Source organism: Cricetulus griseus, chromosome 7, assembly GCF_003668045.3.
Source record: "Cricetulus griseus strain 17A/GY chromosome 7, alternate assembly CriGri-PICRH-1.0, whole genome shotgun sequence".
NCBI classification, from domain to species: Eukaryota; Metazoa; Chordata; class Mammalia; order Rodentia; family Cricetidae; genus Cricetulus; species Cricetulus griseus.
Window position 1 is genome coordinate 85,589,216 of NC_048600.1, and position 72,089 is coordinate 85,661,304.

The 72,089-nt window shown below is 47.3% G+C and overlaps 1 protein-coding gene across 1 annotated transcript; it reads left to right on the plus strand.

Annotated features, from left to right (window-relative positions):
• The first annotated feature begins 8,495 nt into the window (after positions 1-8,495).
• Wscd1 (WSC domain containing 1) lies at positions 8,496-39,499 on the plus strand. The gene is made up of 8 exons (XM_035447396.1): positions 8,496-8,913; positions 15,389-15,503; positions 17,196-17,380; positions 20,650-20,771; positions 32,434-32,593; positions 33,634-33,798; positions 36,307-36,507; positions 39,147-39,499. The coding sequence occupies exons 1-8, from the start codon at positions 8,496-8,498 to the stop codon at positions 39,497-39,499; spliced, it is 1,719 nt and encodes a 572-aa protein (XP_035303287.1).
• Positions 39,500-72,089: the final 32,590 nt, after the last annotated feature.

Below are 72,089 nucleotides of genomic sequence, written 5' to 3' on the forward strand. Positions count from 1 at the left end.
CTGTGCATCTTCCTAAGGTGTGGATGGAGACTCGTGGCTGGGTGCTGTGTGTGGCCTTTTTCTCTGCTAGTCAGAATCCTTGGCTGGGTCAGCTGCTTCAGGGTTGCCTCTCTAACTGCTTTCCTGGGTGTCTGTGCTCCGCGGATGGTACTTAGTCGTACCAGCTAGTCAATGGGAGGTCAGAGTGGAGAGAGGACCCATGTCTCATCTCCTTTCTGGCAAATGGGCAGTTTCCAGCCCTACAGACTTACCTGGGACACAGCCCTCACTCTCCATCGCAGGCTGCTTCCCAGACAGAATGGACAAACTCGGGACACCACTGTACTTTTGTCACCTCATCTCTCCTGTTACCCATACAGCGTGCTTCTGTGTGGGAGACAATCAGCCAGCCTGTGTGGGGACCCATAGTTGGGTTTAGGATCCCATCAGGCACAGGAAGTGAGGGCTCTAAGGAGTGGAAGAATTAGGAGCCTCAAGCTGGGTGGCCCTGCTCTGTCTACAGTGCCCCCACTTGATAGCTACCACACTTAATGGCTACAAGTGCGGGGGAGAGAGAGCTTCCTTGGTGTCAGAGTAGTTTCGTTTCTCCCAAGCATGACCTCCCACCACACACATAGTCTTAGCTGAAATCCCATAAAATGTCTGTCGGGAGAGACTGCCAAGCCCACAGGTTTAGAAGACATCTCCCTAGCAGAGATTGAAGGCAGCTTGGCTAGTTGCTGGACAGGGGTAGTGGGACAACTGTCCCCTTATCTCCTTAGCTCCCTGATATTATGCCCCCATCCAAAAATTGTTCCCAATAGAACTTTGGAAGAAACTGATCTTGGGGCGAGGTGATCCCTCTTTTCAGTGGGCATTGAAGTCCTAGCATAGGCAGTACTGCTCTGTGTCCTGACCAGAAGTGGAGAGCAACTTGGATTTAGACATAATATAGGACCCCTGTCCCTTTCTCCTTTCTGCCTCCAACCACAGAGAGCACATTCTGGGCCTACTGCTAACAGTGAGTCTCAGCCTGGCCAGTTCAACCTGGAAACTGCAGTACAAGTTAACTACCTCACTGGTAGTTCTTGTAGAGTCACTGAATAGAACCTAGGAACCCACAGCCTCCAGGCCCAGACTGAGACATAGGTGAGCAGGGCCTAGCAGGACAGATGCATTTCTCTTTGCAGACACTCCCAGGTTGTACTTCCATCTGGCTCCGTCCTGGCCAGTTTTCCTGAGACCAGCTCCCGGTGAAGTCAAGACCAAGGGCTTGAAGGCAGATCAGCATTCAACCTTTGGGTATCTGTATCTCTTTGGCATGAGTGGTAGTCATACTCACAGGGTGGGGTCCTGATATCTGATCCCAGGCTGATCTGGAGGTCAGCCTTCCTTATTTGGGGAGCATGACCTAATCTTTCTCTGGACCTCTTAATCTTGCTTTCTCCCCCTCTTCCCTAATTTCTCCACATCATGACTTTAATAACCACTGTGTAGAGCTGTCTCCAAAACACTATCCTCATGTGCTCCCTGAGGACCTGTGTCTGTGTGCCTCTTTGTAGGCATTAAGGCCCCTCCTCTCTGCTTGGATGCAGACTCCCTCCCAGAAGGTCAAGGCACCATGTGTAAGGACAGAGATGAGCAAGGTGTCCTGGGCCATCTCCCACAGCTAGAGTCCCTGTCCTTTGGCAGAAGTGGGGCCAGAGAAGAGGGATAACTGACTCACCTGCCCAGATTTATCCAAGTCCCTCAAAGGTGTCAGAACACCCATCTTGCCTGTTACATTCTGTGTGCGCTCGTGAGTGCACTCGAGGCCCAAGACCACCCTCAGGGACTCACCGCCAGTGGAAGAAGCGAGGAACAGATGAACAAATTAGGGTGAGGGTGCTAATTCAGGAGAGGTCGTGATTGACTGTGCCGTGTAGGATTGATCCCTGGGTCAACAAAATAGAAAGAGAAAACCCCAGCTGTGTGTGGTATTCCAGTGCAATGCATAGAAGGGTCCCTATCTGATATTGGGTAGAGGAAGGTCATGTGATGGGGCAATTGATGCCACACACTTGGAATCAGAAAGCTAGGATTCTGTTTATCTCTGTTTGAATTAATTGGCTCCCAGTGTTTCACATTCTGCCTCTCTATAATGGGGATAATGACTCATAAAATAATGTCATGAGCCTGTAGGAAGATCACTCATTCATTTGTTCATCTGCTTATCCATGCCACACACTTGGTAGTATGTGAAAGCACTTGTAATGCTAATGTGACATCTAAAACTTCACTGTTCATATGAACTTCAGCCACGAGTTTGCCAAAGGTTATATACCTCATTTGCATTGAGTGGAGTTTTGACCTTAGTAGGACTATTCTTACTATTTGTGACTGACAAAACATGTGTGTATTTTAACAGGCTACCATGTGTCATTGGATCTATGTACATAATATGAACTGATTAAGCTAATTAGCTATTATGATTTATACTTTTAAAGAACCATTGTATGTGGGTATGTGGGTGTGAAGCTGTGTGTGTGTGTGTGTGTGTGTGTGCGTGTGTGTGTGTGTGTGTGTGTGTAAGCACCTACAGAGGCCAGAAGTCGATGTCAAGTGGTTTTTTCTATTGTTCTCCACACTATTATTGTTGTTTGGGTTTTGTTTTGTTTGAGACAGGGTCTTGCTATCTAACTCCGGTTACCTGGGAGCTCATTTTGCAGACCAGGCTAGTCTCTGCCTCTGGAAGGCTGAGATGAAAGGCGTGTGCCACCACGTCTGGTCTCCACATTATTTTACAAGCCAAAGTGTATCACTGAACCTAGAGCTTTAGCTGTTCTGTCTGGTCAGCAAAATCTGTGGGATCTGCCTATCTGCACCTCACCAACACTGGGGTTACAGAAGTACAACCATGCTTGGCTTCTGCCTGCATGCTGGGGATCTGAACTCAGGATCCTATGCTTTCAGAGCAAGCGCTTTGCTTACTGAGCTATCTCCCCACACCCCTAAAAACATTTTTTATTTGAATTATTTCTCTTGGGTGCTGAAGTTCAAAGAGTTGTGCCTTTTCAAAGATGTACTCTTTACCCCATTCCTGCTAGGGCCCAGCAGATTTGTGGTTTGTGGATTCCTTACCCCTCTTTGCAGCCTCAGACCACAAGTTCAGGACCCTGGAATGAGGGAAGTATTCTTAGAAGTGGGCAGAGATACTGACTATATCCGGGAGTGGCCTTCGGGCTGGGAGGGGATATAGGGACATTGACAGGCAGCCACACTCCAAGTAGAGCCCAAACCCAGCCACAGGTCACTGTGCATCCAGCCCATCTGCCAGTGCTGCAGAGACACTCTGCTCCAGGGGTTGAGGAGGTTTTATGGAGAAAGTATTCTTGGGCTGAGCCTTGAGGGCAGGAAAGTATTTAAGGCCTGTGAATTGGGCAGAGCATCCCTTGCTGTCTGAAGAACAAGCACCATAAGGAGGCTTGAAACATCTCATGCTGTCCAGGAACACTGGTTGGGACACAGGGTTCTGTAAGAAATAGTTGGAGAGAAGGGCCTGGGAGTGAGACCAAGACAGGACAATGAGTGGCAGTGGAGGAGTTTGGACCAGTTCTTCCAAACCCTGGGGCTTCTGAAAGCTGTAGCATCACTGTATACATTGGGATGACTGCTTTCTTGGGATGCTGGGAGGACGCTGCCTCTGGGAGAGGGATGGGATTCAGATGACAGGCATTGATTAGGGCAGCAGAGGATGGAGAAGGGGAAACTAGAGGTGGGAGAACACTGGAGCCCAGTCTCATTTACAGCATCACTGAAGTCCCAAGACATAGAGCCACTAGCTTCCAGTTGGTCAGTGATCTGAGGCTCTGAGCAGCTGGGGTTTAGATTCTCATCTTGACTGGGGAACAACCAACTGGACCCTGCACTTTGTCTTTAGAATGCTGCCCTACTATGTGCACACAGTTTTGAGTCACTCTTGGTGGCCATGGTGACTAAAATCCATGTGGGTGGCCACGGGTCGTTTGCTCTTGCACTAATGCTTCTCATCTCTACCCAGGAGGTAGAAGGAAGGTAGAGTCACATGTGAACCCCAGGGGCCAGCATTGGCCAGCCTTGGTGATTCTCCCTTCCTCTTTCTGCTGCCACTCTTAGGGCTCCAACCCCAACCTGGCTCACAAGTAGGTGCCACCTGCCCTCTTCCAGAGTCCAGGTTTTCTGAGTTGCCCTTGCTCTAGGAGTCTACTTTTCTTCCCTGAGACTCCTCTCATTTCTGGGGAATCTCAGGGACTCCTTCCCTAAGCCCTAAAATAATTCCAAGGATGAATAGAGCACTGAGCAAAGTGTCAGGTGGGCATTTGCCCAATGTGGACAAGCCTCAAATGGGGGTCCTGGAGGATTCTCAGTAGTCCCTCACCCCCAAGTACTGGTAGGTTCCAGATCAGGAAAAGCAACAGTGAAACAAGCCTCAGAGGAGATGTTAGAGACTTCCAGAAAGGGGGAAGGGCTCAAAGGCAGCCTTCCAGCCTGCCCATGGCAGTGCCTGTTAGGTTTGGCTCTGGAAAGACCAGAACAGGAGGAGCTTCTGCCTGGCATAGTTTCAAACCTGTGATGGAAACACACTAAATTTTAAAGGATACACTTTGCCATGTGCAGAGCCAGAACTGACGTGAGGAAAGAGGCAGGAAGCTTATTGGTCACACGTTCCAGGAGCAGATGGTTTGGCTGTGAATACTGACTGTCTCCGATCATCTAGGCAGGTATGGGGACAGTTCTCAACTGACAGGAAGCAGACCCTCTGCTTCTCATGAGGACCTAGGGGTCCATGGGGTACATAGGCCGTCTAATCTATTTATTTACACTGCAGGAGCTTAATAAATGGTGTCACTGAAAATTAAGCAGTTGCCAACAGCAGTTAGATCAACTTCAAGCAAGAGAAAGTTGTTGGGTCTGTCCTGGGAGTAGGAGGCCAGGAGGGAAGGAGACAGTTTCCCAGGAACACCTGCTGTGGGCCTGTCCTCCAGCAGCTCCTATGTACATCTTTGGTATTCAGAACCAGTGTGTGCCACAGTCTAGGCAAGACCACACTCTACAACCTTACCCACTTGCCTATTCTCAGACAAGGAGCCTGATGTCCTGGCACTGGGTTTTGTATAATAAAGGTCTGCTGGTTTTGGGGTATAGCAGGTCAACCAATAGCCTCCCAGGTCCAGTACAGATGAAAAGTGGCCAGATTCCTGCCAGTTCTCAGCTGCCCCTGCTGTCTTGTACCTCTAAGCTTCTCTGTCTGTGAGCTCTATGCATGCTGCAATTCTCCCAGTCCCAGCTTGGCCACTCATGAGTTAGCAAGTTCTTGATGTTGCTACTCAACTAGCTGTATGTTAGCATCTGGTGATATGGTTGGAGATAGGCCAGGTAGATCTGTGACCTGGGCGGGTGGGGGCTCATCAGCCTGACAGATAAGTGGGGTGTGCACTAGCAAATGCAGTTTTGGTGGTAGAGTATGGTGGAGGATCAGGACAGGACAAGTCTCTGATGCTTTGATTGTGTAGCCCCATGCCCACATTCATCCAGGGTTCAGCTTTGCCATTTTAAGACTTGAGAATGAAAGCCTGTTTCTGGGACCCTGGGTTGTAGAACTCTGTCCTGCATGTGACTTTTGGGACCACCCACATTAGAGAGACCACTCCGGGAACTGATCTGGGGGCTCTGAGACGATTCACAAGATCTTGGAGAGCTTGAGTAGGTGAATCCTGGTGGGTTCATGCTGAAACCTCTCCCCCACACCCCACTCTACCTGTCTCATATATGCAGATCCTATGTGTAACATAAGATGGAAGTCCCAGCACACCTTGGGGACAGGGGTCGGGCATCACCCACCTGTCTGTTCCATCTCATCAGAAACTTTCTTCCCACAGCAGGTGTGCCACCGTTTGCCAGTTATTTTAGTTTTCATGATTTTACACCAGTAGGATTTTACACTAACTTTCTGCCTCCAGAACCCTTCTGTACACATACCTGGGAACCTTCTTATAGCACACAAAAGACCCAACATTTCGGTGTTTAGGTTCTTGATAATCCATGTGCGTCTCACACCTCAACTCTGTGGTGCTGAGACTCTGGTTGCCCACATGTCACTCAGCATCTCTCCAGTTCAGGTTTCCTCCCAGCTCTGGATGAATGGGGTTTGAAGCTTAGCTGCTACCAGGCCCCTCAGGAGTGGGCTTCTCCTGTTCACTTAGCCACCCTTTCATTCATAAAAAAAAAAAAGTCTTTACTGGCAAAGACCACTGAGGTGTCACTTTGTGCCAGGCTTCATGCGGGAGGGGGGGCAGTGACAAAAGTGAATAGGGGATGGCATCTACTAGGGTTGGCAGGGTTCTTTGGGGATGGTTGAAAAGTGGATAGACAATGCTAATTGCACCCAAGTGGTGCATGCTGGGATGGGCTCAGCACAAGCTGTTGGGAACCAGGGAGTCTATCTATCTCTGTGGGTGGATGTGATAAGGGAAACCTTGGAGGAAGTGACCTTTATGCTAAGCCTGTGGGTCATACAGAGATGCAGCAGGCATAGGGAGGAAATAGGGGCTGACACGCTATGATTACACGAGGCCCTTCTGCAATCATAGCGTATGTCTGTGCCTGCATGGTGGAGACACTGAGGCATAGGAATGGGCCTCGATGGGCTGGATCACAAGGAGACCTTGTGTGCCATGCTAAGGAGCTTGCAGTTTATCCCCAAGCTCTAGGGAGCTATTGAAAAGAGGTTTTTAAGCAGGGAAACACCAGCCATGATCAGATTCGCGTGTTAAGGAGGCTCACCCAGGCAGCCTATGCACTGTGGATTGGAGGAGCCCAGGCTGGGGGCAGACAGATCAGTCCGGATTTCATGGGATTTTCTCTGTGGTTTTACAAATCTGAGGCTGGCAGGGGTGGGTCTGGCGACACACCAGCTTAGACAGAAAAGAAAGGCTCGGAGACCATCTGCAAAGGCTTCCCCGCTCAGCTGGATTCCACCATCATTTGCTGATGAGGACCTGTGTTCCCATACCTCTGTCATCCTGGAGGCTCTCAGAACTTAATCCGGAAGGCTCAGGCTGGTCGGGGCCCCTTTGGATGGTCTCCTGGGCCCCCAGCCTCTTTGCAGCCTGGAATGCTGGGCCCCAGAGCCAAAACATTGTCTTTCTTCTCACACCCAGCAGGCCGTGTCTGTGCACAGAACAACCATTGAAGCGCTGCCCTAGCCATGTTAGTTACGGCCAGCGGCTTAGTCATGCTTCCAGGGTCCTTTCTTCTGGGACAAGCCTGTCCTTGTGCTCAGGGCCCTTCTCACACAGCAGCCCAGCTCGTGGCAGCTGCAGAGCCCCCCACCAACGCTAATAGCCACTTTAGAGATGCCGCCAATGGGAACCACAGCTTAACATGAACACTATGGCCTGGGCAGCGATGAGCACCATGCAAGTTTGCCCTGTGGATTTTCCCTCCTCCACACCAGCCCCTTGGTGCTACCCTGTCCTTTCGCGCCCTAGCAAGGAGTCCACCATACCCCACTTCCTCCCTTGGGCCTCTGTCTTAGTGAGAGTCAGTGACCAACCTCTGTAGAAGCTGCCCCCCAGGATATAGATCTTATCTTCACTGCATCACAGGGAGGCAGGTCCCTGTGTGTATTTACTAAGTGCCTTTAGTATGCACCTGCCTGTGTGGGACACACTTGTGCTATATTAAAGCTGTGTGTTTCAGGCTGGGCTGTGGAGCAGTTAAGAAAATGGATCTGGAGAGAGACTTTGGAACATTGGCTCTTGTGCTCCCCAGTTGTGTGGCTTCAGGAAATTACTTTTCCTTTGTTTTCCTCATCTGTGTAGTGGGGACATTACAGTATCTAGCTCATTAGATTGGGGAGAGTTAAATGAGATGACTGCATAACTCATTGAGCTGAGTGCCTGGGATTGCTGGGGAGTCAATGGAGGCCATGGTTGCTTGCGAAGCTCCTACTTATTGCTGCTGTCATTACTGGACCTTCATTGCTACTATCCAAAACAGTATCAACCTCATGTCACAAATGAGGAAGCTAAAGCCCAGAGAGGTTCAGCAACTTCCCCAGTGTCACGCAGCTGGCCAGCAGAAGAGCTGGGATCTGAACATACTGTCCAGTATTCCTGACACATAGCTCACCCCTTTGTTAAATCAGTCATAGGGCTGGGGAATACCCTGGGCCAGGAAGCGGGGCAATGGACCCTATTGCATCCTAATGTTATTTCTCTACTTTCCTAGGTTCCTAAGAGTGGCAAGGGCAAGGAGAGTTGAGGGATGGGGGAGATGGTGATCCTTTGGCAGAAGCTACCAACACGGGGCTTGTGGATTTTGAAGAAAAGTGACTGTGACATTTGAAATCTGCAGGGACAGAAACACAGAACTGTGCTGACAGGTGTCAAGAGCCAGAATGTTGGGATGACACCTCTGGAAGCCCTGGCATCCCTCCTGCCCAGGTGCTAGGAGCCGTCCCCAGGCTCCAGCCGGGAGCCCTGCTGCCCAGGGGCATGGCCAAACCTTTCTTCAGACTCCAGAAGTTTCTCCGCAGAACACAGTTCCTGCTACTTTTCCTCACAGCTGCCTACCTGATGACTGGCAGTCTGCTGCTCCTGCAGAGAGCCAGAGTGACCCTCCCGCAGGCCTTCCGGTCTCCTGGCAGCCTACAGGCCTTGCCAGTGGCCACTGTGGCACTGGGTGTGGGCCTTCTGGATGGCAGGAACCTTCATGACCCCCATAGTAGCCCTGACCTAATACTTGATGTGGACACACTGAGGAGTCCTCTGGCCCGACTGCCACCTGGAATCCGCTGGCCCCGGAGGAACCGAAGCTCACTGAGGCGGCGCTGGCTCCACCACCTCACCAGTGACCCTCAGGTGCCACCCACCCTGGGCCCTGAGGCCCCTGGACCAGCGAGTCGCAGCCAAGGTAGGCGCTATGTTGCTGCCAAGAAACCTGCTCAGGGTTCCATGTATTGTCTCTTTTCTTGACCCTGTGGCAGCTGAGGGGTTCCATACTGTCACCTAGAGCTCAGACTTTGATTTTGACTCAGTCACACCTAGCTGGATGACCTTGACTTGTTTCTGGGTCCTTGAAGGTGGAGATAGAGACATTAATGTAAGATTAAGGTCTCTTTATTCTAGAAGACACCAAGGTAAAACACAGGCCAGAGCTAGGTTATAGAACCCAGCCAGTGCGGCCAGAACAAAAGGGGCCAGGGTCCCCACGTGCAGCCCCTTAAGAAGCTCCCCTACGTCACCCCGGCTTTCCTTCACCACGCCCTTATGGGCGAGTCCCGGGTCCACCTGCTGCCTGTCAGGCGGGGCTAGGGTGTCTCCCTACACATTAACTCCAGGGTTATTGTGCAGATGTATTGGGGTGGCCTGGAACAGTGTGTCATGGGGTGTCAAGGGCACAGTCTCAGGTTCTGATACATCTAACAAAGCAGAATCTCCTCCATAGGTTACCACCAGAAATCCCCTTACCTACTCTATAGACCAGTGGTTCACAGCTTCCCTAATGCTGTGATCCTTTAGTACAGTTCCTCATGTTGTGTTGACCCCAACATAAAATTATATTCATTGCTACTTTGTAACTATAATTTTGCCACTATTATGAATTACAAATATCTGATAAGCAAAGATATCTTGTAAATATCTGATAAGCAAGAGATTTGACCCCTGGGAAGGGATCACTACCCACAGGTCGAGAATTGCTGTTCTATGTCATCCTGGTACATTCCTAAGCCAAGAGCTACTTGTCAAGGGCACCTCACAAATTACTTGGCCTTCTAACTGGAAGCTGTTACTACTTTAGTAAAAGTGGCTCCTGTCTGTACAGTGTCACTCTTCTGTGAAGCCACTGTGTCTGGCACTATTATTTCCCCAATTTACAATGAAGAATTGAAGCATGAGAAAGTTAAGTGTATGGCCAAGGTTATTCTCATAGTTTGGGGTCTCTAGAAGCTAGCCCCAAAGCCAAAACTCAGATGCAGAATAGTTCTGGACAGTGACCTCAGGAAACCCTTGTTGGAGAGTAGCAAGGAAAACAGGCAGCCATCACGCTGCTGGAAGTCCCAAGTCAAGATAGTCCACTCTGGCCTGTTGTTCCTTGCACTGAGTACTATAGATTTTCTGTACACAGCCCAGGGTACATTCTGGCTGCCCTGGGAACATAAAGTTGTACCTGAATGAAACTGAGCTCAATCAGCTCTGATCATCCGTTATCACCTTATTTGGTCCTATGCCCTAACTCACCAGGTGCTCCTGTCCCTGAAATAATGTTCATGGATTGCTAAACATAGAGTTTTGAGCATAGTCTATAGAGTACCTAGCATAAGCAATAAGCATATCAGTGCATAGAGTACTTAGCATAGAGTACTAAGCATGGCACATAAGCATAGTATACAGAGTTCTTAGCCTAGAGTACTAAGTGGAAGTCTGTAGGAGGGGAAAAGGTAAGTGGGGCATCAGGCTCAAGGGAGGGAAGACATAAGAGAAAGTGCCAGACCTAACATTTGAACATTTGTGATGGAGGATGGGTGGATGGATGGATGGATGGATGGATGGATGGATGGATGGATGGATGGATCAATAGATCTATTTTGTGTTGCTGAAATTCAGATACCAGATCTTGGGATACTCACACATCCCACTGTTGAGTCACACCCCCAGCCCTTGATTTATTCTGAGAATGATAAGGGTCCAGAGGCATGAAAGGAGCCCCAGCTTATCTTCCTTGGGGAGATGACTCAGTGGGCCCAACAGACTGAAGACTAGAAAGCTGTGGGTTCTTGTCTCCAGGGAAGGATGGTTTCAGACACCATCCAGCTGATGTTCGTCACAGTGGGTTTTTGAGCATGGCCTGCCTGTAAGAGAAGACAGAGGGACTGGTGGCACAGCTCATTTTATATATGTGTGCTTTCTGTAATCTCTCCAATGCACCAAGAAACAGGGTCTTTATGCAGGCATTACTGGGGCAATTAATTTAGACTTAAGGTGCAAATGACCAGGAGAGGGCCCCATGGGTTTCTTGAGAGGAAGTTTTGTGAAGTGCTTACTTGCTGAAGACAGAGCTGAGTTCCTCCCTTGCTGTTGCCACTTCATGGCTCTGTGACCTTCAACAAATTGACCTGGAGTCTTCACTTCTTTGCATGCTCATTTATTGAAGGCCTACTGCATTAGTCCTCATATGTGTTTTGCATTGGGCTCTTGAGTGCTCTGTCTAGGGTGGAGTCAGCTCTGTGTTCAAATAATCACTGCACAGACTTACTGAAGGATGATTAAGGCATGGCATGGGGCTTGGGACAGAGCAGACATTTTATAGCTTATCTGCATAGAAGGGAACTGAAGGGCCTGGCTGTCTGGTTCTGGCCATGGATGTGTCCAAGAGAACCATATAGTTATGCCCAAAGACACAGTAGTGATGGAAGGGCTTCCATAAAAGCAGGAGAGATCACAGTTAGATGTAAGCAAGACAGTGATCAACTGCTATCCAAAAATATAGTTTGGGGTATGAATAAAGATGGCATACCTCCTTATCTGTTGATAGTCCCTGTCCCTGACCTCTGGAATGCCCCTGTTACCAAATAGAGAAAGGGTTAACTATGGCCACACCAGGGTACAGCGGAGCATCCAAAGTCCAGTCCTAGGGCTTGTCAGTGAGTTCTCAGAATGTTCAGTGGGTACCACTACTCCATGAGTGATGAAATATTCTGAATCTTCTGTAAGACTTTAAAGATAAAGTTAGTTTCCCCAAAGACTTTTAAAAAGGAGTGTCTGAGGGAGGTGTGGTGACACACTGGGAGTCATCAGAGAATGCGGAGGAAGGCAGAACGCTGACCTGGGAGCCCCTGCCCATGCCTCTGATAGGATTCTCTGGCCAAGCAGGTCTTCTTGGTCTAGAGAGTGGCCCACAGTGTAGCCCTCGGCCAGCTGCTGGGGCAGCAGACAAAGCAAGCATCTCTTTGCAGCCCGGGCATCCCGCCATCCCCTGAAAGGGATCCTGCAAGCCACGGAAGCTGCAGGAGTCTCCATCAATCACTGAGCATTTCATTATACCTTGGACAACATCCATAATGGAATAAAATGTCAGTAAGTTTACTAGGGGAAAAATAGTAACTTCTCCATAGCCAGTTTGTTTTTTATTGATAGTAATTTCCAAAGACATTCCAATATCTCCAAAGCCATCGTTAATAGCCTCACGACTTGTCCATTCCGATGTGCAAATGAACAGATGCAGAGTCACAGGCAGTAATGCATCGCCTTCATTTCAGCCCAAAGTAATAAATCCGCCTCAGGATTGTCCCAGTGCATCCCTCGAAAGTTCTTGCTTTTCTGCACATTCTTGCCTCTGTCAGGGATTTAGAAAAGACATTTGTTATGTTAAGTGACAAAGAACTCCTCTGCTCCCCCACAACCTGGAGGGGCCATCTGTGTCTCAAGCCCTGGCTTCACCCCAAGATGGGACTGCTGGGCCCAGAGGCATTGGGGGCGGGGCTTCCTCTGCATGTTGGTCAGACAGAGTCCAGCTGCTCAGTACTCAGCCACATCTAGTTTCAGAATGCCAGCCTGGCTGTTGAAACCATTGCTTTCCTCTCTTCTACTAACAGGCTAATTTATTCAACTAATATTTACTGATCCATTGTCCCACTAGGTCCCAGGTTAGAGTATAGGATCAGAATAATAATAGATGTTATTTATTTGAACATCTGTTATGTATGGAGCATCATTTTTGTGTAGATGTCCATCTGTCATCTTGTTTAATTTAATCTTCAAAGAGCCCACTGATGTAAACAGTGCTCTCACCATTTTAACAATGAAGAATGGGAGTTCCAGGGAAGTAATTGAGAATTCTTCATTATTAAAAATGAGCTCTTAAAAATAAAATAGTCACTCCTGGGTATCTACATTCCAAGGTTTGTGTTAGACATTGGACATGTGTTGTCTTGTGGAATTCTCTCCGCCAGCTTCTGGAATTGGTACCGTGTCCCAGTTTGTAGATAGGGAGCCTACACCTTAGGGAGGGGTTTTTCACATCCCAGGTCACACAGCCCTGTCCTGATGGAGCAGGAATGCAAACCTCCACTATCCCATTCTTAGAAACAGGGATGCACCATTTTAGCATCCGCAGGTCTTCACCGGATGCTTTGTGCTTCGTTTTCAGCTACGGGGCTTGTGTTTGGAATGTTTAATCAAAAGCTGTGATGAACTTTTTTTCTTCTGTGCCAACCAACACATTGAAAATTTTTCAGACACTGCTTTTCTTTTACTAAGTAGGCAAACAGAGAATAATTCATGCCTGCTGCTCCAGGTGGGTGTTTTCTGCAGCCATATATGACGAATTCCGGGGTCCTGCAGCAATTGAGAGAGAGTAGTTTACAGGGATCCATACCAAGGAAATAGCCCCCACCAGGGAATAGGAGCCTGTGGTTGAGATGCTGGGTGTAGCCACATGTTTTGATGTCCAGCCCTCCATGGGGTGGCCTCAGGAGGCATGGGATTTAGAAGCGGCCACATGGAAGATGACTCTTGGCTTCCTCTTCCTGGCATCTTCTGATCTGAGATTTCCTGGAGCGCCAGATGGTGAAAGTGCAGCTTCCTGCTGTCATTGGCTGTCATCTGCTCTAGGAATCTAGGCCCCTGGAACTTAGATCCATGTATGGTCAGCTGAGCCACCCTTTTTGTATGTGGGCTCCTCTGCTTTATACCTGAGGCCTTGGGACTACCAGTATGGTTTGTTGGAGCTGTGACCCACTGTTTTGAGTTAGGTGATAACACTGGCATCGTGCCTAACCCTGGTGAGTCACTTGGGGTAAAGATGCTGTTTCTACACTCTAAGAGGGTTCAGATTTAGATTTTTAACATCAAGTTAATAACTGGGGGCGTGGTTGACAATCCCAGTCATTAATTTGCCTGTAGTTTTAAGACAACATCTTTGAGTCCTGAGGTCCTGTGGAGAGCTAAAGTGACAGGGAAAGGGTCCTGGCCTTAGGATAGATGAAAATCTCTGGCTATATGGGAAGAGGGAACTGGTCCCGAGCAAAGGTGGGCATGCATCCCCCTCACAGTTGGGGAGACTGAGGCATGGACAATTGAGATGATCCAGCAGAATCCAAAGTAGCCTTTACTGCTGCAACACTGGAGGACAGAAGAGCCCCTCCCTGCTTCAGGAATGAGTGGGTATGGAGCCCTTCCCCACACTGCTGAGCAGAAGCCATCATTCCCTGGGAGGGACCATGACCTCGCTCTTCACTAGCCAGCCATGAGAAGCCATGGGGCTGCTAGAAAACCTGACACATGTTTCTGGTGCACACTCCAGGTGACATTTCCGAGGTCCTGGGCAACAGAGCACACACACTCTCAGAGGATGTGCAGTGTCAGGGCAGGTGTCCTATCCAGCTCCCAACATAGCTGCTGTGGATGTGCCTTCCCAGTTTGGGGACCATGTGAGAGTGTGTTTGCAAACCCCCAAATGCCATTTCTTCAAAACACTATGATGCATGTGACATTTACATGCCTGGGGCTGCGCTTGCATTCTCCAAGTTTCTCTGCAAGTCTGGGAGGCATCTCCTTCCTGCCAGGGACAGCCAGGGCTATCAGCCACTCCCATCTGTGCGTGCATGCTGGGGTCTATCATGCCACTGCCCTATGAAGTCATGCTCAAGTGTCCCTGACTGGGGAAGTGCTGAGGGTATGGCAGAGGGCTCAATGGTCGCTTGGTTACATCAGTTCCTATGTGATCACCTGTCTCAAAACTGACAGCCTATTTACATATGCTAGCAACACACGGCAGATTGGTTGTTTTAAAGAGGCCCCTGCTTATGAAAACTCTTAGGTTAACTGATTCCAGACTTCCCCTTGGGTCCTATCCTCTCTCTCTGGATCATGTGAATATGATAGAACTGTGTCTTGGGACTATAGTAGAGGCAGGGACCATAGTAGAGCCTAGGAAGGGAAAGAGAAGGGTGGGCCATTAAACCAGTAATGTTTATGAGGACTCAACTACTCTGACTTAATCATTGAACACATATCAAATCATCACACTGTACTCATATACAAGCACAGGGAAGAAAAATGATGAGGAAAAGCTGCAATCAGGCTGGCTCCAGTTCCTGGTACTGCCCTTGGGTGCACAGTAGGACATTAACTGGGTACATAGTAGGCCATTAACTGAGCAAAGGAGTAGAAAGCTGCCAAGCTGCCCACTTGGCTCCTGTGCTGAGGGGAAGCTGAAGAGCAGCTTTCATCCCCTCTACTTTCTAGAGAAGCATGTGGACCAGGCAGGGCTGGTGATTCCTCCTTTTCCTCACTGGTTTCAGACAAGCCGACTTTCCCAGAGCCCATGGCTGGAGGACCTCCCTGACTCCTGGGCCTGTGATTTCAGTTGTGCTCCCTCCTTGCAGGTACTTACCTGGGATGCTTCAGTGAGGAGGGCCAGGAGAGAACTCTGAAGGGGGCAGTATTTTATGACCTGAGAAAGATGACCGTGTCCCACTGCCAGGATGCCTGTGCTGAGCGGTGAGTGTTGAGCTGGGCTATTGACTGCATTGGGATAAAGTTAGAAGACAGGCTCAAAACCAAGGGGCATCATAGTTGTTGGTTGGCTGTCCTGATACCATTATAGCTCCATTCATCAGACTCTGATCTCCAGGAGAAAGTTTGTCAGCATATGACCAAGGTGCTGGGAAGTATCTGGAGATTGGATTCTATTCCTGCTCCGCTAGGAACTCTCCCTGTGACCCTAGGAGTTCTGTGAGTAGGCTATCGAAGAGGATGAGGGCCTATCAAAAACTCAGTTACTCAAGTCCCTGGCCTCAGTTTCTGCATCTGTTTAAAAAATAAAATAAAGAGGACCAATTCAGCAGTTAAAAAAAATCATTCCTACTTGTGTTTACAACAAAATTTGTTTCTCTAGATGCTGTTAAATAATTCCCTTGAGACTATGAGACATTTGTCATGTGCCAGGGAGTAGCCCTTACCATCAGGACAATTACAGCTCTTCATGTGAGCATGTTCATGCCAGAATACAGGCAGAGCAGTGGGAACTCACCACACACTTTGCCTATTTCTATCACCTTAGATTCTTTACATTTTTATACCTAGAGAAAACAAAGATAAGACCCACCTTCCCCATGCATGGTAACTCAGAGAAAGGTGAGGCTGAACATGAGGATGCCAATGTCTCATTTTAGTCCCTTCATATTTAAGGGAACTGAGGTTCACAGGTAGCAAGTGGCAGCATCTACCATCTCATAAGCAGGCAAATGGGACTTCATCATTCTGTGGAGTTTTCCTTCTAGGCTTTTCACACCAGAAAGGGAGTTCATTGAACAATGATGCATTTTCTGTAGCTGTGGCCCTATGTAATTCTCTGTGGGGTCTGTTTTACCCGTGTTGCTCTATCTTGCTATAGAGGGACCTATGGGTAAGGAGGAGGAGAAGGTAGCTGTGCAGCAGGGCTCTGGAGTGTCACTTGTTGCATACACTCCGGGCCAGTGCTGTGCTAGAGCTGGACACACTTTAATCTCCACCTGTGACACTGTAATTAGCAGCTTGAGGTCATCTGTTGAGTGTTTACGCCACAGCAATTGGCAAACACTATGCACCAGAGCTCTGCACATCTGCTAAGAACTGCATCCCCACACGGCACTCATGTAATCCCTTGTAACTTGAGACCATACATGAAACTGAAGTTCAGTCTCAAAACTGACAACACAGATCCATGGGACTTAATAGTTTATTCCAAAGAAAACATTATTCCCTATACTTAGATAACATTTAATTCTGGCTGGAGCCTGATTCCCTAGTCCAGTGGTTCTCAACCTTCCTAATCTTGTGACCCTTTAATGCAGTTCCTCATGATGTGGTGACTCCCAACCATAACATTGTTTTGTTGCTACTTAATAACTGTAATTTTGCTGCTGTTATGAGTTGTAATGCAAATATCTGATATGCAGGATATATGACATTTGAGCGCTGTGAAAGGGGCATTTGACCCCAAAGGGGTTGGGACCCACATGTTGAGAACCACTGTCCTAGGCCATGCTGATGGCCATGCCCCTGCCTATTCATTCAGACCTCATTGCAGCTTCAAGTCCATCCCTAAGACCCAACTGCCATCACCTGACCCTGACCTTTCCGTATTTTGGACTCCAGCCTTAGCTCTGTATCTAGCCAGCTTGGACTCACTCACACTCTGTGTCCCTGCAGGTCTTATGTCTATGCCGGCTTGGAGGCTGGTGCAGAGTGCTACTGTGGGAACCGGCTACCAGTCACACGTGTCAGCCTGAAGGAATGTAACCAGGAGTGCAAGGGGGAGAAGGGCACCTTTTGCGGGGCTGTTCGTCGGCTCTCTGTGTACAGTGTGGGGCTGCAGCAGCCAGGCTCCAGGAAGCGTGAGTGTGGTAGCATCACCCCAAGCTTTACGTGTCACCCATGTTCCACTCACCCTACCCACAGCCCATAGGGCAGAATTTGAGCCCCCCTTCCCTGTCACCTGCACCTGACTGGTTCCTGGTATGCTGCAGACAGAGAACAAGAGCTGTCAAAAACTGTTTGGGTTTATGACTAGGCACACTTTCCCTTATCCCTTTCAGAAAAAGCTAAATAGGAAGCCTAGGCATGGTGTGTGGTCACAAATGGCTCACTTCTCTTTGCTGGACTCCAGTATATTCTCTCAACTTCTTTGAATAGAGCTAGGTGTCTAGCACTAGTGTGGTAGACTTGAGGGGATGAAACTGGTTTGAGGAGATAAAGTAAGACTTGAGAATGTATAACTACTATAGCTCCACATTTGTGTATATCTGGGGGTCAACTTTAAACCATCTACCCATCCTTGCAAGCTCTAACATAAAAGTTGGTTCTGGAGTTTTGTGGAGGATCTTGGAGGAGCAAGTAAGTCCAAAATCTCTCTCTGGAGAGCTATGCCAACAGACCAAGGCATCAAGTGTTCTTATAGATAAATTCTCACCAAAGATGAGCATATAATTCAAAATTACAAACTTGAGAAGAAATAACCCAGCCCTGAGGACAATGGTGGGTGACAGCCGCTGTGCATAGGGCCAGAGGTCAGAGAGAGTGACTCTTTCCTGACTTCTAGAGATGTTCAGGTCCTTCCTGCATCAGATAGATGTGTCTGGAAGCCAAGAGGTCTAGATAGCTTGTAATGAAGACACTGATACTATATACCAGCTCAAGGATTTGCTAGTGAGTACATTAACTCAACAGAAACCCACTGATACTTAGTGTGTGCCAGATGTGAGATTTACCTTGTCACTTGCATAGGTTTTCTGAGGACTGAACTGTACCACACTCACTTCCTGGGTCTTTTATTTCTTTGGCCTTAGATGATTAATTAGCCTGATCCCTGATCCCTGATCCCTGATCACTTACTCCCGAGCCCCAACAGGGTCAGCCCTGAAATAGACTCTAGACCACTCTACCAGCTTCCAGATATGTCAGGGACTTAGCGACAGCTGTTTTACCTCTGCTTCCAATTGGCTGAGGGACAGCTGGTCTGGTCATTCAGGCCAGCCTCTGATCTTGAGTGGGCCAGAGCTGCTGTCATGGTTCATGTTGGCAGTGGTGTCAATGCCAAGCTGTGTGGCTGACCCTTGCATTCTGCTCCCCTCTCAGGAGCTATGCTAACAGGCTGTCAGAGGTGACCAGGTGGCCATCCTTTGTAAATTGCAGCTTGCAGTTACTAGGACATACTCACAGGTATGCCCTTGCCTTCAAGTTGGGATCAGGGTCAGTCGTGATACTTCATCCAGTGTCTTCCCTTGACAATGCTCTTCTGCCCTGCATGGCCCCAGCTCTCTCATCTGGGGATAAAGAGTGAGGGCTGTAGAGTAGTCTACACTTAATGGCATTATCCACAAACAGTCACATCAGTGAAGTGCACAGACTATTTCTGTGACCACCCAAGACACATGGGTTGCTTCCCGGTTTTAGGTTATGCTAAGGAACGCCCCCCCACCCCAGTATACCACAGCTCATTCCATTCTTTCACTCACTCAGCACCCCTTAGCATCTTGTGCTTTTCAGTGTTGAGGCTGGTTGCAGGGATCAAAGGGAACCACACACAGCAGCCTCCTCTGGGAGCTCCATTCTAGAATCTCATGACTCCTATGTTCCCCCAGCCCTGCCATGGCCTGGACTCTCTGGGATACTGGTTACTCTCCTTCTCCTATGTTTTGCCTTCCTTAATGACCCTCCCTTCCCTCGTGCTCCTCAGCCCCAGCCCGTATCCTCAGCATCTGTCCCTTGCCTGTGATTGAGTTCTGTCTTTGTTCTTGAGCCAACTCTTTGTTCTTTGTGGCCTGGCTTTGCCACATAGGATGGCACGGAGTCTTGTGGGCAGTACATGCCACTGGCCTTGGCTGTTGCACCACAGTCCTGAGCAGGTGTATATGGGGCGGGAGGATACAGCTGTCAGGAGCTGGCACTGGGACACACAGTGCCTCCATAACAGTCCCCAGAGCTTGGAGGATGTCAGTGAGGAAGAGTCCTTGAGTCTGTGATGCAGGGTTAGTCACAGGTTGGACAGCCCAGGTCCTGAGGACTGGAAGACGGCCATTTCCTCTTCAGTAAATGCCCTTCCTAGCACTATGAACTGATTTCCAACCCCCTAGTTCTGTGGTCACTCAGTATTGGCTTCCAGATCCAAAACTTGGCATGACTTAACAGTTTATAATGAAAAGTTCCTGCCCTGACCGAGGCTGGGGAGAGTCTGTGCTGTTGAGTAGATGTGGCAGGTAGAGCAAGCATGAGGGCAGATGTCACACCCCAGGAGACCTTATATGAAAAGGAGTGTGGGATGGGAATCAGATGCTATCTCAAGAAACTTATTCCCAAGCAGCTGGTACCAGAACATTCCAGAAGGTTTGCTCAGTACCAAGGGAACCAAAAAGCAAGCTGAGTTTTTCCACCAGAAGGTTGAAGAACAACTTGGCAAGAAAATCCCTTCATGACATGGGATTGAGGGGTATCCCTGGAACCCTGGTGGGAGTTCAAGACCAGAGTGAGGGAAGCCTTGCTAGGAGGCCCAGGAGTGTCTTATCTGCCCAGGCACAGCAAGAGGCAATGGACAGTCCAGATGCCTAAGTCCACTTATTTTTTCCGTGCATATTCTCTGGAGTCAGAACTTTCCAGACTGTCAACCTACCACATCACCTGCTATGGAAGCTAGCATGAAATAAATGTAAAATGAGGGAAAGAAAACACGAACAGCTACCCACTCCCTTCACCTCCACCTTCACCCCTACCCCCCCCCCAAATATATGGCAGGAAAAGTGACCCCTTAAGTCAGCATTACAGCCAGGTGACCTTCGTCAGAGACCTGGGTGACCATGTTTCCCATGGAAGGTGTTTCTCAGGTGTTTGGCTCAGCCCCATCTTGATCCTCTCTCTCTCTCTCTCCCTCTCTTCCTCTCCCTCTCTTCCTCCCTCTCTCTCTCTCCCCCTCTCTCTTCCTCTCCCTCTCTCTCTCTCTCTCTCTCTTTCTCTCTCCCTCTCTCTCTCTCCCCCCTCTCTCCTCTCCCCTCTCCCCTCTCTCTTATGATATCTGCCCCTCCTGAGTCTATTCACATAGATCTCAGGACCCAGGACCCAAACCCAACCACAGATACCATTTCTCATCCAAACCCCATTTCCTTCCCTGCAGGGCGGACTGCCACTTACCGAGGCTGCTTCCCACTGCCAGAGAACGTCACCCACACCTTCTCCTCCTCCCTGACACAGGCCAACGTGACTGTGGAGACATGCTCTGGATTTTGTTCCCAGAAAGTAAGAACTATTACCATTGTGTTGTGTTTCAGTCATAGAGTGTGCATGGTGGTCTTCAGAGCAGTGGCAGGGCCCATGCTGGGCCACACACACATCCACTCTTGCAGCCCAGGTGGGAGCCAAGGAGTAGAGGGCAGGGCCAGGTCATATATCCAGTGTCACACGAGGTGTGTTGGATAGTTCACAGGTAACACCCTCTATGATTTGAGACTGGATAGGGAAGGGTGTAAAGCTAAAAAGAATGTGCCTGCATACCTTTCTAAATTGACCTTGTTTAGATTCAGAGATGCCAGATCAATCCTTAGGGATGGCTGATGGGTCTTCCGTTTTCTGTGCTGAGGGCTGTGACTGGCTGCAGGGGCCATGCCACAACCACTCCTGTGGTTCAGTCCAGACTTTGGAGAGGAGTGGAACTCAGTTAGAGCTGAGCTGGGCAAGGCACCAAAGCAATTGTCCCTACACTATGTACTTGCTCTGTGGCAGGATGAGGGGTGAGCAGAGGCAGGTGGGGATTGCAAAGTTCCAAGTCAGAATTGTATTAGCTGTGGTGGGGAGCTCTGAGTCCACAGAGCACAGAGGAGCTAGACTGGGACTCAGTCCTCTCACACCGTGGTGGATGCTGCATCTCTGCAAGTGACCCTAGTTGTGTTGGGGTTCAATAGCCTCAGTGTTCTGTGGTATTTGACAGATAACAGAACAGAGCTAAGGGGAGGAGAGGGCATTGCCTGTGATGATGATGATGACAATGGTGATGATGACAATGACCGTGAACAGAAACTGACACTGATCCAACATACCATGCTAGGTACTAACTATTTCAAGCACTTTTTCTGTGTTGAGTCATTCAGCCTTCCTAAGGCCTGATGGGATAGGTGTGGTGATGGCCTGCATTTGGCAGGTAAGGAAACTGAGGCAGCTAAGACAGGAGCACTCAAGCTGTCTACGCGTGCTCATGTAGTACAGATGGAGCTGGGACCTGACAACTGCATGGCCCATTGTGGGGGTTGGGTGGAGCAGGGGCAGCTGCGGTGAAGTGATTGTCACATCCATCCTCCATCTCACCCCCACCCCTACAACCCCACTGGGTGCTGCCCTCTTCCTGCTTCCTCAGCTCTCTGGAAATGCTTCTCTTGCAAGGTGGAGGGAGAACAAAGCTTTTATAGGCCCTTTTCTCTCGCCTGAGTACAATGTTGACGTACTTCCTCTGTTTTGTGCCACCAGCATTTTTAAAGCCACTGCCACCAGGGCCCATAGGTCACAGAGCAGTCACCCCACTTTATTGGCTTGCGGGCATCTGGCCCTGGGAAATCACTTCTCATCCTCGTGGTGGGAACAGAACTCAGTAGAGAGGGAGTAAGGACACCCACACAACTGCCAGCCCTGCCTGAGCTACAGGGAAATGATGCATCTGAAGTTTGAGCCGTTCCACCATGCCCACCCCAATCCCGACTTCCTCGGGAATGTCGAATGCCAGGCCTAGAGCAGGATAAAGGCAGACTTCCCAGCAGCTTTGGAGGGGCCATGGCCTTTCCAAAGAGTATCTGCTTCAGTCTTCTCAGCAGGAGACCCCCTCATATCCCTGGTGGCTGTAGGATTCAGCTCAGGTTTGCAGAGGGATAAGCTTGTACACAGGCATAGCCAGGGCTCCTGACTCCACCATCTGTGCTCTTAGACATTGCAACCTCTCCTTGTGACAGAAGGTGAGGCAGAGATGAGAAAAAGAATGGGAAAAAAGAGCAAGTGCAGTTGCCATGACTGCAGGCTTGGCCCCCTCTGGTTAGCTTTGAGTAAGTAATACGTTTATGTAAACACAGTAGAGATACCAAGGCAGGTCAGCTCACTCCTGCCTCTCTCCCACCCCAGCTTCCTCCCTGGGAGGCAGCTCATATCCTTGGCTTCCTATGGCCACTTTCAAAAACTGAATATTCAATCCGTTGCATCCTAGACTGGTCCATTACATATCCCACAGCTTCGGTAACACAGGACCTGCACTCTGCTGAACTGGCCCTGTTCTACCAGACTACCCGCCTTAGAGATCACTCCATATGGGTTTAGAAGTTAACTCCAATCTTTCCCAGCCTCACAGATGTCCTATAATTTATTTAACCGATCTCCTACTGTTCAGCTTTTAGATTGTGTTTAGTCATTTGCTTTTACAAACAGTGGTGCAATGACTGTGTTTAGGTCATTTTGTATGAGTGAATCTGTAAGGAAAAGAAAAAAAAAAACAAAAAAAAACAAAAATCTCTCCCAGGCGATGCTGGGTTCAGGAGGTATCTTTGTTGTTCAGTCTCTGCTGCCAGATTGCCCTTGGCAAAGGTTGTACTAACTTTACACCTCTTACAGGGATGTGGGAGAGGACATAACCAATCCTGGAGGGTTCTCCTTCTTTGGGGGAGGGGATGTCCTAGGAAAATGTTCCAGTATTCTAGATGTGACTCCCCCTGAACTGCCTTGTAGAACCTAGGGAGCTCTGCCCGGTGGTTGCAGACAATAATTTAAAGATGAGAAACTCCTTGCTATTTTCAGCTCTCCTTCATATTTACTGGCACAAATTCACGTCGCTACAGTTTTACAGTGAAGTGTGCCAGAAGATCCCCGCAGGCTCTCGGTATCATAAGCCGTTTGGCACCTTAGCACCTTGTCTGACTCCCCTGCAGATGCATCTCAAGGGCGAGTTACTGGCTTAGTTCTATCGTTTGCAGCAGTCGGGGCTCATCAGAGCCACATGGAAAAGGTGCCTGAGGTTCTCAGATGTGGCCCGTGTCCTCAGAGCATCAAGTGTGGGAATCAGTTCAATCATTTCTTGTCCAACCCCCCCTGGAGGATGGAGCAGGAGGAGATATTTCTTTGAGTCCCATTGTTGAGAGCTACAGGGGTTTGCAGCCGTGAAAGAGTCATCCTCTACAGTGTTCAAGTTGAAAGTGGCTTTTAGCAAAATACATTTAGCAGGATTTGGTCAAATTGCATAGGCTGATGTTTACAGAGGTAAAACCATGTGCTGGGTGCCAGCAGAGCCCAGCAATGGGTGAGACTTAGCGAACTGCAAGGTAAAGTTTATGGCTGGGGAGGAGCCAAGATGCATGGCTTAGTGAGGCTAGTGGCTAAAGGAGATGGGGGTAACTTAGAGGAGGGGAGGAGCTGGAGCACCTAGGGCAGTGTGAGCAGATGGATAGGGGAAATGGACATTGATGGTCACTGTGTGATAGCCACTATGTGATGACTGACAGTCCATTGGAAGAAGAGACAGCTAGGAGTCGGTTTGAAAAGTAGGTGTGGAAAAGTTACAAAGATCCTTGGGTGTCTGACTTAATGCTGAGCCGGTTGTGGTTTTCTTTTTTGTTTTGTTTTAATACTCCCCGACAGGAAACAGGACGCTATTGATGGTGTAGTCGGGAGGGGCACTATGAGTAGCAGGACACTCTCCATCTGTAAGCAGGATGCTTTGGACCGCAGAGAAGAGTGGAGCTGATGGAGGAGGGGCTCAAGCTGAGTGGTGCTACATGAGCTAAATCCACTTTAGAGGATGGGGGACCCACTGGGAGGAGGGTGACAAATTCTGTGTGGGTAGAGAGTAGATCTGGCCAGTAGAGTTCTCCATAGAGCCTCCTAGGAGGCAGCATTCTTCAGAGTCAGCCTTGGAGACACCTGGCAAAGCTGCCACAGAAGCCAACCTATGGTATGGCTCTGGAGTAAGGGATTCCAGTTGTGGCCAAAACAGAGCAAGTAAAGTCTCCTCAGTGCATCAGAGTGCATCTCTGGTCCCCGAGCTGTCAGCTTGTCTCCCTTGTCTTCCCCTTACACATTGGTATAATCGGACTCAAGGCCTCAGCTTGCAGATTCCTGGGTTTGCCTTCACCCCAGAGCAAGGTCTCACAGCCTTGGACCTCGAGGGTTGGAGAATTGATTGTTTCAGGAACTCTGCATTATAGGATATTTAGCAAGGACCCCAGCTTCTACCCATGGGATTCCAACAGCAACTTTCCCCTCAAGGGTCACAACTCAAAGTCAGACATTGGCCAAGATCTGTGGAAGTAAGACCCACAGCCCTGGAGAGCCGGTTTGAATGTGCTGCACAGCCCTGCCCTGCCCTGCCCTGCCTTTCCCATGGCACTGAGTCCCACTTTCAGCATGAAGGCCTGGGGTGGAAAATGCACTGGAAGTTGGCCTGCCCATGGCCTCTGCAGGGAGTAGTTTCCTGACTTCCTTCCTGCACAAAATGAGTGGGTGGTGGGACAACAACGATGGAACACTTGGCTGTACTTTCTTGTCCCCAATCCAAGTACTTCCTCCCCTAGAAAGGCCAGAGGCAGTGTCACGGCAGGACTGACCAGCACCAGCCTCATCACGTCTTCACTGGGCCATAAAATAAGCTCAGATGCCACACGCAGTGGGAATGGCCAGAACCATGCAATACACTGTAATACAGACATTGAGAACTTGTCCAGACGTTGGAGGGAGGGTGTGTGCTTGCAGCAGGGTGTTCAGTGGGGCAGAGCTAAGCCTGAGGGTGTGAGCCCGTAGCAGCAGATGTGAGAGGTGGTGCTTGGAAGCAGGAGGGGGGGTAGTGGAAGGAGAGAGAGAGGGAGAGAGAAAAGGAGGGAGGGAGAGAAGGAGGGAAGGAGGGAGAGAGGAAGGGAGGGAGGGAGGGAGGGAGGGACCCTCCCTCAGAACCACCACTTCTCAGCTTTCAGCTAAAGATTCTTTATGTGATCATAGAGAAAGATGCTTAGTTTCAGACTAGTTAGCTAGCACAGATTTAAGAAACTCCAGGAAGGTAACTGAACAACAAAGAACATTTAGGAGCCAAACTCAGCTGTAATGACCCGTTTTTACTAGCATATGTTAATTATATATAATAATGGGTTTCATTCTGGCATTTTCTCAGGACACATAGTATATTTTTGGCATAGGCACCCCATCACCTTCTCCTGTTTCCCCTCTTTTTTGCTGCTCCCCTTTCTCTTCCCACCTAGTGTCTCTTGCACTTTCACATCTTCGTTTATGTTGATGTGAATTTCATTAGGGTTGTTTACAGGATCCTGGTGAAGGATTGTTTACAGGAGCATAGGCTCCTTTCCAGTGGGTACACCCCAGAAGAAACAAAAAAATGTATTTTTAAAGTTATGGGTGAGTCCAATATGTGCAGTGAGTGCAGTACCTGCAGCGGCCAGAAGAGGGCATTCAGCTCTTCTGCTGGGCAGTTGTGAGCCACCCAACATGGAAGCTGGGAACTGAACTTGGGACCTCAGGAACAGCCTCAAGGGCTCTAAACTACTCAACCATCTCTCCAGCTGCCCCTTCCCCTAAAGTGCATTTTCAAAGCCCTGTATAATTTCTGATATTCAACGTTGGAGATAGAAGGAAGCTTGCTCCTTTTCAGTCACCTTCAAGATCCTGCTGCCTCCTTCATTCCGTGCAAGGTGGGAAGCAGCCGGGTGGGGGGTTAGCTACTTTCATCACTCTGGTTCCATCTAGGGTAATTAATTTGAAGACTGATATTTGTGTGCAAGAGCAGAGACTGTGGGAGTGAGGATTCTAAAATGGGGAACAGTGAAGTCTGACACTGTCTGCAGGCAGGTTAATAAGGTATGGCTGTCCTGTCACAATGCCTGGGGAACTGGGAAGGAAAGCATGACCCTGAGCCTATGTTTCCCCTCCCAGTTTGCTTGCTCTAACTAAATCCCCCCGAGTCCCAGTAGATGGGCGAGTTCTACCCCAGGGAGACCCCCAGCAACCTTGCAGCACCCACGTCTTTGCCAATGGTGGACTCTGTGGGAGTCTGGGACCTGTGATCCTTGACATATAGAATTTTCTTTTGTTAGGCTGTATGTGTGCTTTCCAGGAGCAGCTCAAGACTGGTGCTGTAGGCCAGACACGGTGGCAGACGCCTGCAATCCTAGCACTCGGGAAGCATAGAGACTGGATGATTATGAATTTGAGACTAGCCTGTACTACACAATAGACTTGATATCAAAAAAGCAAGGGCCATGGATGTGGCTCACTTAGATCTTGCTTGGCGTGCACGAGACCCTGGCTCCATCCCTAGTATGGCACACAGCAGAGTCATTCAAAAGCCCATACAGAACCTGTGATATTGAACTCTGCATGTGCTTATAAAGCATTCATTGTTTTAGAGGGTTGCAAAGGTAAAAAAAAAAAAAAAACATAGCTGTTACAGAAAATTTGAAGGTACAAAAATAGAAATAAAACTTACCTATAACTTTACTCCATCAGAAAAGAAAACAGCTAAAAAACATAGCAGCCTTTTGACCTTATTCTAGGTATGTGTGCAAGGGCTTTGTTTTCTAATATGAACACTGGACTATGGTATCTTTCATCGATCCTCTTCTTTAATATGACCTGTACATTTTTGTTGCTATGCTGTGATTTTGTGGCTCTGTGGCTTTCCATCCTCCCCTCCCCTCTGCTCTCCTCACCTCCCTTTCTCTCCCTTCCCCTCCCTTTTCTCTGCCTCCCTTCTTTCTTTCCCTTATGTCCCCCCATCTCCCCCTCCATTCTCTCTTTCTTGTGTCTTCTATGTGTGTGTATGCATGTGCACATGTGTGCACAAATGTTCATACTCACATAGCAAGTACACATGTGTAAGAGTTCACACATGCACATGCATGTGGTAGCTAGAGGACAATCTTGAGTATCGTCCCTCAGAAGCCATCCATCATTAGCCTGGAACTCTCTAAGTAGGCTAGGCTTGCTAGCCTGTAAGCCTCGGGGATCTGCCAGACTTTACCTCCCCTGTTCCGAAACTATAAGTGTGCACCACCACATCCGCCCTTTTTAAATGTGGGTTCTGGAACTCAGGTCCTCGTGCTTACAAGGCAAGCACTTTACTAATGGAGCTACCTCTGACCTACTTCGTTATTTCCGTTGTACTCTGATTTCCTTTCTTACCTGTGAGCACACTCATAATTGTTTCCTTGAGCTGCATTATTGAGGGAGCTAAGGGTCTGTGGTTTCATATGTAGGCTTGGAAAGTACATAATGAACTTTTGATATGGTTTCTGACTGCATCTTGTCCTTCTCAAGTTAGTCCAAAGAAGGATTTGAACTTGTGATCATTTGAGTCCTAGTCCCTGCCTAGTATGTTCTTTTCTTTTTTTCATTTGTGATGCTAGCTAGTCCTGTCACCCCCATCCTCCACCTTTTGTGATGAATGTGGCAAGAATGCCTACAAGAGTGTGGCACAGAGCCAATGATGTCACGATTTACATTTTGTGGTGCCTCTTGAGTAGCTCATTGTCCAGACGGTGATTATGACAATGGTTATTTCTGTGTATCCTGGCTCCTTTGCTGGTGGGACATATTTGAGAAGCTGACCCAGGAGGAGCTGGTTCTTTCTCTGATGGGTGGATGCCAAGCCCCTGGGTTCCTGCTGGTTGGGTGGGTCTTCACCAGTTCTTCTGTCTAATGGTATTTGGCTTTAATGGAAGGTATTCTCTGGGAAGTTGGTCTAGTTTGTCTATTGCCCCTGAACTCAAGTCTTCCCAAAGCCATGCCACTGCTACTGATACCCACAGATCTCCTGGAGACACTCTGACTTTCCCCCCAAGCCATCATGTTTGGACTTTTCTTGTGACCACAAGATAGATGTTTGGTGTGAACTGTTGGCATCTTGAGGCTGGATGTGTGAAGAGGGCTTGCTAAGTGAGAGGTGTTGCAAATGAAGGCTCTAGCCGGTTCTTTGAGCCTTACCCACATCTCCACGGTCATAGCTGTTGAGTACTCGTTATCAAAGAGAGTAGGTCCCTAGATCCCACTCCCGTGAATAGAGATATCCACAACCCCAGGCCAGGCCTTTGCTTGTGGCTCCCTGTAAGCCACAGAGCCATAGTCTCTGTATCAAAACTTGGTCTTTGCCTGATGCCCACTCCTAGGTCAGGCTCAGCCCCAACCTCTCAAGTCTGCATCTAAGGCAGGTGTCTGCATCCCAGGCAGGCCCAGGATCAAGACCAGGATATGCATCCATCCTGTCCTAGGATGCAGGCCTAAGCAGCTCACCTCACTCTCTGCTTGATTCCCACCACCCCACACCATGCTCAGGCTTTCTGCTTGCTTTTTCTGCCTGACTTTTTTCAACTTGTTCCCCACCCCCCACCTCCACCCCTTTCCCTCTGTCTTTTTCTCTCATTGAAGGTTGGAGTGGGGGCAGGGGCATGGGAGAGCTGAAAGTTGGAAGAGAGATAAGATTCATCAATATTTAATTTTTATGGAAATCCTGTCCTCGAAATCCCATGGGGCTGAAAATTGTTCTGTGTTTCAGGATCCAGTGATGTCGCCGAGGCGGTTTTGTTGTAAATAAAACTGCATTACTGTGTGCAGCTCTCCCGTTGCTCTGCAAACACCCGGAAACTTGACAGTTTAATCCACTCAGGGAAGCAAAAAGGTTTGGGTCACTGGTGGGAGCAAGGACAGGCATATGAGACGGGCAGCCCTGGGATATGAGAATGAGAGGTTCAACCTCAGTAGCACCAGTGCCACTTGGGAGAGCCCAGAGCCCTGCAGGGATCCCAAGATAGCAGAGCCCTGGGCTTGGGAGGGCTGGCTCAGATGTAGCCACTTTCTCCTCCCTCATCGTTCTTGATGCTCTTGACCTTAGCTATCACGAATATGGCATGGTTTGTTGCCAACAGCTTTTGATGGTGGTGGAATCTAGAAAGGATGTTCATTCATTCATTCATCCATCCATCCATCCATCCATTCCTTCATTCGTTTGTTTGTTCAACAATCAAATACTTACTAAAAGTCTGCCTCACACTAGACACTGTTTTAGACCCCGAGGATGCGGCAAAACACAGGACACAGAAATCCCTTCCCTGTATGCATTCTCGTGAACAGGGCAGACAAGAAACCAGGAAAAGAAATAAAATATACAGTATGCCCTGCGGTGGTGAGTACAGCCGTGAAGAAAAAGGCAGGAAAGGCAGTAGGTGCTCACACACGAGACATTCATCCTTAGATGTTTCAAAGCAGCTTTCCTCACAGTGGCTACACCCCGGAAACAGCTCAGATGGCTGTCAAACAGTGGATTGGTCAATGCACACACAATCCATCCACACGTGGAATTCTATGTGACAGTGAGAAGGAACAAGCTGCGGACATGTAAAGCGATGGGGACAGATTAAACCAATGGTTTTCTGAATGAAAGAAGCCAGGCTCACAAAAATACACACCCTGCGATTCTATTTATATGACACTCTAGAATGGATACCGCTGATCTGCGGCGGTCAGAAAGAAGCAGGAGGCTTAGGTTGAAGGGAAGGAGAGATGTTGGAGGAAAGGCAGTAGACCGTCTAAGTGGATGGACTGCCCCCTGCCTCCGTGTGTGTTCCTCGTGGCTGACCGACCATAGATTTGCAATCAGAGTATCTCATCAGGAACTTAGTAAGTCATATTCACACACAGCCAGGGAGTAGGTGGGAGGGCACTGCGGTTTGGAAAGGGACAGGCAGAGGAGACCTCCCTGAGATGGTGGCTAGAAGAAAGTGAGAGAGGGTGTGTGGGGAAGAACAGTCCAGGCAGTTGAAATAGCAGTGCAAAAGTCCTGGGGTGGGAGCCTGACTCCGTAGCCAAGGAAGAAAGAGAGCCATTGTCTTAGCTGACTCAGGCTGCTGTATCAGCACCATGGGCTGGGCAGATTAAGCAACAGGTATTAACCTTCACACAGCTCTGGAGGCTAAAGCTGGAATCAGAACTTGGAGGAACCAGCAGCCTTGGTTTGTTCCAAAGCCTCTTTCCTTTACCTGTGTCTCCCAGGGTTGTTAGATGCTTACATTGGCCTGCACCCGTCACACGCAAAGGCCATCCCAACCTAATGGCTTTGTTTTAATTAACTCTATAAATACCCATTTCTAAATAAGGTCCACTCTGAGTCTCCACCGTCACAGGCTGTGTGTGCTGGAATGAGCAAGACACTACCAAGTCACTGTGGGCTCCCAAAGGGCAACATGGGGGCCTGGGAGCCCCTGCTTAGATAAAGGTTCCACTGAGGGACAAGGCAGGTCACTGGTAAAAAGAGGGGGTAAAATTGCAGGGGCCATACCACTTTTCACCAGTTCACAGCCACAGGGACTCTTACTGCCAGAAAAGCTGGCTAGTCTGGCCACCAAAGTAAAGTTGTGTGGGGCCTCTGTGTGGAATCTACTTAAAGACACAGCGGGGCCTGTCAGTCCCTTGTGTCAGTGAGCACAGTGCCATCCTAGTATGAAGAAAAATGGGGGTGGTGTGGACAGGGATTTCTGGACTCACAGGAGAGGGTCTACAGTGCCCTAGGAGTCAGCAATTAGCATTTCTCCCTGGCTGAGTCCCCCAGGCTCCGCTTCACATCCCCTGGCTGCGACACTATCTCTTGTCTAACACGAGTGCATAGCTCCTCAGCTTTACCAAGCCACGCACAGAAAACGCTATTGATTTTCCTTATTTATTTATGAGATTTCTTGCTGTGGGCAAAAAATAAAAAGGTTTGTGCAGCAGCTCTCTTCACAGCAAACACCATCCTCCACCAGCTGCCTCCCTCTGTCACATAGGCTCTGTACCTGAGAAACCTGCTGTTCCCCTTAGGAGAAATGGGGGTGGGGCTGAATTAGGTCCAACCTAATGACTGGCACATAGTGGGTGTTCACAGACATGTGTTAGGGGAAGTGACTGGATGCACTTTTTGAATGAGCTGTGATAAACACTCAAAAGGGTAAGGAAGCCAAATATGTCCCATTCCTATATGAAATGCCTGCTGGATTCCAGGCACCATGCTGACCCACTGGGGCCCAACTTTTCTAGCCATCAACCTACGTGGTATATTTTATTACCTTTTACCAATAGTGAGATTCTGAGTGGTCAAGCATCTCACATTGTTGCACAAGTGAGCCAGAATTCACATCCAGGGTTCGGGGTTCTCATTCTGCTGTAGGATGTGGACACTCCAAATAGGAACAAAAGCCTCTTGAGAGCTGGCTGTGCCCTCAAAAAGAGGTATGTCCAGTCTCTGTCTGATGGAGTCATTCCACTTTCAGAAAGGCCCCCATCCTCTGAGCATGTCAGGAACGAACAAGGTTTGTGTTTCTCTACTCTACTCTTCAATCTCTGCAAAACAAATATAGGGTCTGTCCCCAATCTGTTGTGGGATCACTAGCCCAAGGGTTGCCTTTTGTCCCTTTCCAGTGGGGCACAGGTAGCCAAGGGAATTGGGCTCCCCTCTCTGGGCTCAAGGTCTGTTGTCTAATGATATGGCACACCACGCCCTGAGCTGCTCTGTGGCAGCATAGCTAGCTGGCTTCCTGACCTCACAAGTTCACTTATGTGAGTCTCTTCTGTGATGTCCTCACCCGCCCTACCACTCCAGCCATATCCAGGGCCCTGTTCCAGGATCTGCCCAAGGATCTGCCCAGCATCCTGGGCTTTGTTCACCTTCTCCCACAGTGACGCTTTTGCAGTGTGGTGGCAGTTGCTTTGTCACCCGTCCACCCTGAGCAGGGCAGAAGTCACATCTCACTTCTGTGACTACCTCAGGTTTAGACACAGTGACTGGTGGTCATCCCTGCTGACCCTATATGAGTGGCAGCACCCCCACAGAGTACAGCTGACACCTGAACTACAGGGACAAGGCACTCACTTCTTCACCTCACACTCCTCCTCTCCTTCCCCACAGGAGTTTCCTCTGGCCATCCTCCGGGGCTGGGATTGCTACTGTGCCTACCCTACCCCCCAGTTCAGCCTGCGGGATGCTGTGGATGGAGCATTATGCAACCAGGCCCCTGAGGCTCAAGATCTACCTGGCTACTGTGAGGTCTACCAGACACCTGTACAAGGTGAGCTCTGCATACCTCCTGGACTGTGGCATTGGTCTAGAGCAGTGGTTCTCAACCTTCCAAATGCTATGACACTTTAATACAATTCCTCATGTTATGGGTGGTTCCCAACCAGAAAATTATTTTCATTGCTACTTTGTAACTGTAATTTTTCTACTGTTATGAATTTTAATGTGAACATCTGATTATTCCCAATGGTCTTAAGTCACACCTATAAAAGGGTCATTCAAACCTTAAAGGGGTCACAACCCACAGGTTGAGAACTTCTGGTCTGGGCCCAAAGAGCTCCCCAGGCTAGAAAGACTAGGAATGCCTGACTGTGAACCCTCGGGGTGAAGGGTGTGTAGAGTTCCATGTGTCTCTTCTTAGTTGGTAGGGGAGAGGAAAGGTAGGGTGAGGCCAGGCTCCTTTTGAAAATATGAGCCAATGGGGATGATAGAGTAAGAGGCAGAGAGGAAGGGGGTGGGGTGGCTCAGGGGATAACACAAGACTCAGGCACAGGAAAGGCACTTAGGTCTCAGAAGCCTCGTGTGCTAGCAGCCTTCCTGGAGTGAGCGTCACCACACTGGCCTCTGCTGGTCCTAGGGACTGATGGGGGAGACTAGCTCATAGGGAGAAGCATCCCCACCGTTGCCAGTGTCTCCAGGGATTGTCCCCTAGTGACTTGTAATTCTTCCAGCAGCCCTGGGGAGGGAACATGAGAAGCCTTAAATCAGCCCAGCTTCAGTTCATTGCGCTGCAGTAGCATGGCTGGGTTCAGACAAAGCCCTGCCTGCCTCCTCTAGCAGAATCTGGAGTTCTCTGTTTTATGCCAAGAGGCTTTGGCTGTCCCATAAAAACAGAGTGGGGTGAGAGTCCTCAGAACACCCAATTCCCAGCCACCAGAGATGGGTGGCTTTATCACATCACTAGTCACTCACCGCATAACAAGGTGCAGGTGACAAATCCCTTAGTCACCAGTCCCTGTCCAGAGGACTTCAGTGGCGAATCTGAGATCACAGTGCGGGTGAGTGACTCCCTGGTGACTTATGGACTTTCAGACACCCGGTGCACAGACAGGAGGTTCCTGCCCGACAAGTCTAAGGTGTTTGTGGCTCTGTCGAGCTTCCCAGGAGCTGGGAACACATGGGCAAGGCACCTGATCGAACACGCCACTGGCTTCTACACAGGAAGCTACTACTTCGATGGAACCCTGTACAACAAGGGTAAGCCAGGGTTGCTGGGGGAGAAGACGCAACCCCATACGGTCCCCTCACGAACCAGCCCTCCTCAAAGCTCTAGAATTTTCCCATAGCTCCCCAGTCATTAAGGGTGAAAGTTAATCTGTTCATCCCTCTTTTTTTTTTTCCAGGCAAAGGGGTAGTTCATCGAAATGCAGCGTTTTGTTTTGTTTTTTAATTGATCCAGAAATGCTCAAGAACTTTATGATTTCTAATCTTTCCCTTGTAAAAATAAGAGGTCTCGTTATGCTGAGTAAATTAACTTAAACAGCTCAAGGTTGCATGCTGCTCAAGAACGAAGACCCTCAGACAAGTCAAGTGGCATCTAAATTTGGCAAAATGTGTTTCTCAGTTGTCAAGTGGAACAGCATTTGCTCTGAGTTTCTGAACCAGAGTTTGGTTTGGGGGGGCGAAGCCCATACTGTCAGAAACAAAACAACCTAGTGTCTTTGGCAGCAAGTTCTTAAACTGGGTACGTGCATATGTAGCCCAGCCCATCTTCCTTGAAATGCTAAGGGCACCTGCAGATGTAGGGGACAGTTGACGTATAAGCATATGGACCTGCTTTCTCTGGCTGGCCCCTCTCTCCAGGCTGCAATGACCTACCATGTTTGCCTAGAAGGCCTGTGCCAGCTGCCTGGATATACATGTAGATAAGTGGCCAAAGAGTATAACAACCAGCTTCAGGGCTGCCAAGAGGCACCTGGGCTTTGGGCCCTCGGACGTTGCCTGGCATTTATTTAGCTATAGTTTGAATCTTCCTCTGATGGCATCCTACCTGTTTGGTAAGATCAATCAAGGCAAACACTTCTGGTGATTGACCCATAGCAGTGGCAAGCTTTGGTGGGCAACCACCAATTCTGGGTCTGAGAGTTGCATTTTCCAGTCACCAGGGAAACACTGATGCCACTGTTGATCTGGATGCTTTGCAACCACTACCAAAGCGGGGCAGTGGGACTTTGTTTCCCAAATCCCATGACAAGACTGTGGAGATTTAAGGAGCCTTTTTTTCTGAGCTGGGGATCCTGGGTGAGGCTGACTGATGGGCTAGGGACTCCGGGCAACGTCTTTCCGGAAAGCCTCCAGAACATCCCACTTTGTGGGCTCTCCTGCTCTGTTCCCTGAAGCCCTGGTGATCTGCACTTGGGCCACACCACCTTCTCGTCCACAACCTTAAAGTCAGGATCTGTTCTTGTTTCTTTATTGCTGTTGTATTTATTCTTCGTTTTGCTGTGACAAATAACACTTGTTGCAAAAGCAACTCAAGGAAGGAAGGGTTTGAGATGGAATCCACCAGGTAAATCAGAAAGCAAGAGATTGAGGTGGCTGGTCACACTAGTTCCCTCTGTGTTCATCAAGGAAAAAAAATCAATGAATTCAGACAGCTTCCTCCTCTTATGTGGTCCAGGACCCCAGTTCAGGGAATGGTGTCGTCTTCCTTTAGGGTGGGTCTGCCTGCATCAATTAACCCAATCAAGATAGTCCCCAATGCCACATCCTTCATGAATGTGCCCAGAGGCCAGTGCAACATCCCTCACAGTGTGCCCAGAGGCATGTCTCCTAGCTGAGTTCAACCTTATCAAGTTGACAGCATCAGCCACCAACTAATTCTAAGTTCAACACAAGGAGCCCCGAGGTCCTTATGGAATCCTGGGACTCTGGGGACCAATTAGTCCAGTCTGATTTTTCTTTTTAATCAGTTTTCACTCAAATTCTGAGTCCACCGTGCTTTTAGCAAGGAGCCACAGAACAATGTGGGTAGCAGAGATACTGGCTTTGGGGACAACTCTCTATTCATGGAAGCAGGGTCGTGGGTCCTGAAATACTTCGAGTGTGGCCATCGCCAGACCTGCCCTGGTTCCCACAGTAGAAAATCTCTACTCATGTGATAGTCCAGGGATCTGTGATGAGATATATAAGGTCATAGGGAGGCTACTATTGTTTACAGCCACTGACCAATGATGGCTGTCTTGTCTCTACTGGAGTGGTGGCTAGAAGATGGGGCCTTCACACAAACACTCAAGGGCATATGGCAGAGCTCTAGTACAGGTGTCAGGATGCAGTGTAATACTGTGTAAGTCACATACCCACTCTGAGCCTCAGTCTTCATGTGGGCCAAAATTCCTTTTTTATTATTTTATTTTGGGGGGGAGGCAAAATTCTTTAAAATGCTCCTCTGAAACTATCTCCCTGGAAAGTCCAACATGTGTGTCACCTTCTGTATCTATAGTCAGGACCCTGTCTCTTTCACTGCCAGGGACTGCAGGAGGTAATTTGCTTCATGCTTCATCTTCCCTGCCAGGAGACACCTCCTGATCACACTTTCCCTGCGACAAGAGCCACTCCTATGAAGGCCTCTCCTGTCCCCATCCATAGATTCCCCAATATTCCCTCAGATGCCATCAGTCCTTGTGCTATTGTGGAAATGGGATCACCCCATGTGGTGGTGAGGGTACCTTCCTCCACAGAGGCCCTGTCATTCCTCCTGAGCAGGGTTCAAGGGTGAGAAGGACCATTGGCGGAGCCGGCGCACCATCTGTGTGAAGACACATGAGAGTGGCCGGAGGGAGATTGAGATGTTCGACTCCGCCATCCTGCTGATCCGGAACCCATACAGATCTCTAGTTGCCGAATTCAATAGGAAATGTGCTGGACACCTGGGCTATGCCCCTGACCACAACTGGAAGAGCAAAGGTGAGGGACGGATCGCCTGGGCTGGGGACTGAGAAGTGTAGCAGGGTGGTGCAGGATCCGAATACACATTCCTGGCTGTGGAGAGGCCTGATTGCATTCATTTCTTCCCCATCTTCTCCAAGCTTGCTTTGTCCACACAGTGTGGCACTTTATGTGACTGCCATGCAGATGGCAAGCCAAACTTTTCCTCTTCTCTCTGCCCTCAGGTGGGTGATGAGGTCATATAGACCTGGAGCTCGCACAGAGTTCAGACAGCTCTAGATGCACATGGCTCTGTTTGCCCCTCTGCCTGAATCAACAAGATTCTCCTTTAGAAAAGGAGGCCATAGTCACACGACGTTCAGCAATGGGAAGATAGTGTGCATGCCTGGTGTGTCCCGGGTTCAGCATCATGGTCCTTCCTAAGCTGCCCCCATGGACTCTATGGAATTCTGAAGGGGAATCACTGTCCATGTAACTTTCTGGATGAGCCCAGAGGATAACTTGATTTGTCCAGGGTACCTGGGTGTTGAGAGGCAGAGCTGGGTTTTAATCCCTGCTTCCTAGTCAGCTTGGACTACCATAACAAGGCACCGGAGATGGGGGCTTAAATAACAGTTCTTTGTTCTTCATGGTTCTAGAAGCTGAATGATTCAGTGTCTGGAGGAACCCTTCTCCCAGATTTCAGACAGCACTCCATGGCTATATGGCAGAGATACTAATCCCATCTCAAGGCCCAAGCCCTCACAACGTCATCTAACCCAGATTGTCTTCCAGAAACCTCTTCTATAGACACCATCATATTGGAGTCTAGGGACTTTCATATATGTTACAAGCATTCAGTCATAGCACCCTGGCTTCCTGATTTGGACCAATCAAATAGCTCTCTTCATGGAGTCACCCTGCTGATCTCAGCTTCTAAAATTCTACCATTTGTCAGGCCCTAGCTGAAGAGCCTGCCCTTGAAGCACTACAGTCTGGCCCTAGTCCCCCTCCATTCATATATTGAACCCCTGTCCCAGTATGATGGTATTTGATAGAAATGTACATCTGGAGGTGACAATGTCAGTTAAGCCAAGAATAAAACTGCCCAGGGCAACACTGGGTAGAGATGCTGCAGGGCCAGTGCCAGCCGAACCTGTGCTTCCGGAGCTGACTGGTGACCTGATGGCTTATCAGTCATCCCCTTACCTATCACCTTCTACTTTGGCCAGACCCCAACAGCCATCCTTCTCTGCTTTTAGGTACAAAGGGGCAGTGGCAAGAGATCAGCACCCATCAGCCTACCATACTCATGCTGAGCTCATATCCCTCCGTTGGCTCTGAGGAAGCTTCAGCCTTTTCCCCAGAGATCAGGGTGTTTTTCATCTTTGAGACTGGTATTGTCCGATCTCACAGGATTATTTTGAAGATGACAGGAGGCAAGCCATAGTATGCCAATAGCTCAACAATGGAAACATTTAGACAAAAAGGAAATGTTTTAGACAAAATATTATTCCACTTAGACTGTTCTGGAATTTTCTATATAGACCAGGCTGGCTTTGAACTCATAACTCTCTATTTCAGCCTCTGAAATGCTGGGTTTATAGGTATGTAATAGCTCTGCTGCACCTAATGAGAAACTTTTAACCGGGACCATTTTTGTTTTCATACCCTGCACCCTCCAAAAATAATTTCTTTATGTTGTAAAAATGGGCATCTCCTGGTATAGATCTGCAAAAAACAAGAGGTTGCCCCCTTGTCTATGGCTTCAATCTTCATCCTGCCTCCCAGCAACGTCATGGGTTCAAATCTGCTATCATGATGACTAGGCCCCCATGTGCATATTTCACACACCACATTCTCTTAGCACAGCAGACTAAGCTGCTTGGCATCCTCAACTCACTGGGGCCCAGAAGCTGGTGGCATACATTAACCATTAGTCAGCACAGTGGTTGTCACCCTTTTAATTCTGCAACCTTTTAATACAGTTCCTCACGTTGTGGTGACCCCCAACCATAAAGCTATTTTCACTGCTACTTCATAACTGGAATTTTGTTACTGTTATGAATCATAACATAAATATCTATATCTTCTGATCATCTTAATCAATCCCTGTGAAAGGGTCATTCAATCCCCCAAAGGGATCCCAACCCACATATTCAGAACCACTACCCTAGAGGATGCAGGCAAGTTGATCCAGATGGCAAGCACTAGAACCCTGATTATTGCCCTCTCCTTAAAATTTGATGTGCCCAGTGGCTTGGGCCAAGGTCAAGGTGCTCATGGGATCATCTGCACAAAGATGGATTGCTTGGGTTTCCTTTTGATTTTGACCCTTTTATCATGCCCTGAGGCCTACAGGCCCACCCACACTCCTTGTCCAGGACAGTCCCAAAAGTCAAAGAACTCAGCACACAGGAAAGGGCCAGTTTTCACTTGGCACATAACAGGCTGTGTTTATCTTAACTTGGTACCCAAGATCGGTGTCTTCCAGGCAGACGTAGGACTCTTCCAAGTAGAACCTGACAGGAACCATTCATTCACACTGGACTCCCAAGTGGGTCAGCCCTGGGTAGTGAAAGGTCAAAAACTGGCAGCAGCCCTCTCCTAGGCAGGCCCTACAGAACCAGTAGCCCTGGGAGGCAACCCTGACTGCAGTACTTCTCCTCCTGTTCCAGAATGGCCGGACTTTGTGAACAGCTATGCCTCCTGGTGGTCCTCACACGTCCTAGACTGGCTCAAGTATGGGAAGCGGCTGCTGGTTGTGCACTATGAGGAGCTGCGGCACAGCCTGGTGCCCACACTGCGGGAGATGGTGGCCTTCCTCAACGTCTCTGTGAGTGAGGAACGGCTTCTCTGTGTGGAGAACAACAAAGAGGGCAGCTTCAGGCGGCGTGGCCGGCGCCCTCATGACACAGAGCCCTTCACCCCGGAGATGAAGGACTTGATCAATGGCTATATCCGGACAGTGGACCAGGCTTTGCGTGACCACAACTGGGCTGGGCTGCCCAGGGAGTATGTACCCAGATGATAGGCCCACCCTGGATACCTGCTCCTGCTGAGATGCAGTTACACTAACGGCTGAACACTGCTCTAGTGCATTGATCTGTGGACCCCTGGGATGCATGGCTGCCAGCACACAGTCAGCAAGGTGTCCTTGCCAGTACTGCTCCATGTGCAGAGGATGCTGGGCAGCACCAAGCCTACCCAGATAGATGCACATCACAGGACACTCCTTGCCAGACACTTACACATCCTCAGACACACTTAGACATCATTCAACATCCACAGTGCCCATTTTAATGTGCCTAAGCCACTTGGGTAGGGTGGGTCGGACACTTCCAGCTTTGCATACACAGCCAGATATGGACACATACACTCGGGTGCCAGGGTGTATGCTTACAGAGACTGGCTATCTGCCTCATATATTAACATGTGCACACTCAAGGCTGTGGGAGACCCTTGGCTTCCTGGGTCCAGCTGGGCACAAACTGGCCTTTTGAGGTCCTTGGCTCTCGAATATTGTACTGGGCAGGCATTATTGTGCTGAGCAGTACAGTGAGGACTTGGGGGATGGAGATGCACAGACAGACTGTCGCTGATGGGTAATGTGTGACCCTGGCTGTGTATCTGACATCCCATAAATGTGTGTGCTGTGACATCCGGGCACTGCAAACACCATGTCTCTGCCTCTCTCTTCTCCATGGATGAGGACTGCCAACATTGTGTCAGCATGGGGCCCACTGCCGCCCCCTCCCCAACTCCTGCAAGTACACTTGTTGACCTTAGGACAGCCGCTACTATTCAGCACAGCCCTCTTACCCTTTTTCAGCTAACAGCACCAAGGCATCTAAGAGTAGCCCCACTTGCTCCCCCATTCAACTGTCTTCCAAAGCATGGGCGTCCTGCCCATGAGGAGGGCCAGAGGATGGGATAGCAGCTTGGCCTCCAGAGGATCTCCAGACTCCAGCAGGAGGGGTTTGTGGTGGGTATAAGAGGCCCTAGGTGGTATGTCTCAGGGACCACTAGGACCAGTTGTCCCACACATCAGCAAGCCCATGCTCTATAGAGGTCATACAGAAAGTTCTATGCAAACCAAGTATAGAGACATCCATCTTCCTTCTCTGCACTTCAGACTGAAAACAGTAGAATCAAGCACTCAGTCTCATCTTCAGCTACCTAGTGAATTTGAAGCTAGCCTGGGCATGCACGCCCGCATGCGCATGTGTGTGTGTGTGTGTGTGTGTGTGTGTGTGTGTGTGTGTGTGCGCGCGCGCGCGCGCGCGTGCGCGCGTGCGTGTGCGCGCACACACACACACACACACACACACACACACACACACACACACACACACACACACACACCACACATAAAACACAAAGTACTATGTGTTACTTGAAGTGGCTTGGCAAAGCCTTTGCCCTCCCCCGCCCCCGAACCCATGACAGAGCCCTCTCTGATACTGCATTTGCTCTGACACTGATTGTCACTGCTGCCATGTCACTGCCTCTGCCACCTCTGGCTGTATTTCTGTAGCCAACACTGTTCCCCATCCGTGGTCCATTTCTGTCATCAAAGGGCAGTAAGATACTGATTCAGTCTTCCTCAGTCACCCCCACTCTGCCCTCTGTTCTACTCACAAGAAGATGGGTGTACAACACCCCCCCTTACCCCCTTCCTACCAAGCTCACCAGTTGTGGGATTGTCCCAGTGGGCATAGAAAACTAGTCACAGACGAATGTATCTCAAAAGGGCTAAGCTGCATCCCCAGGATCTTCTGGGAATGCTTCATGCAAGTCTCGAGGTGGCTTTGAATGAGAGTGGCCCTTGCTAAGAAAGGGAGGACAGATGGAGGGAGAGCAGTATGTGCTCATGTGCAGAGATTCAGAGGCCTAGGAACCCTGGTGGGCTTGTAAAGCGACCACGGGTTAGCCTCAAGGGCAGGTCCCTTTGCCTAAGCAGTGGGAGGACGGAGTGGGTAGGTGAGGACAGAGGAGGGACATAGAAATGGACTCCGCTCTCACAGCCTTTTAGTGGTCAGCCCAGCCTGCCAGCCTGAGACCAGAACAATTGCTTATGCTCACAACCTTCTTGGGTCACCTTTGCTGTGTCTTATGCTCAGAAATGGTTGTTGTTTGGGAGCAAGGGACAGGAGAGAGAGTGAGGGGTGGGGATTTGTGGGCCCTGGCAAGGGTGAAAAGCAGGGTGAGCCTGAACTCCAGAGAGCTTCTCCATGGACGGTGACCCCGGCAGGACATAGGGTCTTGCCCTTGGAATGCCCTCAGGGAGACATCCCTCAACCCAAGCAAAGCTGTATAGAAGGAGTAGCAATGTGGACAGTTGAGAGGATGATCATGAGAAGGCCCCAAACTGCTCTTTTGCTAGAGCATGGGGGCTGGAGTCCCTATCTGGAGGTATAGGGTGGTAGTATGTACCACAGAACCGCCTCCCCCAGCTGCATATCTGCTCCTAAGCCTCCATGCCCTTCCCACAGAGTCTATTCTTTTTAATCTCCTGCCTCCAGCCTACAAGTCCTCTTTCTACACCATGTCTTTTTATTTTGTTTTGTAACCCACTGTTTAATCAGAGCCATCTGTGAAACCACAGGTTTGAACTTTTTGTTAGGGGCATGGTGAACTCATCAGTGAGTACACAACTAAAGATAATATCTGCCCTATCCCCAGGATCCATCAGTAACCGATTGTTCAGCAGGGAGGAGCAGAGCCATTTGGGACACATACCCCCTATCTATGATTGACTATTAACTGGGCTACTGTAAGCAACCACTGCTACTGTGAGGTTGTGATTCCATTATCAGTGTCATGGCCAGAAGATACCATTTCATAGCTCTGTAGTTCTATCTTGCAGTTCTTATATTCTTACCACCTCCTCTTCTGAGCTGTTCTCTGATTCTCGGAGGTGGTAATTTGAATATCCTCCTTGGCGCTGAACACATAACCATCATTTATTGTTAGTATCTTGAGCAGTCATGAGTCTCTTTATTCATCACCTTTCATAAAAGTTTCCCCCCAGTCAAAACCAACAGTAGCATCTGTCTTATGAGTGTAAAAAAACATTTAGAAAGCAGTATGGTTCTGTGTCAACTTAGGTTAACAACACTAGTAAGCTCTCCCTACAGCCTCAGACCATCCTAGCCATGGGTTTTTAACATCCCAGACATGGATTCTCTTTTGTAGAGTGGGCCTCAAAACTAATCATAGAGTGGTTGCCCACATCACAGCCATACCACTATTATACCCGTAGATCCATATCTCCTGGCAGTTGATACCATAGCCTGTAGAGTTCTCAGTTAGGTAAAGCCATCAATGCTTGTCCTTATTTGCTTTCCTGTTACTATGTAAACACCATGACCAAAGCAACTTGATTAGAAAGAGCTTCTTTTGTCTTACAGATTATAATCCATCATTGAGGGACATGAGGACAGGAATTCAGCAGGAACCTGGAGGCAGGAACTGAAGCAGAGATCATGGAGAAGTATTGCTTACTGCCTTGCTTTCCTGAACTTGCTCAGTTACCTCTCTTATACAGCCCAGGACCACCTGCCTATGGATAGTGTCACCCACCATGGCCTGAGCACTCACACATCAACTACCAATCAAGAAAATGCCCCATGAATGTGGCCATACACTAATCTTATGGGGAAAACTCAACTGAAGTTCCCTCTTCCCAGGAATGTCAAGTTGACAATTGAAGCTAACTATGACAAAGTCTTTTAACTCCCCCAGTAGCTTGCCTTGCACCTTGCAGTACTGTGAAAGCTGACCATGAGGGAAGAGGATGCCAGCTCAGTTACAGTTAAATTTCTCTGTATATTGTGTGAGACCTTTAGCAATAGTGTCTTATCAACTAGTTCTGGTGGCCATCCAAGAAGAATGGCTTATGTTGTTTTGGTTTTCCATTATTCTGAGGCCTCCATGGCTGTCCTGGTTATTTTTGGTTTGGTTTGGTTTGATTTTTTGTTGTTTTTTGTCATCTTGACACAAATTAGAGCCATTTTGGAAGAGAGGATCTCAACTGAGACAATTCCCCAATCATATTTTCTTATAGGAAGCTCTGTTGATTAATGATTGTTCTTAGTGGACCCAGATCATTGGGAGCAGTGCCATCCTTGGGTATGTGGTTCTAGATAGTATGATAGAAAAGACTGAGGATGCTATGAGGATCAAAACAATTAGGAGCACTCCTCCATGGCTTCTGCTTCAGTTACTGCCTCCTGTTTGTTGCTCTAGGTTCCTGTGCTCACTTCCCTAAGTGATGGGCTTACAATCTGTAAGGTGAAATAAACCCCTTTCCTCCCCAAGTTGCTTTTGGTCATGACATTTTGTTACATCGATAGAAACTCTAACTAAGAAGGCAATGGCCAACAACTCACAGGGAAGTATTCTATACCTACCACTAGAATTTTTGTTGAAGAATCCCCAGCTTTTAGGGTCAACATTATTCAGTCATGCAGGTGATCACCCTTTAATCTAACTTCAGATGCCCAAGTCTCACTGGAATAACATAAGCAATACAAGAATCTAAGACAATCTGTCCCCCACAAGAATTGCCAACCCCATAATAATCATCCCTAATGAGAACAACATAGGAAATGAAACAAAAGAAAAAATGCAAGACAAAGAGTTCAAAAAACTATTATAAACATGTTCCAAAATATTCAAATAAGACACAGATAACATCTGAATGAACTCAAAGACAATGGGAATAAAGCATTTGAAGGGTGGAAAAAGAACAAACTGCTAAATAAAATGCAGAAGACAATTTAGGATATGGAAGTAGAATTCAATGAATAGGTAGGAATTCTAAAGAAAACCCAAACTGAAATCAAAGAATTCACTGGAAATGAAAGAAGTCAATAAATCAAATAAGAAGCTCAGTGGAAAGCCTTGCCAACAAAATTGATCATATAGGGGACAGAGTTTAGGGGTTTGAAGAAAGGGTAGAGAAATGAATTACTCAAAGGGAATAATAACTTTTTTTAAATCACACAAATGGAACATGCAGGATATTTAAGGCACTATGCAAAGACCAAATCTAAAGAACCTACTCTTGGCCCTCTCTCAGGATCACTCAGTTCAGCATAAATCTGGGGAGACTGGAGTCTCCATCAATCTGTTCAGGCTTAGGCTATCTCTACCGTTCAGTCTGAAGGAGAAGTTGAGGCTCTGCCCTAGGAATGTCCATGATACCTTGAAGGGGAGACAGGAAACACCTGCATCCCAGAGCCTCAAATAAGTAGCAGACATGATGTCAGAGTTTGGAGAGCAAGGAGCTAGAGTCCTCCTGAGATAATCCATGGCCTCCTGGTGGTCACTCAATAGATCCCCAAAGGAAGGCTTGGAAGGGCAAAGTGTGGAGAGAGACCTGGCAGGGTCTGCAGCCAGGCATGATACCCCCTGCTCTTTCCCTGCCATTCCAGGAGTCTGGGAGAGTAGCAGTCCCAGAGAGATCATCTGGAGAGTTGGGTGATATGTTCACAGCTGCCAGGTGCCCAAAGGCCTTGCCTCCTGTCAGATGAAGTGCTACCAATTCATATGGCCTCAAGGTTCACTGAATAAAGGAGTGTAAAGGTCCTGTGGTGGTGGTGACTGACCTTCAACAGGTCAGTCCAATCAGCCTCGTTAGGAGGAGGGATCTGCCCAGCCCTTTGGAGAAGTCCATTTGACTCATCTGTAGCTCTCAGCTTCTCACTAGAGAGGATGCTGCTGAACACACTAGCCAAATCATAAAAGCCAATCTGTCTGAAAAGCAGGCATGTGACAACTGCATCGGGACCCAATTAGAAAAGAACAGCAAAACCCTAACCATCTACAGATTCCAACTCTAGTAGCAAGGCTGTGAAGTGGCACAAACCTGTGTTTAAAACATGTAATTTTCATGGATTTTATCTCCTGTTGTGGATCAATTTGGAAAAACCAAAATATATAATTTTAAAGAACTAAAACACATTCTGATAATCTCAGTGATGTGTAAATGAGAGAGAAGAATAGACAGGCTCCCAGGCCCTGGGAAGAAAACTGCTTAATTATGTGAACATCTTATAATGAAGCTTCTTGCAGCTAAAATTAGATTTTGAGTGCATGAATATGCGAACTTGTTTGCACATCAGAATGCAGTTTTTCCTCTTAAAAGTAGCAAGAGCTCCTTGGTTCTCATGGTGGCCCCAAGAGCAAAGGGAGGAAAACTGAAGGTTATTCTTGTGACTGCAAAAAGCCTTAGGGCCCAGCTTTCCTTTAGAGTCAGAAAATGGGATGTTAAAATCCAGTGTATCCAAAGCAGTGCATGGAGAGCTAAGGAGAAGCTAATTGCTCTGCTCCCATGTTGACTGTCACTGGTGTTGGATGTGTTGTTCTGAACAAGGATGAGTAGAGGGATTTTTAAGTAAAGGGGAGTGTGATGGCCTGGGTAATTTCTAGGCTTTTCCATCTCTGATCTCAGTCTCTCATCCAAAAGCTGAGAGGTGTGGTGGATGTTGGTCCCATTCCCAGTGCCTGTTCTCTCCTGCCTCTGCCTCCACAACCCCTCATTTCTTCTGGACTTTCATATAATGCGGGTCTTACCATCATTTGGTAGAACACTTGGCCTGGGCTGATGTCAGCAACGCTGTCCACCTCTCTGGCTACAGTGACTGGTCCTTGTGCAGTCATGTAGCCAAATTTGTAGACTTTTCTGGGAACACTTATGTTATATTAGACAGGTAACCCTGAGTCTCCAGAGTGGGCAGATGACTTAAAACTGTGATGGTGTCACTCTCCCTAAGGGAAGGACAAAGCTACTAATATTGGAACATCACTTTCTTCAGCTTGAAACTGGATGTGAAGGACTTAGTGGGAAGCTGTGCCAAGACAGGTGACATGTTTAAGTCAGTACATGAAGGTGACCAGGATATCCTTAGGAAAGAATTCCTACTGGACACTTGAGCTAAACTGTCCATTGTCTCAGTCCTCATCAATCCTTTGAAGTAATTACTGTTTTATTACTATGTCAGCTTGACAGAAAAGAAGACCAAGACAACCACTATAATAACTGTAAAAGCATGGCCCTGTTGTGTTTCCCACAATTCTTTTGTGGAGAAATTTTGTGGTGTTAGAAAGAATTCTTGGTAATTGACTTAGATTGCAGGTGAGTCCCACTTCAAACAGTAACTGGTGACAATAAGAGCATGTGCCCTAAACTGCCTTCCAAAGGAAGGCAGGCATGATGGTTAATATTGATTGTCAAGTTGACATGATCCAGAGTCACCTAGGAGACAAACTGTAGGGTGTGTCTAGGAGGAAGTTTCTAGATTAGGCTCATTGGGTGGGATGACCCTGGCTGATGGTAGGCAGTACCATTCCATGGGCTGGGGACTCAGACTGTGAAGAGGAAGGGGCAAGCTGAGCACCAATGCTCATCTTTCTTTGCTTCCTGGCTGCTGGTCTGATATGACTGTCTCATACTCCAGCTGTTATGCTTTCAATAAACGACTGTATCCTCAGACTGTGAACCAAAGTACACACTTCCTTAAATTACTTTTGACGTGTATATTGTCACAGTAAACGAAAATACTAATGCACCAGGTGTAGTGAACCATCTTTGTTTTTTTTCTCCAAATGAAATATTTAAGGCAGAACAGGAGTGGTGTCATTGGAGGGAAGGTGGGGTGAAGTCACTGGAGTCCTCTTCTCTGCCCTGCTCCCTGTAACCCCATTGTGGACTAGAAATTTGAGGGACAAAAGAAACAATATCTTGTCCCTTCCTTTGAGTTCTTCTTGGAATGTCTGGATGTCTAGAGTATGCCAAGGTAGAGGTCTCCTTGATGTACAGAGAAAGGCAAGGATCTCAGTATGAGTATGCTTGTTCACAGTTAACATTTTGTGGTTGAAGCTAGATTTTTCAGGCCCTCTAAGATTATCTATGGTGTGGAAACATCATAGAAACCCAACCCCTACCATAGGAATATGAGCAAATCTACCTTAAATTGCCACCATGTTCTATAAGATGGGGACTCTTGGTATCAAACAAAAAGGACAATAACTCCAACTGAGGCTGTAAGCATAACAGGAACGGAATGAATTAACTTTCCAGTACCTGAGATCTCTTTTATTCAGGCTCAGATATCAATAAGAACATTCACAGTTCGAAGGTAGAGTCACAGATGAGCAATGAGATTAGTTCCAAGGGTCATCATCTCACTGTCTGGGGGAGGTAGACATTATGTCCATGTGGGGGAAGAGAAACTATTGTTTTTGAGACTAATCAAAGTTTAGCCCTCTTGCCTTACAGAAGAGAAAAATGAGGTTCAGAAATGGTGTTGTATACAGTGAAACAATGGCGAGTGGGGGTTGCAGTGAGGACTGAAAGGTAATTCTTTTCCCTAGCTCACACCATCACCACCAAACTACATCCCTGTCACTTTTCAAGAAGTTAGTGGAGGTCTAGAGAGATGGTTTCATGGGTAAAGGTGCTCACTTCCAAGCCTGACCACCTAAGTTCAATACCAGGAACTCACACAAGTTGAAGGAGAAAAGCAGCTCCCAAGAGTCATCCTCTGCCACACACAAGCACACACACAACATAAAAAAAAATTAAGTAACTCAGTGGAAATTAAATAAGTGTGCTTATCCGCTCATTTGGAAGCGACACTGTTTATTTCGCGGCTAATCCTTTGCCAAGACACTTTACAGTGGGTGCTTGAGTTCCCTTCTTAAGGCCATTGATCAAGTGTTCCTAGTACTTGGAAAGCTGCTCAGAGGAAGTATTCTGGGCCACCTCCAGACTCACGCTAGATGTGTGCCCTTCCTTCCAAAGTAGGAGTGAACCACTGTATCATCTGGGGATGGCAGCTCTGTTTGCTAGAGGAAGAATGATCAAGGGAGCTAATGCCAAAGCACTAGAGACTCTTGGAATGAAACATTGCTTTCTTAGCCTACTATCATATATCTCACCTAATGTGTGTGTGTGTGCGTGTGTGTGTGTGTGTGAGAGAGAGAGAGAGAGAGAGAGAGAGAGAGAGAGAGAGACAGACAGACAGACAGACAGACAGAGACAGAGATAGAGACAGAGACATGGAGAGACAGAGAGAGAGAGAAGATACTTGCTGATTATTCTATTGCCAATCCTAAAATATCAGGTTTTTGAAGCTCTCAGACATCCTAAGAGCCTTATGCAGATGCTGACTCGGACTCCCATCTGGGAGCATCTCCTCTCTCTGAATCTCAATTTCCTCTTTTAAAAACAATTAATGCTTCAGAATTATCTAAAGCCTCATCTAGCTTGTGGATTCTAAAATTTGGCTTACCTCATCCACATAATCATAGGAGGAAGAGATTCTTGTATTCCACTCAAAGCACAGGACTTCACCAATGACAAAAGAGCAGATGGACTTTTACTCACTTTATTTCTCAATTTTGATCAGGACTCCCCAAGTGAACAGTGTCTAATAATCATTTTATTGCAATAATAACATTAATGATGATTTTTCTTTATCTCTTCCATTCTTTATTTTTTATCTGCTTGTTTCAATTCAATTCAATGTTCTCCAACACTTCTCATTCACTTGAAAAGCTGCATTTATATGTTTCCATCATTAGAATTTTAAGTCACTGGAGCCAAGGACAGTATAGTATTTGTACTTATCTTTTTAACCTCTACCACTAGCATAGGACCTGGTTTACACAGGAGTCCCAGAAACTGTAAGTAGAATAAAAAGAGAAACTAATGGAAATCTAAGATCTCCTAGGTTTTAGGAGTTTTCTAAGAAAATAATGTTGTCCTGGGAAACACAACTGTGTTTTTGACATGCTGAGGAAGACAGTTGGCTGAGTGTTGCCACCAGCAGTTTGTTAAATAGTTCAGAGACTGGTCTGGGTTTTAACTGCTCAGAGCAGCAGGTGTGAGTAGGAGAGAAGCATGGCACACACCAAATTTTGTTGGATCGCTGTTTTGAGCCACCATGTCAGTTTGTGGCCAACCATCTGTTCCTAACTCTTGGAGAAGAACAGAATACAAATTGGCAAAATCCCTCACCATGGATGTTCAGAAAGACAGCCTAATAACAGGCTCCACACCTTGGTTCTACACCAGAGCCTGTGTTGATCTTTCAGTACAGGTGGGGAATGGCACCTTCCCTACCTCTCATGGCTCTATAGTTCCTCACCCAAAGCCAGCCACAAAGTTTACCGAACTTCTTTCTTTTAATAGAAGTCTCCCTTCTAGGGTTTGGGATGTAGTTAAGTTGGTAAAAAAAAATGTTTGCACAAATCTCTGGGGTCAATCCATAACGCCAAAGAGACAGTGAGCAAACCACAAGCTACTATCTTCTGTAACCAATTCTTGGAAATAGCATCACATCACTTTGATAATTACTGTACCTATCAGAAGCAAGTCACTCAACCCAGTCCAGGAATGCAGAAGAGCACAGACCTCCAAGGGCAGTAAACATCAGTAGGTAGGCAAGACCTACCCTGACGTCATAACCCATCTTGAGGTTCCTTGCGCTGGACCTCACCTCACCCTTATACATCCTTCAGCATCCTCAGCTGAGTTTCTCCAGACAAGTAATCGGGCTGGGATCCTGCCTTCATCATTGTTGGACATGAAGATTGTTTTCTACCTCCTTATCCATTATAACCATGGTCATCACTTTTTTTAATCTTGGGAGGGAGGGAGGGAAGGGAGGGAGGGAGGAGGAGGGAGGGGGAGGGAGGGAGAGAGAGAGAGAGAGAGAGAGAGAGAGAGAGAGAGAGAACACATGGATAGGCATCACATGCCATAGCATGTGTATAAAAGTCAGAGGACAACTCATATATCAGTCTTCACCTTGTTTCAGACAGAACCTCTTCACATTTGCTGCTATGGAGGCCAGGCTAGCCTCCTCCCTGCCAGTTTCCATTGTCTTTGCCTGCCTTATCACTGTCAAGAATGCTGGGATTACAAATATTCTGCTATATGCCTTTACAGAGACTCTGGGGCTCTAAACTCAGGGCCTCGTGCTCGCCCAGCAAGCACTTTAACCAGTGAGCTACCTCCCCAGCCCTGCCATCAGTCCTTTCATGGTCTCCTCCTCCACATGTCATGAAACCAGCAGGAATCACTCTGGCTAGACACCCTAGTGGATGGCCTACGCTACTGGCCCACCATGAAACCTATTCTTAATGGGATACATTAGCCCCCTTTATGCCAGGTTTCCCCCATACTATGGCCACATTAACCCCCATCAGATAATTAAGGGCTTGGCTTACCATGAGAGACCTTAAATGTCACCTTTCTGCCACCCAATACATCTTTAAATGACACAGACGCTAATGAGATGTTCAAATATAGAAAACTGAATGATTCCTTGCTTTCATGTGACATTTATTCAGCCAGAGTGATCGGACTCCACCACTACATTACTTCCAATTTCTACCTGACCTTGGGTGGTGGAGGGTAATCTTTAAGGAAAACTATCCATTTAATCTCCCTTGCCTTATTAGCATTTAATTGCTCTGACAAATTTTCAAATGTACAAAGGATGTTAAGATTATAATTCAATTTTCCTCTCAAACAGCCCAGTAGCCAAGGGCAGTGGGGCCATCTCTGGCACAGCTGAGTTCTGTTAAGGCGATCATCCTGGGCCTGGTGCTGCCTTCTGCTCCTCTGAGTACCCGGAATGCTGATAGCAATATTAATTCCATCATCAGGGCCTTCTCTGTGCACCACCACCCCCTTCTCAGTGGACTGAACTTTGGCTGTGAGTTACATGAAGATTCATGTCATGCTTTATAGGACCAGGAAAAGGACAATTTGTGCTCAGAATGCCAGAGAGCAAATCTTCTAGCTTGAGAAACATCTTGACCCAGAGATACCATATGCAAATTTATAAATATTTTCAATTGCAGAGGAACAATAGATGGAAATGAGTCAGTGACATCGTGTGTTGGTCCATCCTGCTGTGCTGGTGTAGCTAAGGCTACATATGGCTACCTTACTTGTCCTGTTCTAGCTAGGGTAGAGGCAGCATCTATGTCCACATTTGCTCCTATTGTTTCCTTTACACCCAGTGGAGGGTCCTTGTCTCAAGCAGCTCTGTCCTGTCAGGGCAGCATAGCTCAGGAATGTGAGACTAGGTCCCACTCCTGGTACCAATTTCTGCCCTAGTTTTCTTTCTGTTGCTCTGATGAATACCACCACCAAAAGCAATGTGGGAAAGAACAGGTTTATTTGACCTATACATCCCAATTATAGTCCATTATTGTGGAAATTCAGGGCAGGAACTGTGGAGGGATACTGCTTAGTGGCTTGATTTCAATGTCTTGTTCAGGTACTTCTTACAGCCCAAGACCACCTGCCCAGGGGTGTCCCCACCTACAGTGGGCTGAGCCTTCACACATCAATCATCAATCAAGAAAATGCTCCACAGAGGTGCCCACAGGCTGAGCTGACAGAGGCAGTTCCTCTTTCCAGATAATTTTTTGTGTGGACTTGAAAAAACTTAACCAGTACAGACACCTTCACCTACTCTCACTCTTTAAAAAAGTACATTTGCCCAATGAGTTATTCTCTCATTTTTCCAGAGATGCTCATGTCAGGTTTTCTTACTTGCCCTGACCTCATTAATCAAGGAGGGAGCTATTCTCAGGGTCACTAGCCTTAGGAGGTAAAAATTGAAGTAACTCCAATGCGTGAGAAAATTCCCCATTTGGAGCCAGAGCCTTGGGTTTTAGATCTGAGTTTACCACTAATTGGCTGTGCACCTTTGGGAGGCAACCTCCCCTTCCTTTAGGACTGTCACTAGAACATGGTTGTAACCAGACACTGGATTTGACCTTTTGACTTGTCTCCCTGAACAGAGTTATTGGGACCATTGGAGCCCTATAGGCTAGGATGAAGCAACTGGACTCCAGTTTCAGTAACTTGAGCTTGAACCTGAGAGACCCTGACCTGTTTTCTGGCTGTGTGAAATGAACACATGGCATGGAACCTGTCACATGGTCATTCTGAAGGATAAATGGTGTCACTGTGCTAAGAGACGGAGACGTTGCCTATAATCCTAACATGACAATCCCAGTACAAGACAAGCACTGACACCTCATCAAGTCAGTCCCCTCATTTCTCCATGCTGCTCTGGGATCCCTTTTCATGCTAATTTAGTTTTCCAAGGTGAGCTAAAACAACTCATAGATGCATGGATGCTTTGTTTTGTTTTGCTTTTTAACAGGGTCAAAGTCCGAAGATCAGGCTGGTCTTGAATTCACTGTGTGTGTAGCCTAGGCTGGCCTTGAGCTTGGCAATCTTCCTGCCTCAGCCTCCCAAGTGCTGGGATTATAGGCATCAGTCTATCCATTCATAGCTTCTAATTCTTTTCATTTAGCAACATTTTATTAATATTTCTCATTTTCAGTAACCTTTCAAAATCTTTTCCCCAAATTTGTCTTTTTCTCACTTTCCTATTCAGCCTCCAAGAGAAGAAGCAGTAGTAACATTCACTCAGTTCTCTGTAGTCATATAAGCTCACATAACACATTTGTAGTAACAAGTGCCCCTAAGTCTGCATTTACCTCTGTCTACAAATACTGAGAGAACTTTGGAGGACATATGACCACACATGACTTTCCACAGATGAGATTTCTGATATGCCACCCCACTGGCACAAGGCGAAACATTCAAACTTTGACACCTATTGATTTTTATCTCAACTCTTTAAAATTTCTGATTTGTGTTTGTTCGTCATGTACATAACATAATACATACAAGTAAATATTTGCATTTTAGAGGTGTGCACTCTCATTAAATAGCAATCAAAAGTGCTGGCTTGACCACTAGTCTGCAGAATCGGGCAACAATTTGGTCACCCGCCTTCTCTGTCTGGATGCATATCCAGGCTGATTCTTGAAGTTGAAAAGAGATTCATTACAATTGAATCCACAGCCAACCTCAATCCACGGGGGTGTTTAAATGCTGGAATCCCCAAAGTAAACTGCAGATTCAAAGGTTATGTGCTATTTTCATATTAATCAATATGTGGTGTTCTCTGAAATGTCTGCAACAATTTGTATTTCTGCTATCAGTGGAGATATAAATTCCATTGACATTCATAGTCCCACACAGACCTCATGGCTCTTACTCATTCAATCTTGACCTGTCCAGTGGAAGGGTAGTGAAGCAAACCCTGTCTGAGAGAATCTTTAAAAGCATCCTCACATTTGAGGACAGGTACTGGACAAGATGATTTTCAAAACCCTTCTGGCTCTTGTGTAGATGATTTCACCACCTGCTCTCGGGGTCACCTGTCAGCAGTGTGTATTCAGTCTCCCCTCTACCAGCTGTTGTGAGTCCCAGAGACATCTTGGGGAAAATTGACAGGAACTAACAAACTAGAGGCTAGAATAAAAGTTGAATCTGGCCCAGGAGATGGTTTGGCCAATACTGTTCAGCCTGTAAAAATCACCGAGGCCAAATCCATGATTTCTCCCAGAACAAATAATAAAGAGCAGGGCATCATATTTCTAGCGCAAGTGCATTCATAGGAAATATTTTTAAGATCAATGGCTGCAAAAGACGGGTTTTCCTTGGAGATTCACTTTTCAAATGGTTCTGTATTAAAAGTGCTATCTCAATAAATATTCATGGAGAGAGTGGTTGATGTGTTTTTACCATTTATAGCTCATACTTCAAAGGCCCAAGAGAAGGAAAAGATTCTTGGCCTCTTAGAAGTGCTAAAAGATAGGTGTCATGCCTTGGTCTCCTCTGACTGTAAGCTCCTGGCAGGGGGCTGTGCTCTCTGCCCTGTAGCGTGTCCTGCAGCTGGACATGCCCTGCTCAGAGCATAACTGAGAATGAGGACATGGGGGATTAGAAGGCATGTGTGAGCAGTCTTTGTAATAGCTGTCATTTAGTAAAGATTTGTGGTATACCCAGCATCCAGATAGAAACTTCCTATGCCTTCGTTCACTGGTCCTTCCGGTAGCTCTGTGAAACTGTCTCTCTTTTGACAGATGGAGCTATTTGTCCCCAGTGTTCACACACAGAGCTAGATGGCAGAAAAATGACTGACACTTGGACCCATGTGGCTATTACTTCCTCTATGATTCACCTCATGTGCCTCAGTTTCTTGACTGTAGTTTTCCCCTCAGAGCCACCTCTCCACCCCCACCAGAGCTGAAGAAATAGGAGAAATCTTGAGTGATGCTAAATTCTTCTTCACGGTCCTTGTTAAGCTCGAGTTTGCTACCTGCTCTAGACATGAGGGTCCCACAGTCCCTGTAATGTCATCCATCTTGACCCTTGCCAGACAGCAACCCACCTAGCTGAAGAACTGAAAAGCTGGCCTCTTAATCCTGCAAATATTTCTCAGTATTGAGTAAATGTATTTAATTTTTGTAATGGCAGGTTTCACCATTGGCAGTGACCAGAATCCCTTGCTTAAGATGTTAGAACCACTTCCATGGCCTGTAGAATAAAACTCAGAGGCCCACTTGGCTTGGCACTGGAGACCTTCTGTAACATGACCACATAAGTCTCCTATTCATGACTGTAATTCCCCATGTATGCTTCGGTCTGTCTAGTCAGTCAGTCTAGATGGCAGCTCTCCCAACTGCTTAGAATGTTTTTTTTTCCCCTCTTGGACCATTCAAGTGTTAAGCATCCTTCACAGCCTGAACTGAATGGACCTGCCTCCCCAAGAGCCTCTTCTCTATCAGAAAAAAATTTGAAGGGTGTCTCCTTGGTATCCCCACAGTCTCATTTCTATCATTCTGCCTCTAGCTCCATATCTGCCTTGGCAACTAGACTGTGAATTCCTTATGGGCAGGACCCATGCTGTTCACCCCTATTGTTACTCAGGAACAATGACAACATCAACGACAATAATAGCAGATGGCATTTATGGAGAGTTAGGATGTGAATGTCCTTGGTCCTCAGCACAATCCCATGAGGCAGATATCAGACCGACTTTGATTTAACTGGTAAGGAACAGAGTTCCCCACGGTCCCATTGAAAATGGCAGCTTTCATAGTAACCACTGGCTTCATTTGGTGTTACTAACTGTTCAGTGAATAAGACACATGTTAACAATCAAATAAAGTAATAAGACAAAAGTCACCAGCTAGAGAAGCCGTCTGCTCTACTCACTATAGTAAGACATTTTCTACAATCCAGGCAACGAAAGTGAGCCTTCTCTTTGATTAGGAGCAGCTCCATGGAGGCACTACCCTGACAGCCACACCAGTGGGTGTCACTTTAAAAGCACTCCAAGGGATATGGAGAGGGATATTTTATCCTGGTGGGCCCAGAAAAACTCTGACTGTCCTCAGAAGGATGGACTATAGAACTGGACAGCTCCAGCAGAGGTGGGTTACCTGGACTCCTTTAGGTTAAGCTACACTATCCTCCAGGGCAAACTTCACCCAAGACTGTTACCCGATGTCAGAGGATAGTAAAGTCAGGAAGCCAATAGGATGCAGAGGAGAACAGAAAGGATGGATGGTGAGCAGGCCTCCCTCCCTCTGAAGCAGGGACCATGGGCACTGGTGGAAGCAAGGACATTGATGCAAGAATTATGGAGATAAAACCATGATAACAATCCATAAAACTGCAAATCCCACAGAAAACTATGTCAGACACACTTAGATCAGGAAGTGGATACAGGACCTGGGCCTCATCCAGGAGCAACACAAAAACAAGGGCCAAGCATCTGATATTCAGAGGAAGGCCTCAGGAGTGTCCCCTATGCGGCCTCTGCCCCACTTGCTCTGCACAGGGAGAATTCTGGTGACATAATAATAAAGAAACACTGAGACATACACATATGTAGAGGGAAATGCTGACTACGCCCTCTTGGGGCTGGCACAGGCACCACTGACCACACCCACTTGGGCGTGGTCAGAGTGACATAGCAAAGGTTTAAATATCAGAGACCATGCACCCGGCCCTTTTTTCCCTGGCAGGCATCTGGTGTAAACCTGGTCACTGGCTCCATTGCGTGAGCACTTTCTTAATAAACTATCTGTTATTAATCTAGTTCTGATTCCACATTGCATTCGGCTTTACATACACACACACACACACACACACACACACACACACACACACACACACGCACGCACACTCTCACATATGCACACAAACACCTTTAGTCTTGCACACAAACTTACAAGTTCACACATATGCACATTCACATATAAACACAGACACATGCATATACACTAGTGTGTGGACATGTGCACACATACAAAGGTAGAGACACAGAATTTCTGCCTCACTTGGATATGTTCTCACATACATACATTTACATATAAGATACCTCTGTATGTGTGTGTGCTCGTGCAACACACACACACACACACACACACACACACACACACACACACACACACACACAGTGGAGGGATCTAAGCACTTCAAAGCATAGCTAATGGATAGATATCATTTCTAGAATGAAATCAGCATGCCCCCAAGGCCAAGGCCAGTGATCGCTTCTGAGGAGCTGCCAATTAGCAGCTCTATCCCCTTATCCTCCATAGTTTGCTGGCCTTATAATGACAGGAAAGTATATCTTGAGTCCAGCAGTCACACACACACGCACACACGCGCGCGCGCACGCGCACACACACACACACACACACACACACACACACACACACACACACTTCATGTGAAGAATCTAATTTTCATTAGAAATTTAGAAACCATGTCTTGAAGTGTTTTTGGAAACACATGAAAGCATCTTCTTGTTGTTTTTCTGAACATGAGAGGCTGCTAACTAGCTCCCAGAGTACTCAATAATCAGGTCCTCTTTCCAGAAGAGCCAAGATGCAGTGGCATTAGGTTTGCAGTCTCTGCCAGAATCTCAAGGGATAGGATTTGAGAAGTCTCAGCCAGTCCAACCGGGTCCATGTAGCCTTCAAGGACCCTTCATTCACTCACCAGTCCTTCAGTCCTTCAGTTTATCATCCCTTGCCTTTGGATTGGCCTGTGGTTCCAGGTCTCCTGAAAGGACTTCAGAGGCCTCAGGATTATCATGAAACAGGAGAGTTTGTGACTCCTGGCTGTTTGCTATTGAAATGAAAGCCAGGGGATAAGAGCTTTCAGGTGTGCAGTTCCTCTGGCTTGAGAACAATGTGATTGTTGGTGCTGGGCCTGGCCCAGATTCTAGGCTCTGATTCAGGATAATGGGAACCACCTGTTCAAATGCCCTTGATGAACCCCACACTCTCCATCTTTGAAAAGTCTTTGATGATGGAAGCGAGGCTGAACGATTATGTAAGAGTGTTTTTGCGATGCGTTTATGGGTGTATTCTGAAGGAAGCAAACATATGCCTATTAAGCATGGGGAGAATTATCAGTGAATGTTTTTAAATGACCAATAAAAATGAAATTATCATTGCTCATTGTTTTTATGGATCATAATGTCTTTTTTTTTCTTATGGAAATATCTAACAAACTCCCTTCCTAGACGAGGCCGCTAATTATGTAGTTAGCACACAGTAATCCATGCAAGTGGGTTCTGGCCTGTCATAATTTATCTTCATAAATGTAATTGGCCCAATGAAAGAGACCACAAAATAATTCTGCAAAGAGTTGGATTCAACAAACATGATTTCTCCCTTCTCTTTCCCCAAAGTACAAGCTTGGGATAGGCCTTTTTTTTTTTAATCCCCACTGACCCTCTACCCTATTTGTTGGCCAAGTATTTACTGGTTCATTAAAAACCCAGTTCAGTTTGAATCACTGGCTAAATTCTAAGGTTAAATCAAAATTTGAAACATATCCCAACTGCATGATCTGGAAATCTGTCAATTGAATGAGCAGACAGGAAGCAGGCAGTGATGACAGTGACTTGGACTGACAGTAACCAGTGCTCCAGAAGGGCAGAGGTGAGTTGCTTCCTGGTGGGAAATCATAGACACTTTCTGTACAAAGTAGCATTGATGGATGAAAGGGATGGGGCTAGTAGGGAAGAAGGTGGCCATTTTAAGAGACAGATTCATTCATATTAACATGGGAGTGACTTTAATGTGAGGCAGGCATGTGAAGGGCAGTGAGAGATGGAAAAGAAGGACAGGTCTGAAGTACTGACCAGGATGCAGAAACTATAGCTTAAATTTGTAGGTCAAGGTCATAGTTACCTTCCTGTCTACACAGTGAATGAAGACGCATGGAAGCATCAGTACAGCACACCGGTTTGTCAGACCCTGGCTGGGTCCTTGTGAGAGACCTAGATGAATCAGGCACAAAGCCACCCAGAAACTCTGAAGGAAATGGAGATGACACTGAAGCCAGTGCTGGCTTGAACTTGTGTTGGGGTGGATGTCACTGTTTCCATGTGGCTATCAGTGCAAATGAGTTCACTATATCCCATCTCACAGCAGGCACGGTCAGCACAGAGCCCTGGTTGTTTCCAAGGCAAAGGCTCTTGGACCACTGACTGCCAAGTGCATCTCTTCTTTCATTCAGTCACCAACATTTTCCTTCATGAAATCTGAATGAGCCTAGCAATGATGCTGAAAAGAAATGTTCGGGGAAATAAAAGGGAAACACAGATATGGACCAGGAGGTAGGATCCAAGAACACAGGGTTATTTCAGAAATAGACTGGTTGACTGTCACAGATTGCAGGCAATTAGAACCAAAGTGTGGTGAGTGTCCATGAAGAAAATCTTGGTTGGATGGCATGATCTGGGGCAGGAACATTAGCATGAGGGGTGAGCTCGCCTGGGGTACATGGAGTCTCAGAGCTGGAGTGGGTATCTCATCAGTGCCCAACATCCACACCTCTGCTCTCGCTCTCATCAACAGAGCTAGTGACTCAGGAAATTGTGCCTCTGAATTTTTAATGAGTACATTCTATGCTTCTGTGGCAGTTTTACATTGAGGGATACTCGTGATGGTTTAGGCTGGGTCTTATTCTTTCATGATATTAAGACCCGTAACCAGTAACCTGTAACCTAGATGGAGCTCACTTCCCCTCTCTCCCTATCCTTAGCACTTCTCTGCTATCTCACTCTTCTTCATCCTACTTTTTATCTCTAGGGGTTCCTTTGTGGTAGATTTCAATTATTCTTTCTGTGTATACATGCAAGTGTGTGTGTGTGTGTGTGTGTGTGTGTGTGTGTGTGTGTGTGTGTGTGTAATGTTTGATGTCTTCCTCAATCACTCCTCACTATATTTTTTGAGACAAGGTCTCTCACTAAATCTGAAGCTCATAGTTTTTGCTAGACTTGCTGACCATCAAGTCCCAGAAATCCTTCTGTCCCCTTCAAGTACATGGTATCGCACTGGCTCTAGGGAAATCAGACTCAGGTCTTTGTGTTTGGATGACAAGCACTGTACCCAGTGAGCCATCTCCCCAGCCTCTTCTCTGTCTTGTGGAGTTTTACTTGCACACTCAGTCCATAGTCTAGCCATCTACAGAATAGTCTTTTCTGACTTGACTTTCACAGAGTCTGTATAGCTTGTGTATAACCAGCAAGAAGCTGGCAAATACAATGCAATCAGAGATGTGAAATGTCCAGATGCAGCTGAGTTTTCTCAGACCATGCTCTAATGACCCACTAGAAATCATCTGCCAGTAAGATGCTGGCACTTATACTAGACCCCAGAATAAACTCACAGAATAGGCCTGAACCTGCCTTGAACCCTGGATCCAAGGAAGCCAAGCAATAACATGAGGCACATGAACCCAGCCAAGCCCAGCTATAGTAGGAAACATCTCCATCAACCTAATCTTATAGTATACACCTGTTTAAGTCACATCACTGAGTTTGGGAGATGTTTGTTATGCAGCATTACCAACACTTCTACTAACTAATACAACTTGACTACTTTAGGTGCTTAAACCCTCACTCTTTCAAGTCCAAATGTCAACTCAGACTGACAGATAACTACAGACAGCAACCACAAACAAGGAATACTTTCCCTTCAGAGTTTTCAACTATCTTCTCCAGAAGCTTCCAGTCTTTCTTCCTTCATTTATTCACACATTTCATGAAGAGCACTTGTGCTGACTTAGCAAAGGCACCAGGACACATTCACTATGGCTGTCAGCTGGGGTGAGGCAAATTCTATCACTTTAGATGAGAGCAAAAGATGTGTGCACAAGTAATTACATCCTAAGATGCCTGCCATAGTTGTTATCCCAAAGCACACCAAGTATAGATGAAACGATCATTCTAGCAACTGCCCTTGTTTATAGTCAAAAGCAATCATCTGTGGATATATTTTTTAAAAATCTATAGTAATTACGAGTTTGCCTTTTTCTCTTTTGCAGATCATATGAACCAGCAAAGACGTGGATTGAAAGACAGTTTTACCATATGTTGACATCAAATACATTTTCCTGTAATAAGTGTGCTTTGGGCACCATCCTGGAAGGTGCAAGTGAAACACACTTGTAATTGAGGAGGACTGACTGGGGGAATCACTCAGCCTTGCATCATCTGCATCAATCACATCCAGCAATGGGACCAGTGAAACGCATTTACAACTTTCGGAAGACACTCCCCCAAACAGTACATATCTATGGTGTCTGCTTGTGCTCAACTCAGCATGGCCAGACTGGCAATCAACCAAAATGAGTCCAAGACACCCAAGTCCCAGATCCCTTGGACCAAGAGGGATATCATGCCAGGACAGGGGTCTTTCTGACCTCCATTCTGTATTGAGATGGGGGCAGACAGGTATAGATACTCATTAGGATGTCAAGAAAACACTCAATCGTCCTGCTGACCAGGTAATACAAATGCAGGAAGTTGAGCAAAATGATAAAAACACAGTCTTGTCTTCAGGCTTCTTATGGACCCATGAGAGTCACAGTCAAGCATGCTATCCCCACCCACTGTAATTAATGAGTATATACATGTTTTTAAGATTCTAAACCTATTTGTCCCACTAGTCCCTCATTCATAAAAGTATAGTGTAGGCTTGCTGTAAGGATCAAAGAAGTTAATTGATGCTATGCAAATATAGCCAGTTGCTACCCAACACCCATGGATTCCACTGGGGTGGTAATACGCCTTGGGAAAAATGTTCTCTCCAGATCCCCTTGCTACAATGAGCGGCCGTGTGTCCACATTCAGTTCTGGCCATCAAGAAGCAGATGGGACTCTTGGTGAGGAAGTCACATAAGAATGGAAGACAAGGTTTCATGAGACACTTCTGTCCTCTCTCCAGAAATGTATGTATGGAAGAGTTTGCCAGTGTGTGATGATGATAACAAAGCCATATGTTTGGGAGGACAAGGCAGGCATCTAGATAGAAAGAATTTTACTTCCCAGTGGCATCCTTGGGCACTGCACAAACCCTACTTAACTTCCATTGTCTCCACTGCCATACAATATCTCTAGATTTGGCCTCTCTGTGTTGCAACAGTGGGAGGGGAACCAACAGGTGATAGCAGTATTGAAAATGACTAAAGAATATTATGTACACATATGGAATTTTATAATGAAACCTATTACTTTGTACAATTAATGAATGCTAATAAGTGGGGGGTAGGGAGACTGGACATTTTCTCCAGAACTAAATCCCCAGCCTTGGTACTTTGTACAGCCACCAAGCTTCCATCTTCCTTCACACCCAGTGGAGTGTTTTGGATGCATAATCACAGGTTAATGGTGAGCAGGAGAGATGCAAAGCCCTTTTTTCCACACTGGACCCATTTTGTTCCCTTCCCTGAAGACCTCAGTGTCCCTGGCTGCATTAGGACAGAGGACTTAGACCATTATATCCCTTAGCATCCCCTGTTGCAGCTAAATTCTGAGGCTTCAGACCCAGGTGCCCCCACCCTACCCAGCCCAGCCCAGGCCTCCTGGAGAGAGGCAGCCTGTCATTCAGAGAACTCTCTTTCTCCAAAATCTAATATCCCCTCATCTCCCATTATGAGTTCAGTTATGGGAGCCTTCATAGCAGGTGTCATTAAATAGACATTAAGACCCAACAGGGCATGTTTTACGGGACCATTACCATATGCCTGATGTTTGCTGTGACAAATGGAGATCCAGCCAACCACACCATGTGATAATGGGCCGGGAAACACCCCCTGGGGTGAGTTAATGTGATTAGAAGATGAAGCTCTCTTTGTTTAATACCATCCCCTGGAAGGGGATGGCTTCCTCTCTACTGATGCACCTTAAAGTCAGCTTTCAGCCTCATGAGGCTATGCTGCCTCAGTTTCCCTCAGGATGATTGCACTTTGAAAGCCTGAAGCAGAATAGCAAAACTGGGAGAATTCTCTTTGTCCAGGCTCTCCACTGTTAGTAACACCTTGCTCAGTCTGGGTATATTTATGGAAATTGAGACATTAACACCATTACAATATGACTAGTGAATCTTTAATTTGGATCCCCTATTCATGCTTTTCTGCTCTGTGATCAAATTCAGGATGTGTTCATTATTGCATTTTGAGTGGGTCATTCTGTATCCAGACTACCCAAAATCAAGTTCATAGAACCTCAACTTTGCAATCTCTTCTTAGTGCAGGCTTTGCATCATCCATCAAGGTCTCCTACAATTAACCTTGGTCCAAGAAGAGATTTCCACTGGGTCCCCAAGCTGTGGGTTCTTCTTGATTTTCAGATTTCTGGGTATTATTATTATCTTTGTTACTAGTTTCCTCTTTGTCTGATGTGCTGAACCAGGAGGGACAGAAAAGCAAAGCACCTATTCTTAATGACTCCAAAGGTTCCAAATCAAATCAGGACATATTTGATGATTGCCCGAAGATAAAATATGAAGTGTATGGCCCATGAGGGTGGGAGCCAATGTGTATAATGTAATTTAGAAGAACATTTTTGCCAAGGCAGAAGGCAGTGCTGAGAGATTTACATCGACAGGACAAAAGTTCCCGAAAGCTGCGGCTCTCCCACAGCCTGAAATGATGTTATTTGCTGTTGGCAGCCATGGCTGAGTTGGAAAAAGAAAGACCACACTTGCAGATTGTCACTTCATTTTATTCCTTTGTGGCTTCTGTCCAAAGTTCTGAAGTGAGAAGCCTCCCAGGAGGCGGCCTTTAAGACTGTTCAGCTCCTCTCCACCTTGCCTTTCTGCTTTGATTTCTTCCAGTGGTCAGAGTGCTAAGGGGGGCATCAATGACAGAGCTGGGTCTAGAGTGAGGTTTTAGTTTTGAGCATTGCAGTGTGTGGGACCCTGGGCCACCATCTGCCTCTCCCTATGAGGCTCTCTTCACTCTACTGGATGGGGTACCACTCACCCCTGGGGATGAGAATAATGTTGCTCTTTTGTTTGGTTAGTGCCTTTAACCTCTCTCCTGGTGGTGATGGTTTGAATGAGAATGGCCCCCTGTAGGCTTATATATTTGAATACTTGGTCCCCACTAGGTGGAACTGTTTGGGAAGGTGTAGCAATTAGGAGGTGTGGCCTTATGGAAGGAAATGTGTCACTGAGGATGGGCCTTGAGGTTTCAAAATCCCACACCATTCCCAGTTAGCTCTCTCTTTGTCATGCTTGAGGATCAAGATGTAAACTCTCAGTTACATGCCTGCCTGCCTGCTGCCATGCTCCCCGCCTTAGAGTAGCCATGAACTCTAGCACTCTGGAACTATAAGCTCCCAATAAACTCTTTCTTCTGTAAATTGCCTTGGTCATGGTGTCTTATCACAGCCATAGAAAAGGAACTAAGACATTCTCACAAGGCTGCCTGGGCCTCTCTCCTCTGGATTGGCCTCATGGCCCCAGGTTCCAGGTTTGCCTCTTATTGAAAGGAGGAAGGCACAGTAAGCCTCTATTTGACCAGCAGCTGGTACATATGAAATGCATCTCAAAGAGCCAAGTTCCGGAGCAAGAATGCTTCCAGGGTACCAGAAGGTGCCTATATACCGCCACACAAACAGCAGTAATGGCAAATTCAGGCAGCACTGCTATTCAAGTATTTATTTCAGGGCTGCATGAATTATGGAGTCTCAGGATAATACTATGAGGGAGGTGTTTATTATTCCTATGTCACAAAAGAAATATCTAAGAGAGGTAGGTTAATCAGCCTAAAGCCAAGTCATTGGGGGCTGTTCCACACGGTTGCACACAGAAGCCTTGTCTAAGTGAACAGCATGGGCATTGCAGACAAAAATCTAATGACAGCATATGACAGGCATAAAGTTTCCAGACCTCCGAAGCATGTCTTAGAGTAGCCAGTCCTTCCTAAACCCACCAAGAAACTGTAAGTAGGTTTCCTGTAGAAACAGGAATGAAGTGTGGGACACCAGGTCCTGACCTATGCTGGTGTCTTCTGTGGCTACTTCCATGGTTATCCTGGATCTCTGGCTTTATTCTCATCCCCAATCCCTACTTCATGCCTAAATCACCTAGACTGAGTCCCAAGAGGTTCTTTTCTGGCCTCACTTTCCCTTTCCTACTTCAAAAGCTATAATATTGTGTAATGTTCTGGGTTCCTACCATGAAGTGTCCAAGGTACCTAAGAATACTGTTGAGCAATGTGGGTTTTGCATTCAGGACAGAACTCCATGCCTCTCCCCCATCAGAAGGGGCAGGACTTTCCCCAGCACTGCATGATGCACGACCTTCCACCAGCACCTGCCTGCTGACAGGACTCTTGCAAGCCCCGCTTTGCTGCTATCAGCTGACCTAGTTTCATTCCCATTCCCTTGAAATAGCCTTATCCCAGTTCGCTCTGTGTCGTCTGACAAATGTGTTTCTTTATTAGGGTGAGCCGGGCCCGTGGAGGTAGCAGAGTGGGTCGTGGGCTAGCAAGGTTGCCATGGAAATTATTCACTTTTCACTGAATTATTCATTTGTGTAGCCCATCTATAATGCCCCCACCTCAGGCTCACAGCTGGCAGACAGACACACAGACAGAGACCTGGGAAGGATGGACCTTGCATCTGCAGCGCTGCCTGAGAGATGCCTTACACAGGGGTGGAGAGCCAGAGCTCTGCCCACCCCCAGGGACAGTGTGGTCTTTGGTGACAGTGTGCAGATTGGCTCCAGAGGGCTGGGGCTCAAGGCTCTTCTTCCTCTGTTCTCTCTACTGGAAAGCTGGAGGAGAACAGCACCTCTCCAGGCTGTTCCTGAACCTCAGACTTCAACACAGGAAATGTGCCCGGAAGGACTTGTACTTGTAGTGCTATTGGGCATCTTAGGAAACACCAAGCTCAGAGAGTCCCTGCCACTGACATGGAGCCAAATGGCATCTTCTCATGTGAGCTGTTTCTTGGAGTCACAATTCCCTGAGCACATGTTGTCTGCTGCCTCACAACAGTCACAACCCATGCTTATAAACTGAGTATGAGTTAAAGGCCCAAAGGGCCCAGTTCCTATCTCAAAGGAAGGATGGACTGTGTTCCTTTGGCTCTTCTGGAATTGGAAGCTTTGATACTGTACCATTAACAGCTGGACAGGGCTGGTCATTTTTACTAAGACTCACCAGTGCCACCTAAGCACTCTGTCCTGGTCTTCAAACAGCCACTCGGTGGCAGAATGAAGGAAAAATGACCAATGCTATTTATGTTTTATCAGAGGGATTTTTTTCTTCTTTTTCTATTCTGACCTGAAACTAGTTTTTAAGTTGCCACCTCAACAAGTGTGTAAAGATATAAATGGAAAGATGTTATTACAGAAGTATCGGACATTGCCTCAAAGCCCATCCAGCAGGGCACAGACTATATATACTGTAGCTCCTATCTAATAACTCACCATCTAGATGGCAAGAAAAGTGATCTAAACATAAACTTAGTGATTGGCCAAGATGCATAAGCACAGGGATGAGCACAAAGAGCTATAAAACAGCAAGTGTTATAAAATTCCACTTAAATAAAGCCCATAAACATGCATATACATCCCTGGCTGGTGGCTAGGGCCAGCCTACAGCTGCAGATCTAAAGATGCTTTGCCTAAATCCCTACCCACACATTGATAAACCCCAGTCTCCTTGAATCACTGAAGGACCCTTGTTGGCCAAGTCACAGCTGGGTTCTCTGTCCCCACCTGCCCCAGTCCATTCTCCCCTTCTGCTAAGTGTTCTCAAAGTCGGGACTATCTTACTGTTTTCTGTGCCTCTCTTGTTCCCACACCATAACCCACTAGGAGGTAGAGAGTCAACTCTTTCCTAATGCTTCCCTGTACACTCATAAGTCTGTGTGTGTCAAGAATGCTGCGGAAGGCTTGGAAAAGTCTGCAGCAGCTTTTCATAACAACAAAGCAAGCACCTTGCAGTTCAGCCATTAGGCATCCCTGTAGAAGTACCTTGACCACTCCCCCAAGCAAGGTACAGCCTCCTGCTGGGATGGGGCTTCACTTTAGTTTTCTTTCTATTTTCAGCTCTATTGCTCTCCTTCCTGCTCTTGATTGGCTCTGGGAGCTCCAAGCTCTTCTCTCTTTATGAAGCAGAGCAATTCAGCCCTTTTCCTGCCTCATCCTAGCTCCACATATAGGCCACATTTGCTTGTGTCCAAACCCATCCTGAGGCCCCAGGTCAACTCCCAACAGCCACTCCCTGAACAGAACCTGTCCTCCTTAGATAGCAGTTGGCAAGTAGCAATGCTATCCACATGCACACATGAACACACACATATGCACCCATGAGCACACACACATGTGCACATGAACACACACACACACACACACACACACACACACACACACACACACACACACAAAATCAGCCTAGAATATGTCATCCAAATGATAACAGTGGTTGTTTCTCAGAAATAATGATTTTGTTTTTTAATTTGCCCTCTCTCTCTCTCTGCCCCCTCTCTATCTCTCTCTTTGTGTGTCTGTCTCTGTCTGTCTGTCTCTCTGTCTCTCTCTGTGTCTGTCTGTCTCTCTCTTTCTCTCTCTCTCTCTCTCTCTGTGTGTGTGTGTGAGAGAGAGAGAGAGAGAGAGAGAGAAAGAAAGAGAGAGAGAATGAACATGTATGCATGTGTGTGCTATTTGAACTTTCTAAAATGGGTTCAGTTTAGATTTCTGGTCTGAGCAGAGAAAAGACAATATGCTCTGCGGTGCAGATACCCAGGTCAAGTGCTTGCCACAAATCCCTCACTGCATGAAGTCATTGAGTCCCCTGCTCCTCAGCTGACCCATCTCAGTACATCTCCCTGCCCCATCCTGTGGTGCCACAGTGGCAGACAGCCAACATTCCAGGCAGGATGGCCTTCCCAGACATTCTGCTCATAGGTGCTCACAAGCATTTGAAGAGTAGCTATAGTGAGACACCCCCCCAGAGAGCCAGGGAGTCCAAGGACCACAGTGACCTCTACTCTACCTACTTTCATAGGAACTATTTAACTGAGACACATGTTGAATGGTCAGAGGCAGGGCTCAGCACCTTCTCGAATCTGGTGAAGGAATCCTTGGTCCCAGTGTGAATAACTGAATGCCACCCCAGCAGGAAAGGAGGAGTACCAGGGGTCTGGGGAGCACTCCAAGCCCCCAAATCATAGCCTTAACAGACACATGTGGTATTGCTCTTATCACAGCATCCTTTCATGACTTGTCACAACTACTCTGTTGTTACAATAACAAGAAATGAGAGTTGCTTTGTTGCCCAGAAAATTATACAACAAAACATGAACCCATGGTCCAGAATAGTAGGTGTAATCCCATGATCAGCACTGAGACTTGGCACTCAGGAGAAGAGGTTTCCAACTCTCCTCTACTCTGTCCCTTACCTGACATGGGTTTCTATCCAGTGATCTGTCTGAGGTCCGTATTAAGTCATCTAGCAGAAATAGAACTTTAGCTATGACCCTCATCTAAGCCTGGCACTGAGTGACCCATTTTGAAGACATAAACTCAGTTCTTACAGAATGAGTCTTGCTCTTTCTCAGATCTCATTGATGGGAAACTCTCAGCATAGTGAGCTCCATGTTGTGCTTTCTTACACCATAGGTCATCAAGCCATAACACAAGGGCAGCAAGGTAGGTGGGATGGCCTATATCTTACAGATGAGGAAACCATATCCCACTGAGATTCACATGAGCAACTGACTAGAAGCTTCCAAGTCCATTTGTCAGCTATTGTGGCCATAATATCACATATGAAAAAGACCCACAAGCTCAGAAAATGACAGCAAACCTTCCCTCACTGGCAGATGGGGCCCCTGTGGTTTGGTGCTAGGTTGTTGGTGGTCCATTTCTGGAATCTCTTCATTCCTCTGGGGTGATGATCATGAACTCATTCCTCAGATTAGATGAGAGACAGCAAGATTTCACCCAAAACAGGCAACTCCATAACAGTGTTGGCCGAGACCCACATCAGTGGGAAGGAAATCTACTGCCACCTCTTCCACTGGGAAGTCTGATAACATTGCATGGGAAAGGACTAGGTGCTCCATTTGACTACCAGGAGCAAAATAAGAGGAATGGGATACGCCACACATTCCTAGCGAGCTGAGAGGAAACACCAGGATCCAAATTGGTCCCCTGCCACCAAAATGCACTGTCACCTTGCTTCCTTCCTGTTGTTCTGTTGTCCCCTCCACAACTGTGCAAATGAAACTGGGCTCATGATCTTGATATGAATGGAGAAACCTGCTCACTGGCTCTAAGAAGGCTGTGGCCAGCTTCTCATGCAGGATGAGGAGCCAGAGATGAAAACCATACCTTGTCACCAAGGCCCATTCATCAGTAACATCTGCTTCCTGCCCACCAAAGGCAGAAGACTGTTCACTCATGCCCAGCTTGGACAGGGTGTTTTTCAAATATAATAGGGGCCAGGCGGTGGTGGCACACGCCTTTAATACCAGCACTCGGGATGCAGAGACAGGTGGATCTCTGTGAGTTCGAGGTCAGCCTGGTCTACAAAGCTACACAGAGAAACCCTGTCTTGAAAACCGAAAAAAAATTAAATATGGTGGTAATGTTCCCCACAGTATTTCATTCAGGGTGTCCAAGTTCTCATCTGTGAACTCCAACTTCTAGAACCTTAGTAGGGACATCACTGCTAATATCTAGCTATTTACCCATATCTGGGGCTCAAGAGGCTTTGAACAGACACACCAACTGTAGGGAATGGCTATTGCCTGAGAATGGGAACCAATGTTCTGAGTTCCTGTCTCGTGCTTTTGCTCATCCCTGACCTCCATTTATCAATTTGTAAAATGGGCTTTGGCCAAAATATCCATCCTAAGGTCTTCCTAGCCAGAAGTTCCCACTCCCAGGATACAGGCATGTCACTGATGGTTCTAGACTCTATTCTGCCTGTGATGATCATACTTCAAGTTCATTGATCTAAAACACTCACTGCCCAGACTCCTCTGTCTTCTATCCATTAGGGAGGTGGGGCAATTAGGAGGAGTGGTGAGTGTGGGGAGTGGCCTGGTGAGTGTGAGGAAGGGCCAGGTTAGCTTAGATCTGTCAGGTTCCAGGGCTTTCCCAGTAACCCTATGTTATTCTTGGATTGGAGACTCTTCAATGAATCCAGTGTGTAAGGGATGTGTGTGTCTGTGTGTGTGTGTGTGTGTCTGTGTGTGTGTGTGTGTGTGTGTATGTGTAAGGCCTAGAGGAGATGAAACAGTTTGACTCTTTGTGTCCCAAACAGGAACCACAGACCAACAGCCACAACAACAGCCTGGAGCACACTGTGAACACAGGTCCTCAGGCCCCAGAGCCCTCAGTCAGAATTACATTGAGCAGGCAGGCTCTCCAGGCCTCTTGCGCTCACCCCATACCTTGAGATGTACTGATATGGTAGGCACTATAGCCATGCTTTTCCATTACAGACTTTTTCTCTGTTTTTTTTTCTACACACTTCTCCTAGCTGCTTTCATCCCCCCAAGCCCACACCAGTGCCTCTTTGCTGGAAGGCTGCCCTAGGGCTGCTGGAGGCCCCTTTGCCTGTGGCACAGAGAGCCTGAGGGCCTAGAAACTTACATCCACTCAGGGGCAGCCCTTCACCCAGGGCTTCCCAAACTTCCACAGTTCCCCTATGTCTTAGTCATTCACACAGAACTCATTCCTAGGCCAAAAGGTTGTACAGATAAACAAACAAACAAACAAAAAGCCCGGTAGCATGGGTCAAACAGCTTTAACAGTATTTATGTCCTAATAATAACATGTCAATTTTACCCATATATCACCACACTTGTGTATTGACAGGGTGCATGTACCTGTTTGGCCACTGCCCAAACTCTTCCATGCTTGGAATCTGACTGGGCACCATTGCCCTCATTCCAGGCTCCAACGGCTTTCCACTAGGTCTGGGATTTTGATACCAGCTGCTGCTTCACACCCAGCTTCACACAGATTTGACGTCATCTGAGGGAATGTAGGGCAGTCTGATGCTTAAACTGAACTGTCTTGAGAGTGGGTGTCTGGCAGCTGATGCTGTGCTTTCCTCTAAAAATTAAAACATACAACAGCAGCTTGGGTCATTTGGCTCAGGGCTTGGAAAGCACGTTCCAACCTGTAATTTGTGTTGCCTGTGTCTCAGCATCCAGCTTTTGCACCCAGTTCAAACCAAGATGACCTTGAGCAAGACCTGAGATGTCCGAAGCTGCCCTCGGGGCCTCAGCTATTATCTGACCACATTGCCATGTGTTCTTTTCCCATCCTGGTCTCCACTCTTCACTCATTTCTGGATTATTCTAATAATCCTTCCTACGGAGTGGAATCTCTATCTCTGTGTCTGTTTGGGGGTACCCAGTCTAAGAAAAAGGTGCCCTGAGAGGAAGGCTGGGACTAGTACAAAATGACGCTCTCATTCATGGGAGAATGTGCCTACCTCTATCTTGGACAATGATAGTGGCATGAAAACTGAGAGTCAAGTCCGGAAATACTATGGGAGTGGAGTTACCAGCATTGGCCACAAGCTAGATAAGGAAAGGCGAAAGAACTGTGTCTATCACCACTGTTTAGTGATGTCAGAGATGGCCTTGGGAGTAAAGAGCCAGGTTTGGGCAAGTAGAGAGTTCCCTTTACCACATACCAGGCACAACCTCTGAAATCCCAATTGTAAAAGAGAGAGCTAGCTAGAGTGAAAGTCGAGCAGGCAAATTTCCCCACCCACTTTTAAAAAGGTTTTGTTTAAATGTGTGCTTGATGCTCTGTTCCCAGCTTCATTAACCCCCTAATAATTATACTAATTATGCCACTATCTCTGCATAAGGATGTGTTTGGAAGCCCCACTCCCGCTCAGCTTCGAATGGCAGACAGCGTGTTCCCGAGCCAATGTGTTGCTGTTACATCCAGAAATGTTTTAAGCAAACAGAGGAGCACCTGTTGAATGTCATTGTGGCTGGAGGCGGCTCAGCTTGAGCAGCCTGTACAGGTTCAGAGCAGGGCCACACTCTACTGAGTCAGCTTCTGTGGAGGAGCAGATGAGAGTATAGGACTGCTGTGCTCCCAGGGCCCACAGGGGTGGACAGGAGCTGTATTTTGATACTTTTGTACCTAGCTGTTCTTCTATTCCTCTCCACAACCAGGAGCTATGGGAACTGCCACCCCAATTTTACAGGTAGGAAATCCTTACCTTCTCAGTACAGGCATGCTTTCCATGGTGTTGTCTTGGATTCTTTACTTTCCTACTGGGTCCTTTCATCCCAGCTCTGGTTCTATTAGTATAATTTTTTTTTCTTCTCTGTATACCCTAAGCTGTCACATTTAGAGATTAAGGAAGAGGTTATCTTCCTAAGGTCAGCAGATTCTAGCAGATACCCAAAGACTCCATG

Bases quoted from the DNA above. Each gene is read 5' to 3' on its own strand.
- Wscd1 (XM_035447396.1), top strand. From the start codon at position 8,496: ATGGCCAAACCTTTCTTCAGACTCCAGAAGTTTCTCCGCAGAACACAG. The intron at 20,772-32,433 runs GTAAGAACTATT...CCTTCCCCACAG, and splicing joins CTGGATTTTGTTCCCAGAAA to GAGTTTCCTCTGGCCATCCT. The intron at 36,508-39,146 runs GTGAGGGACGGA...CTCCTGTTCCAG, and splicing joins CCACAACTGGAAGAGCAAAG to AATGGCCGGACTTTGTGAAC.